The following is a 72089-nucleotide window of genomic DNA, read 5'->3' on the forward strand; positions in this document are numbered from 1 at the left end:
AATGGTCTCTTATCTGCCATTTAAGATAAAGTTATTGTAATTTATTTCCTGAAATAATCAATGTATTTAGTTTTGGTTATTAGGTGACAATTTTGTTCCAACAATAAGCCAACACGATTGGCTTCGGTAGAGAATCCAAAAGGGAAACGGCACGGGAGAAGCGACACACAGCATGTCGGTCTTGCTTGGCTATATTCCAAGACAGTGCAGAGCGCATGTTGAAGGTATGGTCTTTTTTCAATTTTATTTATTGTATTGGTCCTTTGTAAGACACTTATACATCAAGACATTCTTTTTTTGGTACACTTGTAGCCCAGCCCACACCACACGGGTCTTCTTTCATTGCCTTTGCTATTTTGCATTCTTCTTAAATGTAGGGGGTTAGTTGCAGCTGGAAATGAGTTCCTCTGTAACACAAATGTCTTAACCAAGAGTGCCTGCAGCCACTTTATCTATCTTTCATCCCTCCGACTCACCATGTGCTCACCAACTTGCCATGAAAAAACAAAACACTGAACCCACACCGAAAATCATCTCTCCAATCAACTTGCAAACACATCCCCTGCCCAAAACACCCAAATCCTCCCGAAAAACCTAAGGTTTCCCATCTGGAAAAAAAACTCTGGTATCCAAACCACTATCCACTTTCAAAGAAATTGTGACCTCATTTGCTTCTACAGACACCAACAGTTAAGCACAATGACTGGACTGTTTTCACACTTCCTTTACCAACCTCCCTTTTCCAATTTCAGATCTACGTGAGTGGCAGGAGAGCCTGAAAATGGCAGCTACGCAGGGTGAAAGGAAAGTAACCGAAAAACCACAAAGAAAAAGTAATACAAAGAGTTAAACAAGCACCGTGCCTCTTTATTACATACAAGAAGGTATCAGATGGTCCCATGGAACCGAACTGGAAGGTAGCTCTCTGATGTGTTCAATGGCTTTCATATTCTATAGGTTGATAACCATAATTGACAATACTTTCATGACAATGAGATACAACATAATCCCTCCACCCTCATTGGCCGCAACCTATATAAACTGCTAATGTCCCCCTTTAGCCCCTGGACTAATTGTCCACATCTAATCTAAGACCATTGCCCTATACCTGTGTTTTGCTACATCGTCACTATTGACTTCATGACCGGAATGGGCGTTTTTACCTTATTGACACATTGATAAATCATAACCGCCACGTGATATGCACCCCTCTGGTCCAGACAGGATCAAAGTAAACTGGTGAGGCCAACTCTCCATTGATAGACAATAGGCCTTCTCATTATACCAGACACTGTGGTGCACACAATTTGCCTCCCCAACCATGTACTTAATTTATTGTCATCACCTCTGCTGCTCCTATCATAAATCATCGAATGTTCTAGACATGGCTCCCCCCTTATCTCCTTTGATCCCCAGGTTCCCAGTAATGAGGCACTGCTCCTGAGTCTGAATTTCATGGATTTATTTTCTTTTGGTTGTGTGTTTACTTGTAATTCCTATGGGATGACCTTTCTTGGGGAGGGCAGTGGTGCTCTAAATCCTCACCTTGCCCCTTGGCATCACAAAACCTTATGCCTTGTTCTCTTGAATGTGTCCTTCAAAGGGTGCATCCCTAACAGCTCTCCCCGCAGCTCACATTCTGTTCCCACCCAATTCAGGCTCTACAACTGGATACAATTAGCATGTATCTGTGCACTGTGGGTGCCTCTGACCTCAGCTTCTCTCCCGGGGAATAGAAAAGGGGGTTTGTTTTTGGAGCTAAGCTATGCAGAGACACATCTCCTTAACTTCATTTATGGCAACACTTCTGCCATGTTAAAATGCTCACCTCACTTCTACCACAGTTTTTTCTAACGCCATAATTCACTAATTTCAACTCTTACCATTCATAACTTCGAATGCATCAAGAAAACAGTGTGACTTTAATACTGCTCTACCTATAACCTCTGCAAACGCAACAGTAGTACATTTGTTGCTCTTTCTGTGATGCTATTTGTAAGCATCTAATATGTGTCAAACCTAACTAAAAGCAATACACACACCTTCTGCTGTGCATCCTTTGGTCTATTCCCACAATATTGCGTGCTAATACGTGTTTCTCAATCTGAACCTTTTTGCCTCACCGGGTGCATCCCAACACTGGTACAAATCCCAATAATACCACATAACAAAACATAAGCAATGTTTTCAAACACATAGTGCTTCTCTGTAGAGTATACCGCATGAGCTTTGCTTCTCCAACAATCTGGCACTGCTACCCAAAACTGTTGACTCTTCAAAGGGATACCAGCAGGTTGTGGGACGTCTTCTCTTAAACCTCTGCGGTTCTGTCGCTGAAAAGTAAGTGGTCACTTGAAGCACCAGAAAGGTGGTCAAAAGGAGGATGACCGTAAGTGGTGTTTACCGGGAGTGGAATGGGGAACTGTAGTTTAACGAAGTAATGAGATTAATCACAGAGAGGCATAACGCCATTTGCCAGTAGTTTCCATTTTTAAGGCAGTGGTGTTACCCTTATGCCAGTAGCTTTCAAATACCAATATCATGCCAACACAAAAGCAAAAACTGTTGCTTCTGCATATGCTTAATTTTAGACATACTTCAATTTCTGCAAATCCCATCTGCATGTCTCATCTGGTGCTCTGATGGATGTCAGCCGATGAATCCTTTTCTAAAAGATGAACCTTGTTCAGGCATTTATAAGAGCTGTACATCTTCTGACAAGGGGTGATATCAATTCCCATCCAAGGGTTTCATCCAGGGTGAGCATAGTTGTGGTGGGTTGTGTTTGTGGCCAGAAGACACACGCTGGTCATGCTCCTAAAGCCCATATCCTGTAAACAAATAAAAATGAGAAGGCCTCCACTATACTGAATAGAAAAGGGCCAAGACCCATTTCCATTTCCAGGGTGGTGGCCTGATTGGGGAAGGATCAAGGAGGAGGGATCCCGAAGCTCAAAGGCCAGTAGGTACATCTGGAGTGGGGTGTTTGGGGGATGATGTGTGGGCTGGAGAGTGGTGGGACAAAGGGTATGGTGATGGGGCTGAGGGTCCATGTTCTGAGGTGCAACAAAAGAAATAACAGCACCCATGTAAGGCAATTTCATGGCTAGTGGAAGACGGGTGGCACCCTGGAAATTCCCATCCACATTTCAGCCACCTGATGGGCTGAATGATCTTCCCCGGGTACAAATGAAGTAAGGAAAGGCATCACTATAAAATGGTTGGTCAGGTTCTGAGCTTTTTTCATCGACAAGTCATTCTAGAGGAGTTAGCCAGCAGAGTGACTACTCCTCTAATGAAAATGAACAACATTTAAAATAGCTTCTTCAGTGAGCTGATTCCCAGCACTCATTCATGTTTCATCTCTCTTTTCCACACCAGAGGAGAACTTTCTCTGTGCAAACTACAAACCCGGATGCGTGTTTCTGCTTAATTGTCCTTCCTCAGTGAAGTGCAGCTTCCTCTTTAGGCAGAGGGTAGCTGATGCATTCTAAAGGGATGGGCCTACAAGATGCCACATGAAGATCTGCTCTCTAACCTTGATTCCAGCATACCTTCTGTCTGCTTTTGACACCATCAACCATGCCATCCTATTCAATCCACTCTGTGAGAACATGGGCATCAAGGATCAGGCCCTGGAGTGGTTGACCCCCTTCCTCTTGAACAACACTTCCTAGGTCCAACTTAGTTCCTTTCTCTCTGCCACTCCACCTGTAGCGATACAGAGGGCTCTATCCTCTCCCCCTTGTTATTCAACCTCTATGTGGCCACTTTGGCCCACTGTCTCTAGAGTGATGGTTCTCTCTAGGCTGGACTACTGCAACAGCCTATGTTTCAAATTGCCTTCCTCTATTCTCCGCCCTCTGAAACTAATCCAGAACAGGACTGCAAGACTTACTCTTGGTCTCAAGCCCAGGGACTGTATCTCTCCAGCCCTGAAATCTCTCCACTGGCTTCCGGTGACTGCAAGCATCAAGTTCAAGACCCTTTGCCTTGTCAACAAGGCTTTCTGGGTCCGGTGGCCGCACTACATCCAACGCTCTCTTCCAAAATACCTTCCTTCTCGAGCCCTTTGCTCAGCTACCTCCAACTCTCTAAGGGGCAGACTCTACTCCAGCAAGACAGTTGCAGGTAAATATCTCTCCTCGGCAGGTGCCTCTCTCTGAAATGGCCTCCCTGCCCCTTTCAAACTTGAGCCGGTCCACCTGAAGCTCTGTAAGCAAATGAAGACTTTGCTCTTCTCCTCTACTTTCTCTCCCTCCCATGCTGAACTACCTGACTTATCTGTCTGTTCTGACTGGTTCATTGGCTACCCTCAGAGGCTTCCTGTGTGCCAGGCTCTTTCCTAATCAGTTACCCCTGCACTGCTTCTGGGCCTACCACGCATGTAGGGCCTGTAACTGAAACCTCTACCATACCTTGCCTCGTTGCACTTAAACAGAGCCGCATTGCCATGGCTGCATTTACCCAGAGCAGTTCTGCCATTTTCGTCATTCCCTCTCCATGGGACGACACAAGGCATAGTAATATTGTTTGCCTTGTTCTCCCTCTATCTTCCCTCCTTGCATTGTTGCGCATAGAAACACTTGTGTACAGGGCCGTTATGAATGTCTAATCATATCATATCATATTGAGTTTATGGCCTTAAGAACCTGCATATGGAATGGATGGGATTACACCAGAGTAATTATGAGTCCAAATAACAGAACCAACTCAGGAAGAATATCAAAGTACTGTTAATTATCTAAAACAGGGAGGTTACAACAAACATCAACGGATGTACACTCACTCCCTCAATGATCTCTTCACAAAATATGTTTTTATGTGGAAAATATGTCAGAGTGACGTCATAATATGTGGCAATAGTGAAAAAACCTATCAAGGGTTGGGATTGGTTAAGGAAGACATCTAAGTATACTTTTCTATAGGAGTGAGGATTGTTATGGCTGTTTATTATCAGGTGGACAACTTATGACTACCTCTAAAAACATGTAATTTCAAAAACATTAGGTACACAGTTTCTCATTGGTCTTCAAACTATAAGGTCCTTTGTTATATGACTAATAAAATAGGTTGCCACACTTGTGCCATGCCTGGCATATTTTGTTCATTTAGCAGCACGTAAACCCAGACCCAGGTGCAAGGAGATAGGGCATGAAACTACCCCACCACACAATTAGCCCAGCATATCTCATCACCCATATCGTCTGCCATAAAATTGTACTTGGCCTTGAAGAGTATCCTTGTCTTTTAGAAATCACATGAGTAAGGGCACTTGTTATTGTGTCTGGGAATCCATGTTCAAACTCTATTTCCATCTTTGGCTCACTTGACAGGACACCACAATATGGTCCATTTTTTAGATTTTAAATGTTCTAAATTAATTAAAAGCTGGCATCCTTGGTGTTCTTTCTTGCACCATAACGAGGGAAGATTCATCCTCTGCATGCTTGCTCCTTTCCAGAATAAATAGCTGACCTTGGTTGCTTCAGTCTTGACTCCAGGTCAGACAGCATAGCCATGCAGCTCCATGAGCCTAGAATTCTTGCTGCACACAGTTTTCCATTGCCAGTTCATGGGTTCTGGCCTACTAAATTGATGAAATCAATGTCCAGTTTCTGTACAATGACAGCTTTGCCTGCATTCTATTCACTACTTAAAGCTAGCTTCCATGATGACTTAATCTACCTTGCGTTTCAGCGTCTGTACATTCATTGATCAGTCATTTTCTGCAGCACTTTGTGCGCGTGTAATTTTTTCTTTTTGATTTGAGAGTTCATTTGATCATTACTCTGCCATTAGCCCTCTAGGATCCATACATCATCTTTAACCAGTGTTTTGAGACATTGTGCACTCTTCTTTATGACATCTTCAATTGATTTGTTAGCTTCTTTTTATACTCCTGCAGGTTTTCTCTCCTGTAGTTTATCATCACATAAAGGGTACATTCAGTAGGGTTGTCTCAATGGGTATCTTCGTTCAAACACTAGCTGCGGTATTGTTATTATGCAGGTGTTAGGCAGAGCACAGTCTCATGTCTCCAATACACGGGAGGCAAGGGGGTCAGATCTCCTGCAGATGCACACAGCTGCTCCTCTACATTCCCCCCCTCTGGTCGAGTCCTCGACCACCTCCTCAATTCTTTCAGTGCCCTTGTATTTTCTCTTGAAGAAATATATCTTCAGTGTCCATATCTTTGTCACTCCCCTCAGGGTGCCTGCAGTTCTGATGCGTTTGTCCATACTCAAGGTCATGTAATTACATTATACAATTGGGGTACAGTAGACCCATTGTCAAACTTATTTTTAATGATCCTTTGGATACCACAACTTCATTCCCTCAGGTGATACAATGCTGGCCTTTATGTAATCTCTTATGGCATCATCAATCACCCCCTTTACTTATGGTTCATCCTTGGCATCAATCATGATCTTCATTCCTACTGCTTTCTTGGCAGTTTTCTTACATTGAACAATTACTATATTTATCAAACAGAATCCAAATATGATTATCACTAATATGGCTCCAAGGAACTTGAGCAAGTTTTCCATCCAATATGGAATCCATGAGAACAGGAAGAACAACCAACTGTCATCTTGAATGGCTGATGTCTCGTTCACCATTTTATGGGTAAACATGTCAACATCGATATGACCTATGTCAATGTCCCATTTTCTCAGTTATGAGATGGTATGAATGTGCAATATGATGTCCTGATCTTGGCACAAACACCTTCTTACATGGCTGTGATCATGTTGAGGACATACCTGTTCTGGAGGGTCAGCAGCCTTATGGTCCTTAATTCTACTTGTATCATGTTAAATCCCTTTATGGTGGCATTGATTATTTGCAGCAGCTCCCATCTGGTAATTTGTAACCACCTGGCATTCACAGCAGTCTGAACCCCAGTCATCAACATAGATGTGAACAACAGTTTTACTGAACAATTTCTGTTTATCAGGAATATCATCAAAAGCTGCTTTGATTTTTCTGAAAAGTGATTTGATCTCTTTCTTCACCTGAGTTCTATTGACCTTCTTCTTCTCATGTGATTATCTACTTTTGAAACTCTTCAATCTTCAGGTCATTTTGTGGGACCACATATGATCTAGACCGCAGGCCCATTACCGATCCTATTAGGATAGCTGACCCTCTCCTCATTCCTGGAACGTCCATTGTGTTTTTACACCCCTTATTATATCCAAAATAATTCTTACCCTTGCTTTGAAAGCACATAGTCACATTTATTAATGGGACTACAGATACTAGGCCAGCTTCATCCTCCACCCATGTGAGTAGTTTAGAGTAGTGACTTCAAGCACTCATTATTCACTTTCGGCTCTCCTTCTACTGCTTTTTTTTCATAGTAGATGAGCTGCACATGACATCATTCCATCTTCCCATCCTTTACTGGTGTGTACTCGCCCATAAATCAGCAGCTGTGAACGTTCCCAGCATCCAGGCATTCCAGTCCTCTCTGTCATGTCAGAACTGTCCGTTCTCTTCATTTCTTCAACAATTACCTTTCCCTGGCCTGCAACAGGATACACAAACATCCTGTCTGTCCATCATTGTTCCTTCTCCATTTGTGTTGTTTTGACATAATCATCCTGCCATGGAACTATTGTCTTGATCTCCATCGCAAGGTCGCCCAGCTCCCTTTGAACTGTCCTCTAGTAGGACATGCTGTTAGATGACTGAGGCATTTCACAACTTGTGCTGACATCTCTTTTGAAATGGAAGTTTTAACAGTATTCATGGCATAGAGAATGAGAGGGCAGACATAGAAATGCTCATCAGATGCTCTTTCCCCCACCTTTGTCATCCCCCAGGTGAGCTGCCTTATCTAGGTAAGTATTTATCCACAGAGTATCTTCTTCTGCATCTCTCTTTTGCTCATAGAGATTAACACAAATATCATCATTTGTACCTGCACTGTGAAAAATCATAGACAATCTATCAATTTGATCAGTAGAAACATTGATTTTCAGAAATATAAGAGACAGAATGATAAAAAGATTATGGATGCATATGTATAATATGCATACAAGTCTGAGAACCATTTATTGTGCCATCCCAATGCTTGCTGGGCTAGTGCTCTCTCTACAATCACAGTGCCCTCTTCCCAAATCCTTGTCACTGTAAGTATTACATTTTGCATCTGTAACTGTACAATTTGCTCAATGATTGCTGTCAATAGTCTCCTTATCACTGGTCCATTCTTGGAATATGTGTGAATAAGGTGTGAATATTAACGTCTCACCTAACATGGGCAGGGCAGGATTGAAATATGAACACACAAATAGCATCCACAAGACTGTTTTGTTAGTGCCAACAGGTATCATGTATCTTTAGAATTAAAATAGATATCCTCACCAAAATGTATCTGGATATTGATCTCTCTACCAATTTCTAATCAAGAACTGACGTTTAGGTATAGTACTGATGAATTATTAATTTCTTCAATACATTTCTAAAAGTTTATTTCAGCCTCTGGAATTCTTCCACAAGTCTTTGCACTTCCTGCTTAAATATATAAGGAGTGTCCATTGAATTCCAGTCCAAAAGAAATGTGTGCTAATCCCTTGCTTATTTATCGTCCTTCTTCTTAGTCATCGATTGAGTCTGCACACACGGAAATTCTTCTTCTTGTCTTGATTCTTGGTCAGCAACCATTGAATGAAAGGTCTCACCTTTGTAAACCTTCACGTCACTTACATGCAGCAAAGCTTGTATTCCCGATACCTTAACTGCAGAAGGCAAGACTTCCTCAACAACAAAGGGGCCATTGAACCTAGGATCGTGCCACCTTCTAGTGAAGTTTGTTATTAGGATAAGGTCCCCAAAATACAACTTTGGTGGTGGCAATAGTTTACTTGGATTGGTCGATTGATTGTCAGCTTCAGTGTTCCTAGACCTCGCCCCCTGATGCTTTACTTGATCTTAAATGAAAAAAATACTGGTAGTCATACATGCCAAATAATCGTGCTTTTCATCACCTAGCGTTTTTGCTACACTCTGGGCATCACCCTTGACCATAGAGGGAGGTGTAAGCAGTGTTCTCATATGACAGCCTGTCACTAATTTGTGAGGCGTGAGGTGGTGGTCAGAACCTGGCTGTTCCTAAGGGCATATAAGGCTAGTGATAGGCAACATAGCGATCCCTTTTTTAAAGTCAATTTAATCTTGGCTTGGCTTGGCCATTCACTTGTGGCTGATACGCAGAAGTTCATTGACAAATTGTGGCCCATTGTTGGATCTTAGTACTTTGCATAAACCCCACCTTGGGAAGACATTGCACACTAAAAACGTTGCTGCATGACTGAGATGTGCACACCGACCAGCTTCGATCCACTTATAGAAGGGGCACTCCACCACTAATAGATATCTTTAAACATTACATGTCTGCAGCATATCGACATAGTCAATATGTAAATGCTGAAACAGACAATTTGGTTGAGGTATTACTCCTCTAATTGTTCTTAGTGTATGCCCAGCAGTAAACCTTTGTCACATGATGCAATTCACCATGAACTGTGCAACATGTTCCAGTAAATTAGGAGCAAACCAGTCTTCTGCAATAGTGGCAGAATGACTTTCTCTGGTTACATGCGCAGGGTAATGCAGTTGTTCAAGTGTGACTTTCAATAATGCTGCTGGCATCGCTGACTTTCCAGTGCTTTCCTGTCACCCTAAAGCTTCAATGGGTGATATAGAACACCCCCTTTGTTTCCATAGCTCTTGCTCTTCTTGTCGTGCTCCCCCCTGAAACTCTATTATTTGAGTAATTGACAGAAAATTAAACCCTTCTCATACTAACACGGTTCTAGTTAAATTGTCTTTAATATCTTCAGTATCAAAACTCGAAATATATGAAGAATATGCAGCACATTTGGCTTCTTTGTCTGCGGCTTTGTTTCCGGCAAGATATAAAGTCTGTTCGTTTAGTATGGGCTGAGCATTTTATGACTGCTATGGTCACTGGGAGTTGTAGTGCCTTGATGAGCCTGTCCAATAAGTACGCATGTTGTACTGGAAAACTCTGCGCTGAAATAGCCCCTCCTTTTCCAATGTGACAGCCCTGCATGTAAAGTTGATGTCACATTGGCTGTGTCACTGTAAACCATCATTTCCTGTCCTAGATGTTTCTCGAGTGCGACAATAAGTGCTACTAATTCTGCTGCTTGCGTTGAAAAGTGAGACGTAGTCTTGCACTTGCCACTACTTCAAATTCACCATTTAGTCTGTGTCTTCCCACTGTGGACCCTGAATGCCTCGCTCCACTAGTCTGGGCAATTTTTCGAAGAACCTTCAATAAAAAGAATTGCCCCCCGCCCCCACCAAAGCATTCTCTTTCATACAAGGTATGTCATCATAAAATTCAACATAATTTGCACAGTCATGCACATGATCACCTTCTACAGGTTGAGCTCCAAACGTGGCTGGGTTCACTACTTTACATCTTACAATTGTAATTGCTGGGTTGGACATCATTACTTCATAGGCTGAAGCTCTTTGGGACATTACCATGCCCTTGAGTATCTCATAAATGGCAAATAAGGCATTCTCCACGTAAACAGTCATAGAACAGGCTATGCAAATACTTGGGGACTTCCTAATTGCAAAGATTGCAAATGCACCACCTGCCAATAATTATTCACAAGGAAAGCGTCCTCTCATGAATGGGTCTAAAATCCTGCTGTAATATGCTAAAGGTGTGTACCCCAATGTTGTCCTTTGTGTAAGCACTGCTCTCACGACTGCCCTGTTTGTGTGCGAAAATAAATAAACATCCTCGCCATAGTTGGGAAACCATAAAACTGCAGCTGTACACATTGCTCTTTTCAATTCCTCAAATCCTTCCTCCATTTCATTAGTGCATTCTATCTTTTCCTTACCAACTTGTGTTTTCTTTAACGCTTGCAAAAGTGGCCTGGAATATGTGCTGTAATCAAACACCTAGGCTCTGCAGTAATTGCACAAGCCCAGAAACTGCTGCATTTGTCACATTGTGTTTGGTTTCAGTGTCATCATAATTACCTCGGCCCTTTTGGGTATCACTTTTTCCCCTCATGTGAAATTAACTGACCAATGAACAACACTTCTTCTTGGCAATACTGTAATTTCTCCTTGTCCACCTTATATATTTTTGTCTGCTAAAATAGTCCTTAGTTGGACAGTCTAAACTCATGTTGTACTGCAAATCATTATGTCATCTACGTACAGTTTCACCACACTCTTAAGATCGATATTGCCTAGAAGAATCTGTAGGATCCTATTAAAGATCGATGGGAACTCACAGTACACTTGAGGAAGATGAGTATGTTTTAGTTGTTTTTGTCTGCACGTAAAGGAAGTCAGGTCTTGTGAGTCCTTATGCAACTGGATTGAGAAAAAAACATTTGTCAAATCGATCACCATGAAATACGGAGCTTCAACTGGTACACTTCACAATATTGTTGCAGTATTAGGAACTAAAGGAAACCCTGCCTCCACAATCTGGTTAAGAGGTCACAAATCCTGGATTAATCCCCAATGACCCACCTTTTCATTTTTTTTTATCAGATACACTGCAGTATTGCACGATGACTCTAATGGCACCAGGATCCCCTGATTCATCCGTCCTGAAATAGTCTGGATTTTACCTTCATCAGATTCTCGGGACATAGGGTACTGTTTCGCTCGGGGTAAAATTGCTCCTGGTTTAAGCTTTATTTCGACCTCCCCTATTCCCTAAAATAAACCTACGTCATAGGGACCGGTGGTCCATAGGACCCTTGGCACCTTTTCGAGGATTTCCTGGAAAAATGCTCATCATTGCCACATTATCACCATATGCATTGGGATTTCTCTCTTCTTGATCCTTATCCGGTATGTAATGCCCATAAAGAACACTACTTCATCATCGATACGCTTTCATCATCGATAGGTTCATCTCTGAACATATCTTCATCTGTTATGTCAGTCAATCTATACCCCTCTTCAAGAGCTATCACTGTTCTCCAAGATCTACTTTCAACATCTACCCCTTCAAGCACTGCTATCTCATTTCATATTATAGCTGCTTCCAACTCGGTAGGAATAGTCTGTCCATCTACCGCATCAATAGGTATTTGTGGTCTGAATAAAAACACATTAGGTATCCTCACTATCTTCCTTTCCTTGCCTCCCCCTGCTGTCTCCTCCTTGCTACCTTGCCCTCTCTTCCTCCTTCTTCTGCCCCCCCCAGGCTTCTTCTACTCCTCCGCAGGGCGTACCTTTGACTTGTACCCCTCCCCAGAAGTCTTTCAAGTACGGCAAACTTCTCCATATTGCCGATCTAAACTCTGGCTCAGCTGTCAAACACTCCCCTGACATCTGCCGCCTCCTGGAGGAACTTTACCTCGATGTCCTCGGTCTCACTGAGACATTGTTCGCCTTGATGGCTACAACATCCTCTCCACACCTAGATACTACTGTCATGGAGAGGGTGCAGCCTTGATATTCCCGGAGGAGATTCCTGCCTCTGTCATTCCTACGCAGGCCTTCTCATCCTTCGAATGCCTCGTCTGCAGTCTCTCTCTCTCTCTCCTGGCCATACCCTTAGTGTGGCTACCATCTATCAGCCACCTGGTCAGATCTCCTCCTTCCTCTCTGATTGGGCAGACCTCTCCTCTTCCTTCCTGGTCTCGACCACTCAACTCCTCCTTCTTGGTGACTTTAACATTCACCTGGATGCTTCCTGTCCTTCCTGTGGACTCATTCGCAAACTCTGTGACTCTCGCTCACTCTCTATTCTCCCATTTGGCCCGATTCACTCTACAGGGCAAACTCTGGATGTTCTGATCTCTTCAGACTTTCTCCTTTCGATCCCTCTCACTACTCCTCTCTCCTGGAGTGATCACTTTCTTCTTTCCTCCCAACTCACCATCTCTTCCCCTCAAGCCAACTTCATAACTGGCACCTACCTTCTCGGTTATCTTGCCCATGAAGTGTGTGTCAGTTAAGGCTTTTGCTGGCACTTGCTCACCCCCCGATTCCTCCCTTGGCTGACTCACACCCTGACACAGCCCTTTACATGCTCCACTCTGCTATATCTGATACTCTTGATGTTCTTGCCCCTGTCACGAGGATCTGCTTGAAGCCCAAAGGCAAGTGAAACTCTTGGTATGACTCAGACCTCGTCACCCTTAAACTCAAGTGTAGGATGGCTGAGAGAAAATGCCATGCTTCCAGTACACCCTCTGACAAACTGTCCTGCTACCTGCTCCAAAGGCAATACTGGTTCTCTCTCTGCACCAAGATGAGAGACCACATTCAATCCCGTGTCTCTGCGGCATCTAACAACTTGGCCGAAATCTGCAAGGATCTGGCCAATACTGCTGCAGTCTCTACCTATCCTGTCCCCTCCCAGGCCCTTTGCATGGCCCTGGCTTCTTATTTCATCTCAAAAACTCAGGAAATCCTACCCTCTCTCTCTTATCCTCTCCCGCCTCCCTTTACTCCCTGCTGATCCTCTGAACCTTCTTCGGTCACCTCTCCTCCCTCCTTCTCTGCCTTAACCCTGTTCTCCCCTGACAAGGATTCCAGACAAGTTTGATCTATGAATGTCTCATCGAAACGGGTTCACCACTGTTCCTCCAAAATCATCAAGGACCACATTGACACCCTGGCCCCTGCTCTGGATGACTTCTGCAACCACCCCTTCGCCACTGGAGTCTTCCATTCCCCTCTGAAGCACTCCTTTGTGCACTCTCTTCTTAAGAAAACCTCTGCTGACCCTTCCTGCCTGGCTAATTATCACCCAATCTCCATCACTCTGGTCCTGGGCAAACTCCTGGAAAAGCTGGCCTTGTCTGAGCTTAATCTTCACACTGAATTTGTTGGTTGTCTCCATGAACATCAGTTTGGCTTCAGAGCTGCCAGGAGCATGGAAAAACTGCTCTCCTGAACATCCATGAAGACCTGCTCTCCAACCTTGATTCCAACACCCCCTGTGTCCTCATCTCACTTGATCTCTCTTCTGCCTTTGACATGGACAACCATGCCATCCTGCTTAACCGTCTCAGTGATAACTTGGGTATCACTGATCAGGCCCTGTCTTGGTTGCTTCTTTCCTCTCTGATCGACCCTCCCCGGTCCAACTTGGGTTATTCCTCTCCTCTATGTCTATCTGAACCTGTGGTGTTCCCCAGGGGTCTAACCTCTTTCCCTGACTGTTCAACCAATACCTGGCACTCCTTGCCTGCTGCATTGCTGCTCTCTGTCCTAACTTTCAGTGCTATGCAGATGACACTCAACTCATTTTCAGGCTCCCTTCCACTACCTCTTCTCCTTCTCTCATCTCTGACTGTCTGTTTGCTAACCAGGAGTGCTGTGCTGCCAATGGTTTCTGCCTTAATGCTAGTAAGACCAAGATTTTCCTCATTGGCACACCTGCACCCCCTTTCCTGTCACTCTCTGGCCAGCCTCACTTGGCCCTCTCCCTGCTCCTATCTGTGAGGCTATCTTTGACTCCATGTATTCTTCCCTTCCTCTCTTCCCCCCAGTAGCTCACTGTCACAAGAGCTCTGGTTCTCTCTACTGCAACAGCCCATTTCTAAATCTTCCTGCCTCTACTCTCTTCCCTCTGCAACTCATCCAAAACAGTACTGCGAGACTTGTCCTTGGCCTCAAGCCCAGGGATCGTATCTCTCCAGGTCTGAAATCTCTGCACTGGCTCCCAGTGGTAGCGAGGATTAAGTTCAAAACCCTCTGCATTGTCCACAAGGCTTTCTGGGGCCTCAATACCTTCAACTCTCTCTTCCTTAATATCTTCCTTTCGAGCTCTTCGCTCATCTGCCTCCAACTCCCTCAGGGTCAGCTTCTCCAAGCAAATTGGTTGTAGATCTCTTGCTTCTGCTGGGGCATCCCTCTGGAACAGCCTCCCTGCCTCTCCAAAACTTGAGGAGAACCCTCTCTGGTTATGGAAGCACCTCAAGACCTTCCTCTTTGCTTCTGCTTTCTCCCCTCCTCTCCCCTGCTGACCTCCTGGCTTAACCTGAAACTGCATGGGTTACCTGGCCACCCAATGATCTCGGGGCCAAGTGCCCTCCCCACCAGTTGCACACCTGCACTGCCCCCCCTGGCAACATATGCACCCAGGGACTATTTCAGTATCCCTACAGCCCCCCTACCGGTATTTTACACTTAATGGGCCTCATTACGACCCGGGCGGTAAGGGATTACCGGTACCGGTAAGGGCACTGGTAATCCCTTACCGCCCTATTACGAGTTCCCTTTGCGGGTCCTCCCTTAAAGCCTGGTTTTACCAGGCGTTAAGGACGGGACCTGCAAAGGGATTTTGGTGCTAATAACGGTACTGCAATTTGCGGTACCGTTATTAGCGTCTTTGCCATTCCCATTGAGCCCTATGGAGGCTCAAATGGGAATGGGGAAGGGCCCTGGTGAATGGGGAATTACCGCCCCCGCCAACCTTGGAATGGGGCGGTAATAGCTCCATTCACCAGGGCGGAGTCAGTGAGGTTTTGGAGGCAACCATGACGACCTCCAACCTCGCAATGACCCCCAATGTCTGCACTTACCCTTGCACTTGCCACCATCTGGCCGCACCTTTTATTATTTATTTAGTGTCTTATTTATTTTCTCCCCTTCTCCCCTACCCTGCACTTGCACAATCTCAATCTCACTTGGACTAGTAAGATCGTTGTTGTGGGGTACATTTAAGGCCCATGACAGAAATCCCCTTCAAACCAAAAACTGCATTGGAATAACGCCACCTAAAATGGCTGTACTTTCTTTCACTGGCACATGTGTTGCGAGCATTGGCCGCTGCCACCCAAAGAATGGCTCTGCATTGTTTTACCTTCATTTAAATCATCAGAAAATGACCTGCAAACAGAACGACAGCACATTTGCTGTTCTGTACTCTTGTCATGATCCCAGACAGAGACCAGAGATCCCTTTCAGGCATTCAAGAAAAGCAAGGAGCATTACATCAGTCAGGGGGTCAGAAGTGGGTGTTAGCCTGGCATATATGGCATTCGCACCATTCACAAAATATGTTTCCATAGACTCTCATAGTGTTAACATTGGTCTCATACTCTAAACATGGCTGCCGTAAGATCCATTTGTACCTTGCAGCACGTTCCATTACTATCGCAGAGGGAGCTACTTAAGCCTTGCTTCCACAGGAACGCTTACTTTGCGTGTGCTCCTCTGACAGCGGGTAACGCTAACAGCGTTTCTCCTCACAGAACCTGTCAAAGGTGAAATATAAAGACATTAGCTTAACAGGAAAAGACAACAGAATATAATAGTTATAGAAAGGACTTCCCGAACCAAAGTTATCTCCGAAGCTGTATCTTACGTCAACAGTGGTTCTTCATTACCCTCACAGCCCGCAGCATCCTCCAGCAGCATTTTTCGCTTGTAGCCGCAGTATCCTCTGTCAGAAGTTTTCCTCCCCAGCCTCTGCATCTTCCGAAGGTATTCTCCTCAGTTTTCCAAAAACCTGCAGACAATTTGAGGTATTTAATTAACGAAGAAACTGAATAGAAAATAACAGAAGAAATGTCAAATAAGTTTACGTACCTGAGGTTCTTCAAGTTTTCACCTCATAGTTGTTTCTGCGCTCTTTCTGGAGGCTGCAGTTACTGCATATAGATGAACTTACGTTGTTTAACGTTTCCTCATCCCGAGTAACTTCGCAGTCATCCGCAGCCATAAATCTTTTTCGAATTCAGAGAACCTGCAAGAAAAAGGTTAATTATTTTGAAAAAGAAATCTCTCCAACAAAGGAATTATTTCAAGACATAAAAGAATACATTATTTTCTTCAAGAGACTTTACCCAAAGACTAATTCTGGAAAAGTATAGACATTGTCAATGCAAGAAATTATAGACTACCTCAGCATTCCAAATTCCATTTGCATCTTTATCTCAACGTGTCCCTGTAGAAAATAGGATGGAGAGCTCCACAAAATATAAATACCGGTGAGAAGGGAAGATTACAAAACTATACATTTACTGCAGTACCTTTTCTGTAATAGATGTTATAGCAGTTCTATTGTCGTTATTATTGTTTATATAGAAAAGGAATACAAAAAGTGTCCAAGTACAGGTCCATAGGCTGAGAAGGTATTACGCTCCCGAGGAGTCCAGGTAAGCATTACAGAACACAAAGCCATACTTAAAATACTCCACCTGAGCATAATGGAGGACACAGGAATTGACAATTTATCCCAGATTTTAGGAAAGGTAAGGGCAGAAGTCCACGCAGCTAGGTCAGAAACCAATTCCCTCAGGAGAGAGTTAGTGGTTAACACAGAACGCACCAATGAATTGGGTCGCCAATTACTACAGCAAGCAGGACAAGCACCACTTGTGGGGTCCCACAGGGTCCAATGTCCGCTCCCAGTTCTCCTCTACAGGTAGTTCTACCCGGGAACATTCCATTAGCAGCCCCAGAGAGATTTCCAGAGGATATAAGGCATTTTGCAGTTTTTATGAACCAATGTAATTTACACTTTCTGTCTAGGCCCGGGGTCTTTCCTTCAGATCAGACCAAGGTGGTATTTGTGTTATCATATCTGTGAGGACATGCTGCTGACTGGACCATACCCTTAGCCAATCGAGATGACCCATGATTAAGGAATTTCCCTGGTTTTTGACCGGAGTTAGAGAAACTCTTCGCCCATCCTGCCCAAGGACAGGCCTTGGATAATGAGCTGCTCTCTTTACACCAAGGTAACCAAGAATTGTTAGCTTACATAGCTACCTTTAATCGATTAGTAGCAGAGACTAGTTGGCCTAAGGAGAACTCACAGACATATTGGCGCAAGTAGTAAATCCTACTACAGGAGTCTGGCTCATTCTATGTTTGTTCAAAAGATTATGGAACTCGTCCAGTGAATGAAAGTCACTCTGAGCCAATGCAGTTAGGAGGTGTTTGGGGTCCCATTTCTAGGGAAGAAATAGACAAAAGAAGACAACAGAAGGTGTGCCTCTATTGCGGTCCAGCGGGTCATCACTTGCGAAATTGCCCAGTGAAACCACTGTGGAAAACAGTGGGAGCAGTAGATAAGGCAGATAGGAATATCAAAGAAAATGAACTGACGGAAGACTCCAGCGCCCGACAAGTGTAGAGGTCGACTTGTCGAACCAGAAGAAGGAAATTCAGATCTCTTAATTTATTGTTCCAGTTATCTTAACCAGTGACCTTCAACCTTCCATGATATATGCTCTGGAAGCATATGTGGACGGTGGTGCGATTGGGGACTACGTGATTATGAACTAGCAGGCAAGATGGGTTTTGCTATGCACCCAAAGGCTGTGGTAGAAAATGTTACCGCAGTAGATGGTACTCAACTGATATCCAGACCAGTGACAAAGTGTACTGAAGTTTGCACCTTGCATTACCAGGAGGGACAGCAAGAAAACATCTTTTAGATGTTTGACCGAATTAGTGCTCCACAGTTTAAGGTAATTTTAGGGGTTCCATGGCTAGAGAAACGTAATCCACAGATTGATTGGCACGCCAGAACATTACTATTTACAGAAGCATGCAAACATTCCTGCTATGTTCAAAGCGGAACCTCTGGAAAAGAAGTTTGTGTGATTTCAAGAGAACAACATACTTTAGGATTAATAGGAACTCTTCCACTGGAGTATCAGGATTTTCAAGAAGTATTTAAAGAAGAGCAGGCTAACGTGTTACCTCCTCATAGGCCATATGATTATCACTTTGATTTGATCCCCTGTTCAATGACCCCTTGCAGCAGAATATATGCCTTAACTTAACAAGAAAATATTCATTTGAAGACTAATTTGGATAACTACCTTGCTAATGGTTTTATTCAGCCCTCTATATCCCCTATGGCATCTCCTTTATTCTTCCTACCCAAGAAGGAAGGGGACCTTCATACTTGCATAGATTATCGTGCCCTAAACCAGATCACAGTTAAGAACTAGTACCCCCTTCCACTCATTCCAGTGTTAATGTATCAAGTAAAGGATGACAACATTTTCACCAAACTAGACCTTCAAAGAGCCTACCACTTAGTGAGAATCAAAGAAGGAGATTAATGGAAAGCTGCCTTCTGCACAAAATATTTTTTTTACGAATACCAAGTAATGCCCTTTGGCTTGTGCAATGCCCCAGCAGCTTTCCAGAACTTCATGAATGATGTTCTATGCAAATTGCTAAATGTCTGTACCGTAATGTACCTTGATGATATCTTAATTTATTCAAGTTCGGTTCAAGAGCACATAACCCATGAAAGATCAGTACTTACTAAATTACGGCAACACAAATTATTTGTCAAGCTAGAGAATTGCTCCTTTCATATGACCTCAGTGGAATTTCTGAGATTCATCCTGTTACCAATGGGGGTTCAAATGGATAACCAAAAAGTTGACACAGTTCTGAATTGGACTTTCCCTACGTCATTGAAAGGAGTACAAAGTTTTTTTAGGATTTGCTTATTTTTACAGACACTTCATAGCAGGATTTTCCCAACCAGTCCATCCAATAACTTTGTTATTGCGAAAACACAAGGCATTCTCTTGGACCAAGGAAGCAGAATCTTAAAAAAGAATGTTACCACCACTCCCATTTTGAGATACCCACAACCTGAACTATCATTTGTAGTAGAAACCAATGCGTCCAGTGCTGCAATGGGAGCTGTACTATCCCAGAAGGATACTTAAACCAGACAACTCCATCCAGTGGCCTTCTGGTCTAAGAAGTTTTCAACAGCAGAATAAAATTAAGGCATTACAGATGAGGAATTGCTAGCAATAAAAAACCCTTTCAAAGAATGGAGATACCATCTCCATGATACCCGTTATACTGTCACAGTTTTCACAGACCACCGAAACCTGCAGTATTTACACATTGCAGAGGCTCAATCATCCCGACAACTCCGTTGGGCATTGTTCTTCATGGAATACGATTTTGATATTACTTACCGCCCAGGAGTATGTAATGGTAAAGAGGATGCCCTGTCACGGATTGGAGAGAAAGAAGAGATACAAAGTACATCAGATCCTGTAAATATAATTCCAGAGGAAAAGGTGGTGAGAGTCACTGGATCTGAAGAAGAAGACTTAAAGGCACAGATTCTCCTTAGCAGGGCCATGTCAGAGTCAGAGGCTTGGAAATCCAGAGGATCCACGTTTGGCATGAATAACGTTTACCTTATTCAAAGAGTCGGCTTTACCTACCAAATCAGGAGCTACAAAACAAAGTTATGGCAGATTACCATGGAGCCACATTGGAAGGTCATGCTGGAATCGCTAAGAACAAGGCCAAGATCCAAAGACACTTCTGGTGGCCGTCATGGCACAAGGATATTATAGATTTCATTCGAACTTGTGGTATTTGTGCTCAAAACAAAAGCTCTAAGAAAAGACCCACAGGACTGCTTCAACGGATACCTTAACCACCAGCCCCATTGCATACAATTTCTATGGACATTATTACTGAGTTGCCCCATTGTTCGGATTATAATACGATCCTTGTAGTGCTGGACTTGTTTTCCAAAATGGCACATTTCATTGCCCTCAAGGGGCTTCCTACTTCATCAGTCTTAGCAAAGCTGTTCTTAGAACAAATTGTATGTCTTCATGGATTTCCATCTGTAGTGATCCCTGATAGAGGGAGTCAATTTTTCTCCCAACTCTCTAGGAAATGTTGTGAGTTGGCTAAAGTTGAAGAACGTTTAACTACAAATCACCACCCACAAACTGACGGTCAAACAGAAAGAACCAATCAGACTCTAGAACAATACCTGCAATGTGTTTTTCACCAGACATATTATTCTTGGGTGGATGTCCTTTGGGTAGCAGAGTATGCTTATAATAACTCTGAACACACTTCCACAGTTTATAGCCCTTTCCAGATACTTAATGGTACACATCCTCAGACCTCTACCTTCGATCCAATAGTAGCCTTAGAGATGCCAGCAGTACAAAACCTTCATGAGAACATTACACAAGTAAATAAAGAGGTCCTGAAACATTTGAATATAGCAAAGGAAAGCCAAAGGAAATTTGCAGATACACTTAGTATAAAGTGGGAGACAAAGTTTGGTTGTCTTCTAAACACATTGCACTTAAAGGTCCATTTAAATTCCAACCTAGGTTTCTGGGCCCATTCTCTGTGGGAACCATTGTCAACCCTGTAGCAGTACGGTTAAACCTGCCATCTCACATTCATCATTCATTCCAAATGCCTTTGCTAAAACCAATGATTCGGCAGACTATACTACAACTTCCACCGCAACCACTAATCATAGAAGGTGAACCAGAATTCTTAGTGAAAGAAATCTTAGATTCCAAGATTGTCACAAGAAAATCATTCTACCTTGTGGATTGGAAAGGGTTTGGTCCACAGGACAGGACTTGGGAGCCTAGCTCAAACATGCATGCCCCCAAATGACTCCAGAGGTTTCATCAGAACCACCCTACTAAGAAAGGGCCAGATGGTGCATCCCTGGGAGGGGTCTTGGGGGGGGAACTGTCATGATCCCAGTCAGAGAGCACAGTTCCCTTTCAGGCATTCAACATAGGCAAGGATCATTACATCAGTCAGCGGGTCACAAGTGGGTGTTAGCCTGGCACATATTGCATTCGCACCATTCACATCATATGTTTCCATAGACTCTCATAGTGTTAAAATTGGTCTCATACTCTAAACATGGCTGCCGCAAGATCCATTCGTACCTTGTAGCATGTTCTATTCATATCACAGAGGGAGCTACTTAAGTCCTGCTTCCGCAGGAAGGCTTGCTTCACGTCTGTACCACTGACAGCGAGTAACGCTTCCAGTGTTTCTGCTCACAGAACCTGTCAAAGGAGAAAATATAAAGACATTATCTTAACAGAAAAAGACAACAGAATATAATAGTGTAGAAAATACTTACTGAACCGAAGTTATCTCCGAAGCAGTATCTTCCATCAGCAGTGGTTCTTTGTTACCGCAGCAGCTCCTGTCAGAAGTTTCCCTCACAGCCCGCAGCATGTTCCAGCAGCGGTTTTTGCTCATAGCCACAGTATCCTCCGTCAGAAGTTTCCTCCACTGCCTCTGCACCTTCCTAAGGTATTCTCCTCAGTTTTCCGAAAACCTGCAGACAATTAGAGGTGGTTAATTAACGAATGAACTGAATAGAAAATAACAGAAGAAATGTTAAATAAGTTTACGTATCTGAAGGTTCTTCAAGTTTTCACCTCACAGTTGTTACTGCACTCTTTCTGAAGGCTGCAATTATTCTGTATAGATGAACTTACGTTGTTTAACATTTCCTCATCCGGAGTAACTTCGCAGTCATCCGCAGCCATACATCTTTTCCGAATTCAGAGAACGTGCAAGAAAAATGTAATTATTTAGGAAGAGAGATTTCTCCAACGTAGGAATTATTTCAAGCCATAAAAGAATATGTTATTTTCTTCAAGAGATTTTACCCAAAGACTAATTCTGGTAAAGTATAGACATTGTCAAGGCAAGAGATTATAGAGTACCTCAGCATTCCAAATTCCATTTGCATCTTCTTCCCAACACGCCCCTGTAGAAAGCAGGATGGAGAGCTCCACAAAAAATAAATACCGGTATGAAGAGTGGATTACAAAATTATACATTTAATGCAGTACCTTCTCAGTAATAGATGTTATAGCAGTTCTATTGTTGTTAGTATTGTTTATACAGAAAGGGAATCCGAAAAGTATCCAAGTATAGGTGTATAGGCTGAGAAGGCATTACGGTCCTGAAGATTCCTGGTGAGTGTTACAACTCTGAATACTAAAGCTATGCCGGACATCCAAAACAGCTTTTCAAATTGTTCGTTATTTCATGAAAATATCACAAAGTTGTGCCCTTCATGGAAACACACCCTTGCATGCTTGATTTCTACTGATTACCAAGAAGTGAGGCAATACAATTCAGGAACAGCTTCTGTACTGATAAAGTACTTGAGGAGCAAAGAATTCTGTTTTCCACTTAACACAGCTTTTGTTTTCTTTTACTGTGAACCATCACACTCAAAATTGCAATAAATGAAAGGAGTACAAAGTTTTTTTAGGATTTGCTTATTTTTACAGACGCTTCATAGCAGGATTTTCCCAACGAGTCCATCCAATAACTTTGTTATTGCGAAAGCAGAAGGCATTTTCTTGGACCAAGGAAGCAGAATCTTAAAAAAGAATGTTACCACCACTCCCATTTTGAGATACCCACAACCTGAACTTTCATTTGTAGTAGAAACCAATGCGTCCAGTGCTGCAATGGGAGCTGTACTATCTCAGAAGGATACTTAAACCAGACAACTCCATCCAGTGGCCTTCTGGTCTAAGAAGTTTTCAACAGCAGAATAAAATTAAGGCATTACAGATGAGGAATTGCTAGGAATAAAATACCCTTTCAAAGAATGGAGATACCATCTATTAGGGGCCCGGCATACTGTCATAGTTTTCACAGACCACCGAAACCTGCAGTATTTACACACTGCAGAGGCTCAATCATCCCGACAACTCCTTTGGGCATTGTTCTTCATGGAATACGATTTTGATAATACTTACCGCCCAGGGGTATGTAATGGTAAAGTGGATGCCCTGTCATGGATTGGAGAGAAAGAAGAGATACAAAGTACATCAGATCCTGTAAATATAATTCCAGAGGAAAAGGTGGTGAGAGTCACTGGATCTGAAGAAGAAGACTTAAAGGCACAGATTCTCCTTAGCAGGGCCATGTCAGAGTCAGAGGCTTGGAAATCCAGAGGATCCACGTTTGGCATGAATAACGTTTACCTTATTCAAAGAGTCGGCTTTACCTACCAAATCAGGAGCTACAAAACAAAGTTATGGCAGATTACCATGGAGCCACATTGGAAGGTCATGCTGGAATCGCTAAGAACAAGGCCAAGATCCAAAGACACTTCTGGTGGCCGTCATGGCACAAGGATATTATAGATTTCATTCGAACTTGTGGTATTTGTGCTCAAAACAAAAGCTCTAAGAAAAGACCCACAGGACTGCTTCAACGGATACCTTAACCACCAGCCCCATTGCATACAATTTCTATGGACATTATTACTGAGTTGCCCCATTGTTCGGATTATAATACGATCCTTGTAGTGCTGGACTTGTTTTCCAAAATGGCACATTTCATTGCCCTCAAGGGGCTTCCTACTTCATCAGTCTTAGCAAAGCTGTTCTTAGAACAAATTGTATGTCTTCATGGATTTCCATCTGTAGTGATCCCTGATAGAGGGAGTCAATTTGTCTCCCAACTCTCTAGGAAATGTTGTGAGTTGGCTAAAGTTGAAGAACGTTTAACTACAAATCACCACCCACAAACTGACGGTCAAACAGAAAGAACCAATCAGACTCTAGAACAATACCTGCAATGTGTTTTTCACCAGACATATTATTCTTGGGTGGATGTCCTTTGGGTAGCAGAGTATGCTTATAATAACTCTGAACACACTTCCACAGTTTATAGCCCTTTCAAGATACTTAATGGTACACATCCTCAGACCTCTACCTTCGATCCAATAGTAGCCTTAGAGATGCCAGCAGTACAAAACCTTCATGAGAACATTACACAAGTAAATAAAGAGGTCCTGAAACATTTGAATATAGCAAAGGAAAGCCAAAGGAAATTTGCAGATACACTTAGTATAAAGTGGGAGACAAAGTTTGGTTGTCTTCTAAACACATTGCACTTAAAGGTCCATTTAAATTCCAACCTAGGTTTCTGGGCCCATTCTCTGTGGGAACCATTGTCAACCCTGTAGCAGTACGGTTAAACCTGCCATCTCACATTCATCATTCATTCCAAATGCCTTTGCTAAAACCAATGATTCGGCAGACTATACTACAACTTCCACCGCAACCACTAATCATAGAAGGTGAACCAGAATTCTTAGTGAAAGAAATCTTAGATTCCAAGATTGTCACAAGAAAATCATTCTACCTTGTGGATTGGAAAGGGTTTGGTCCACAGGACAGGACTTGGGAGCCTAGCTCAAACATGCATGCCCCCAAATGACTCCAGAGGTTTCATCAGAACCACCCTACTAAGAAAGGGCCAGATGGTGCATCCCTGGGAGGGGTCTTGGGGGGGGAACTGTCATGATCCCAGTCAGAGAGCACAGTTCCCTTTCAGGCATTCAACATAGGCAAGGAACATTACATCAGTCAGCGGGTCACAAGTGGGTGTTAGCCTGGCACATATTGCATTCGCACCATTCACATCATATGTTTCCATAGACTCTCATAGTGTTAAAATTGGTCTCATACTCTAAACATGGCTGCTGCAAGATCCATTCGTACCTTGTAGCATGTTCTATTCATATCACAGAGGGAGCTACTTAAGTCCTGCTTCCGCAGGAAGGCTTGCTTCACGTCTGTACCACTGACAGCGAGTAACGCTTCCAGTGTTTCTGCTCACAGAACCTGTCAAAGGAGAAAATATAAAGACATTATCTTAACAGAAAAAGACAACAGAATATAATAGTGTAGAAAATACTTACTGAACCGAAGTTATCTCCGAAGCAGTATCTTCCATCAGCAGTGGTTCTTTGTTACCGCAGCAGCTCCTGTCAGAAGTTTCCCTCACAGCCCGCAGCATGTTCCAGCAGCAGTTTTTGCTCATAGCCACAGTATCCTCCGTCAGAAGTTTCCTCCACTGCCTCTGCACCTTCCTAAGGTATTCTCCTCAGTTTTCCGAAAACCTGCAGACAATTAGAGGTGGTTAATTAACGAATGAACTGAATAGAAAATAACAGAAGAAATGTTAAATAAGTTTACGTATCTGAAGGTTCTTCAAGTTTTCACCTCACAGTTGTTACTGCACTCTTTCTGAAGGCTGCAATTATTCTGTATAGATGAACTTACGTTGTTTAACATTTCCTCATCCGGAGTAACTTCGCAGTCATCCGCAGCCATACATCTTTTCCGAATTCAGAGAACGTGCAAGAAAAATGTAATTATTTAGGAAGAGAGATTTCTCCAACGTAGGAATTATTTCAAGCCATAAAAGAATATGTTATTTTCTTCAAGAGATTTTACCCAAAGACTAATTCTGGTAAAGTATAGACATTGTCAAGGCAAGAGATTATAGAGTACCTCAGCATTCCAAATTCCATTTGCATCTTCTTCCCAACACGCCCCTGTAGAAAGCAGGATGGAGAGCTCCACAAAAAATAAATACCGGTATGAAGAGTGGATTACAAAATTATACATTTAATGCAGTACCTTCTCAGTAATAGATGTTATAGCAGTTCTATTGTTGTTAGTATTGTTTATACAGAAAGGGAATCCGAAAAGTATCCAAGTATAGGTGTATAGGCTGAGAAGGCATTACGGTCCTGAGGATTCCTGGTGAGTGTTACAACTCTGAATACTAAAGCTATGCCGGACATCCAAAACAGCTTTTCAAATTGTTCGTTATTTCATGAAAATATCACAAAGTTGTGCCCTTCATGGAAACACACCCTTGCATGCTTGATTTCTACTGATTACCAAGAAGTGAGGCAATACAATTCAGGAACAGCTTCTGTACTGATAAAGTACTTGAGGAGCAAAGAATTCTGTTTTCCACTTAACACAGCTTTTGTTTTCTTTTACTGTGAACCATCACACTCAAAATTGCAATAAATGAAAGGAGTACAAAGTTTTTTTAGGATTTGCTTATTTTTACAGACGCTTCATAGCAGGATTTTCCCAACGAGTCCATCCAATAACTTTGTTATTGCGAAAGCAGAAGGCATTTTCTTGGACCAAGGAAGCAGAATCTTAAAAAAGAATGTTACCACCACTCCCATTTTGAGATACCCACAACCTGAACTTTCATTTGTAGTAGAAACCAATGCGTCCAGTGCTGCAATGGGAGCTGTACTATCTCAGAAGGATACTTAAACCAGACAACTCCATCCAGTGGCCTTCTGGTCTAAGAAGTTTTCAACAGCAGAATAAAATTAAGGCATTACAGATGAGGAATTGCTAGGAATAAAATACCCTTTCAAAGAATGGAGATACCATCTATTAGGGGCCCGGCATACTGTCACAGTTTTCACAGACCACCGAAACCTGCAGTATTTACACACTGCAGAGGCTCAATCATCCCGACAACTCCTTTGGGCATTGTTCTTCATGGAATACGATTTTGATATTACTTACCGCCCAGGGGTATGTAATGGTAAAGTGGATGCCCTGTCATGGATTGGAGAGAAAGAAGAGATACAAAGTACATCAGATCCTGTAAATATAATTCCAGAGGAAAAGGTGGTGAGAGTCACTGGATCTGAAGAAGAAGACTTAAAGGCACAGATTCTCCTTAGCAGGGCCATGTCAGAGTCAGAGGCTTGGAAATCCAGAGGATCCAAGTTTGGCATTGAATAACGTTTACCTTATTCAAAGAGTCGGCTTTACCTACCAAATCAGGAGCTACAAAACAAAGTTATGGCAGATTACCATGGAGCCACATTGGAAGGTCATGCTGGAATCGCTAAGACCAAGGCCAAGATCCAAAGACACTTCTGGTGGCCGTCATGGCACAAGGATATTATAGATTTCATTTGAACTTGTGGTATTTGTGCTCAATACAAAAGCTCTAAGAAAAGACCCACAGGAGTGCTTCAACGGATACCTTAACCACCAGCCCCATTGCATACAATTTCTATGGACATTATTACTGAGTTGCCCCATTGTTCGGATTATAATACGATCCTTGTAGTGCTGGACTTGTTTTCCAAAATGGCACATTTCATTGCCCTCAAGGGGCTTCCTACTTCATCAGTCTTAGCAAAGCTGTTCTTAGAACAAATTGTATGTCTTCATGGATTTCCATCTGTAGTGATCCCTGATAGAGGGAGTCAATTTGTCTCCCAACTCTCTAGGAAATGTTGTGAGTTGGCTAAAGTTGAAGAACGTTTAACTACAAATCACCACCCACAAACTGACGGTCAAACAGAAAGAACCAATCAGACTCTAGAACAATACCTGCAATGTGTTTTTCACCAGATATATTATTCTTGGGTGGATGTCCTTTGGGTAGCAGAGTATGCTTATAATAACTCTGAACACACTTCCACAGTTTATAGCCCTTTCCACATACTTAATGCTACACATCCTCAGACCTCTACCTTCGATCCAATAGTAGCCTTAGAGCTGCCAGCAGTACAAAACCTTCATGAGAACATTACACAAGTAAATAAAGAGGTCCTGAAACATTTGAATATAGCAAAGGAAAGCCAAAGGAAATTTGCAGATACACTTAGTATAAAGTGGGAGACAAAGTTTGGTTGTCTTCTTAACACATTGCACTTAAAGGTCCATGTAAATTCCAACCTAGGTTTCTGGGCCCATTCTCTGTGGGAACCATTGTCAACCCTGTAGCAGTACGGTTAAACCTGCCATCTCACATTCATCATTCATTCCAAATGCCTTTGCTAAAACCAATGAATCGGCAGACCATACTACAACTTCCACCGCAACCACTAATCATAGAAGGTGAACCAGAATTCTTAGTGAAAGAAATCTTAGATTACAAGATTGTCAGAAGAAAATTATTCTACCTTGTGGATTGGAAAGGGTTTGGTCCACAGGACAGGACTTGGGAGCCTAGCTCAAACATGCATGCCCCCAAATGACTCCAGAGGTTTCATCAGAACCACCCTACTAAGAAAGGGCCAGATGGTGCATCCCTGGGAGGGGTCTTGGGGGGGGGAACTGTCATGATCCCAGTCAGAGAGCACAGTTCCCTTTCAGGCATTCAACATAGGCAAGGAACATTACACCATTCAGCGGGTCACAAGTGTGTGTTAGCCTGGCACATATTGCATTCGCACCATTCACATCATATGTTTCCATAGACTCTCATAGTGTTAAAATTGGTCTCATACTCTAAACATGGCTGCCGCAAGATCCATTCGTACCTTGTAGCATGTTTTATTCATATCACAGAAGGAGCTACTTAAGTCCTGCTTCCGCAGGAAGGCTTGCTTCACGTCTGTACCACTGACAGCGAGTAACGCTTCCAGTGTTTCTGCTCACAGAACCTGTCAAAGGAGAAAATATAAAGACATTATCTTAACAGAAAAAGACAACAGAATATAATAGTATAGAAAATACTTACTGAACCGAAGTTATCTCCGAAGCAGTATCTTCCATCAGCAGTGGTTCTTTCTTACCGCAGCAGCTCCTGTCAGAAGTTTCCCTCACAGCCCGCAGCATGTTCCAGCAGCAGTTTTTGCTCATAGCCACAGTATCCTCCGTCAGAAGTTTCCTCCACTGCCTCTGCACCTTCCTAAGGTATTCTCCTCAGTTTTCCGAAAACCTGCAGACAATTAGAGGTGGTTAATTAACGAATGAACTGAATAGAAAATAACAGAAGAAATGTTAAATAAGTTTACGTACCTGTAGGTTCTTCAAGTTTTCACCTCACAGTTGTTACTGCACTCTTTCTGAAGGCTGCAGTTATTCTGTATAGATGAACTTACGTTGTTTAACATTTCCTCATCCGGAGTAACTTCGCAGTCATCCGCAGCCATACATCTTTTCCGAATTCAGAGAACGTGCAAGAAAAATGTAATTATTTAGGAAGAGAGATTTCTCCAACGTAGGAATTATTTCAAGCCATAAAAGAATATGTTATTTTCTTCAAGAGATTTTACCCAAAGACTAATTCTGGTAAAGTATAGACATTGTCAAGGCAAGAGATTATGGAGTACCTCAGCATTCCAAATTCCGCTTGCATCTTCTTCCCAACGCGCCCCTGTAGAAAGCAGGATGGAGAGCTCCACAAAAAATAAATACCGGTATGAAGGGAGGATTACAAAATTATACATTTAATGCAGTACCTTCTCAGTAATAGATGTTATAGCAGTTCTATTGTTGTTAGTATTGTTTATACAGAAAGGGAATCCAAAAAGTATCCAAGTATAGGTGTATAGGCTGAGAAGGCATTACGGTCCCGAGGATTCCTGGTGAGTGTTACAACTCTGAATACTAAAGCTATGCCTGACATCCAAAACAGCTTTTCAAATTGTTTGTTATTTCATGAAAATATCACAAAGTAGTGCCCTTCATGGAAACACACCCTTGCGTGCTTGATTTCTACTGATTACCAAGAAGTGAGGCAATACAATTCAGGAACAGCTTAAGTACTGATAAAGTACTTGAGGAGCAAAGAATTCTGTTTTCCACTTAACACAGCTTTTGTTTTCTTTTACTGTGAACCATCACACTCAAAATTGCAATAAATGAAGGAAATAACGTGGCATTTCTTTTTCTCATGTCAATATCAAAGAAAGCCTGGGCAGCATCCTTTTGAGTCCATAAATCAACCGTATATGCAAAACGTCCCAGAAGATTAAGTGAAATGAAACTATTGTCGCAGGAAACACATTTGTAAACTCGAAATTAAAGATAATGAACACACGTGCAAATCTGTTCTCTTGAAAACCAGGAAAATGCTGTTTAAAAGTGAAATGTCAAATGACAGCTTGTGCGCGCACAGACATGTGATTGAATATGTGGGTGGGGGTTTTGCTATACAATGTATAGTATCTTTATCCCCACAAGATTTGATTTCTTTTGAAGAAAAAACTCAGAAACCAGCAGAAATGGTTTGTGGCCCAGGGACAGACTTCAAGGATGCCCTGCCTTCCATGGAAAAAGTTGCATCCATAAGTGAACTAGCCCACAAGGACACCTGAGAAGCCCAAAAGTGTGAAAATTCACTGCCCTGCTAGAATGTCCAGCATCTCTGCAGAAAGGAACAAAGAACCATTTAGGGCTGGTGCATGACTGAGAGGTGTGATTTCCTCCAGCACCAACCCTGAAAGGGGAAATGTAAGAACTTCAAAGGGCATCATAACAACTCTTTGTTGCAACCAAGCCTGTCAGAGACAGCTGGATGTGGGGCTTTGCAGGACCGTCCACACATTAACAAATTCACCCCATTGACTTTAAATAACTTTTGTACATTAAGAGATTTTAACCAACATGTTATGAATAAGTAGTAACCTCATATTATGCCAGTATATCTTTGGATTTGTAGACATACACAAAGAGAACATGTGCATATTTTTAGCACTTGGTGAACTGAAATAGCCATGAAAAACACATTTCGGGGTGAATTATAAATGGGATGAATCTGAAACTAAGTGGAAAGATGTGAAATGTTATTGGAAATATGTGTAGCCATTGGCAGATTTTTTAATATTTTGCTTTTCATTAAAATGACAAAATTGTGCCAAAGGGCGATGCTAAATCACACAGAGTTGTGATCAGACTTTCCAATTCCCTGTGACTTAGGGAATCCGTATATCTGCTTCTTATAAAGATGACTAGTATTAATGTGAAGTTTGGCTCTATAACTCATTTTAGGTAAAATGTAGCTTTGTTAGTCAAAGAAATGTCATAAATGGACACACATAAATGAGGTAATTTCCCCTGAACCAATCGCCCAGGGGTAGGTGGGAGGACCGATAGGCTGGCCTATCCTAGGATAGGAGTTATTCCAGAGTACTTGCCCCCAGATTGTAACATTCTATGGTGTCACTTTGGTTATATAAGGGGGAGACGGGGAAACACAAGGGACAATTCACTGAAACTCACCTTCAAGATCCAAGAAAGCAGATCCATCCATCCAGATCCAGGCACACACAAGAATCCAGGGAGAAAGGAGAGGAGGTAGCTGATCCCATCCAAGAGAGCCCAGTGACCAGATCCCTTGCCTAGCTGTCCAGCATTCCATCCAGCTGTCCAAAGTGACCAGACCTTGCCTAGCTGTCCAGTATCCCATCCAGCTGTCCACAGTGACCAGACCTTGCCTAGCTGTCCAGCATCCCATCCAGGAGAGTCCAGTGACCAGATCCCTTGGCCTAGCTTTCTAGAGACCTCACTGGCTTTCCAGAATCCCAAATTCAAGCTTACATTTTAAGGATCATATGACCCCAGTCACCAAATTGCATACCCCGCTCTTTTGACCCTTGCACCCCATTGAAATCCCATTCAAAATCCCAAATTGCCAGTATCCTCCGTTCACCTTTCCATAGAATAATCTGCATTAGCCTATGTCTGTTAGCAAATTCCTTTTACAATTCTGTCTTTAGTACCATTTTGCAGTAAATTAATGAATTCCCCTATGAAGAGATTCACAGTGCGAGCTTGTTAAAATTCAAGCATAACCCCTTTGCATGCAGTGTCTTTCTATAATCATTATAGCCATTAAACTATAGTCTCATCACAACTAGTCTGAGTTCAACAAAAAAACAATGTGCCTGTGTATTGTACTTTCCTATGAATTTCGATTTGTCCCATAGAAAAACCCAAACAGTAATCCAATTAAGAGTAATCCCTTCCTATCAGAATCCTATCTCTAATGGGCCTTTCTTTCTTATCCTAAAAACCGATTTTGACAGCCAGGCCCTTTCCGTGGCTGCTGTCATCCCAAGTTCCGTGTAGAAACTAATTGCCATTCTGCCGCATGTGTGTTTTCTTTTGCATTTCTATCTTTTTCTTTGAATCAATTTTCTTACCTGTGTTCTCGTTGCTCGGGAGCCCTGCTCAGTAGTCTGTAAGCTTCCTTATTTCTTAAGCGCAGCCACACAAATGTCTGTCCTAGCTATCGCACCACAATTGTAAACTGCTGCACAAGTAACAAGTAAAATCTGATTTTGCCATTTTGCTCATAAATAAGGTTTTCATTTTCGCTTCTGGCATCCCATTTTGGGGTGGTGGACTGAATTCTAAGTTTGATTTTTCCCTCTGCATTCTGACTCCTTGCCACTGCTTTCCACCCACAAATAATTTAGTTAGCAGAAATGGTTGGGTGAGTGTTGCAGGGGAGTTCTGAACTCGAGTACTATCTGTTATTTTTCAAAAACACTTTCTCTTCTGTTTTCTTATTAAAGATTTATGTATATTGTGTTCTAAGTTTGAATTAACTATATTGTGGGGATCTTTGCATTATATTGCCACCACATTGGTGATTTCTGCCCAGATTGTTTGATTTGCTTATTTTTCATTGAATCCGAAAATGTATAAATATCATATTGTTACACTCTGGCCTGGTTCATAGTCCACGGTGATACAGGGTGTTTGTTAAGGTGGGTGTGTGACAGGTTGGGGCCTTCTCAATGAAAGAACCCAAAATGGATTCAAGATAAAACACCTTTTTATTGTGCGCCACATTCATTGTCAGTGGAAGAAGTCTCTGGTTGGAGTGTGCTGTGTTATAAAACCATTACATTGTCTCGGTCTTCCCTCTGGTTCCCCCTTCCTTGCCTCATCGCACCTTGAAACACTTGTGCATTGGCACGTTATAAATGCCATATCATATCATATCATATAATAACTGTTTTTAACTTTGGGAAGGGGAAGCTCAGAGAAACCCAAAAGCTGGACGAAGCTCAGAACTTTACGTTTACACATTATTTATGTTGTTACTGACATCCCTGCACATTGTATAGATTTAGTAGTGAGGGCAAGCATAGGTTTTGGACACAGACATACTTTTCATTTGAGCTCACTGACATTGACTATCCTTAGTTTTCTTTAGGTAGGGCAAGTAAGGCCTTACTCCATCCTGAAAATAAAGCCTTTCTTAGAAAGGTGAATCTGTTGTCTGTGTCTTACTTCATGATGCCTTCACAACGTTGAGCATAAGCATACAGTATGTGGGTAGATGGAACCGTGTGTACATTGGTCAACAACCAGCCACTGGGGCAATAGCCAAATTCCACAGAGCAATTCAGAGGAAGCTGACAAGCGGACTGACAAGCGTCAATACATCACTGTTACATTAAAATGCTTTGCGGCTACTATTGTGTTTCTGTTGCCTGGCAAGTAAATGGTTATTATTTATAACAGTAGGGCAATCTGATGGATTGCGTTGAGTATAATTAAAACCAGAATATTTATGAGCAGTGAGTCAATTTTCAACCATTTCACCACTTCTCCCGTCAGATTTACAAGAACGACAACATGGCCGCAACCTGCAGCCGGCTTAATTTGCTGCAGCAAAAAAAGAGACGAGGCACGAGTGACATTTAGTCTGCAAACCTCATATTCTGGGCCCAGTGGGGAGCCATCTGTAATACACACAGACAATGTGCCCTGTTGAGAATGCCTAATTTACATTTGAATTAAAGAACTATTTCAAATAACAATGACATTGTGTACCATCATTGAGTGTTTGCCCTTTCACAAATTATAATCTACATCTAGTCTTTTTTTAAGGCCAAGGAATGAAACATACTTGTGATTAGATGTGCGAGGCTTTAACTTATTGAAGGAGTCTGGGCTGTACAAATCAGCGAAGTGTGCCTCGAGGATAGATCTGGGGGAACGCCTTAGAGACTGGCCTTCCGTAGTAAGTGTATATAACATATTAATTCATTTAATTTCGAAAGGGATCCTGACCCCTCCTTAGTGAGCATAGGGGCTACTCCACGTAGACATATCTTCAAATGATGACTTAAAATGGTGCATTTGAATGCATATTTTTCAGACGATTTTGCACACAAAAAAGCCATAGGATTTATAAGCAGTTTTGAGCACATGGCATCTCAACAACAGCAACTCGACCACCTGAGCTACCTCTTTACTCCATGTGCCAGTTTAAAGACGTCAGCCTCCGATGTGGATTCCCTGGTAATAATCAATAGCCATGCAATACCAACAGTGTAGTTCCTGTAAATTACTTGAAAGCTGTACAAGCCAATGGTGGTTTATCTCCAGCACTCCAATGGTGCTCTCCAGCAACATGGACACTGCACACAGTTACATTTGGAATATATTGTGGAAACCAAAATGTTTTAACGTCATTATGGGGCAAAGGGTCATCCGCCCTTGTAGTAAAGGAACAAAGGGGGGCAGTTGCCCTGTTTGCCCATCGGTGCTCAGTGGTTGAGGATCCTGGAGGTGTAGTACATATGCACACACACTACTGGCCGGATCACTTACAGGTAATCTTCGTTGCTACAGTCATGATCTTCCTCGTCACAGTGCTATATTCCCTCCTACCCTGCGTGGATTTTTTTTCGGATGACTTGGGATCACTAGGTCGAGGGCAGAGGTGAGAGGGAACTTGTAGGAGGGTTAAAGGAAAGTACCAAAGATGCACACACATGGAGGAAGCGCTCAAGCAGTCCTTGGGATCCACCATGAAAGGGGGGTTTGGTAGGTCTGTGAGTCGAGGCGACTTCCATAGATGTAAGGACTGTGTGTACATGTTGGCAGAGGCAAGGGTTTTAAGAAGTTTACAGGTTATTACAGGTCTGAGACACAGAAAGAGAAAAATACCCATTTCATTTATGATGGGAAGAAATTAAGCTACAATCATATCCTTTATTGACTTAACGTGTTGTTTGTATTGTCAGGTTTATTTATCATATGTTTGTATAACTTGTAGGTCTGTTCTGTAAATGAGAGCTTTATTTTAGCCCTTGAAAGACAAACAAGTGCACATTTCTGAACAAATAATGTTGGGGAAAAACATGTTGGCTTGTCTTAATTGCAATCTCGGCTTCACCACTTTTCAACATTGTGTGCCGCTGATCGCCACTTTTTAGTCTCACTATGCCTTACCTTCCAAAATTGTCATTCATTAGCAGTATTTACATTGTTAATCAAAATATGCTATAGACAAAAAGCATCTCTCATCTTTTTTTTTAATAAAATGCAATGTTCCTCTATGTAGAATAATAATTGCAACCATTCATATATTGCACATACTAAAGTCATTTGTTGCTTGGCTCAATGACGGAAACGCACTTGAAAAGCATTGCCTTCTTCATGGTAGGGGAGAAGAGACCAAATGTAGTCCCTTCTCCCTTTCCATGGCGGGCATTAATGGAAATGAAATAAAGGTAAACAAAATAAATGGCTGCCATGGGACGGGGAGAGGGGACTAAGTCTCTTCTCCCTTTCCATGGCAGCCTCTCCGGACTTGAAAAGTCATATTGGGACTGTGGCACGTGCATGCACATATGTCTCTGAGCTTACCATAGGCTAGGAAACTATCAAATCGGTGCACTGCTTTCTGCATTCTAGCGGCGCACCGGGTGCTTATTAACTATGTTCCTGAGTGAGTGGACATCTTTTTCCCCAATCACCCTTTCTTTTACTCTTTTTATGTGTCTCCTTTTTATGCCTCTCTGAACTTTATTTTGAGAATAATACTTTCATATTCTGCACACCTTAATGTAACAAACCAAGAGGGTGGGCCAAGGTTTCTTATCATACAGCATACATCTCTGTGAAGTTGGAACCAGTATTCTTTTGTACCACGCATCTTTGCTAAAAGATCTGTAATACTTGACTGTAAAACATCATCTTTTTCTTGCACTTTTTGTAATAATTGCATAGCTGACATATTTTGAATATGGGTACCTGATTTTAATGTGTGTGTAACTCCGTAGCAAAAAGTTGCTAGTTCACTTTCAAAGAGAAGGTGGAATATGTATTCCATGTTTTGCCTGAATCTGGGGTCGTCAGAATACATTTTGTAAAGAGCGATATTCTGATGCTGTTATCTGTGTGGGTCTATCATCACACCTTCCTCCTTTTCCAGTAGGAATGAGTAGGAAGAGTAGAGGAAAGTCCTGTGCTTCTATACTTTTTCCCCTTATGCTGATTGGAGATCCTTTGGCTTGTCACATTTAGTACGATTCCAGTGCATCATCGATAGTGTCTTTAGAGTGTAAAGGATGAATTGTATAATGGTCTAAAATATTGGATTCTGTAGCAGGATTTAGAAGTTGAAATTGACCAGTTTCTGATGACTCTTGAATTATGTCAATGGTTTCTCTCAGGGTTTCTTCAATATTAAATTCTTTGTAGTATTCATTGTTGTTTTTTAGATATTGCAGGGCTTGTCTAACTTTATGTACGTCCACGAGTTGTTGCCAAATTTCTTTGTCTTTTGTAGGTACGCCATTTACTATGACAATTAAAGATTGATCTATTGGCCGTTGCACTCATAGAGTGTGTACATTTTCTTTGAGATCTAATGGTAAATAAACTCCTTTGCCACAAATGACTTTCACTAATTGAGAGGGAGGTAATTTTGCTGTTTTGGTTGAAGGCATATTATTTCTTGAAATGGCAGCACTGTTTGAATTATGATGCTCTCATATAAATTTATTTGTTGCAGGGGGTTTTGGTAGTGGGAATAATTTCAAGTTATTTGTGATAGCATGTGAAGGTGTTTGGTTGTTGTCCAGTTTTGCAGTGCAGTAATTGCAAAGTATTAAGGGGTCAGTAATTTCGTATTTGTTTTTTGCTATAAGTTAGAGAGCAAATTGGAACCATTTGGAATCTTCATTGCTTTCTATTTTGTACATTATGTCTACAGTTTTTGTGCTACTTTTATAAGAAGTCCTGCGGCAACACACACACAAGGTTTGGTACTTCAGCTGAGGTACTTTTAAACTTTAGTATTTCTTTTTTGTATGTGTTTATTAGAAAGTTGCTATTTGTACAGTAGTTGCTAGTTTGTTGTAAAGCTATTGCATTTTGTAAGTGGCTTCCACTTCCAAAATATTTTCTCTGCATATGCTCTATTTGTTCGAGTAGTTGTTTGGCTGTACCATGTAGAAGATTGTTATTTAAATTGGCTAGTGCTAAAGTAGGTCTTTTAGAATAGTAGAGTTATTGACCAGATTTCTTATATTTGAATGATGTGTTGATATCAATTTGATGTGATGGAAGGTGCCTTTACAAATAGGTCCTGAAATGCAGGCTAATAAATGTCCTTGTAGTCCTGTGTATTTGCGCACTGGACAGGCATCCATATTTCTTAGTAGTTTCATTTTGAATTTGTCTTTGCTTTTTACATACTGATTGAGGAACTGGCATAAAGATTTGAATTTTGTTTTGGCAATGTTACACATTGATGTGCACGGCCATTTGTAGACTGGGCATTTTGGTTCAATCGAATGCAGAGGTGATAGTGGGTTTTCTGGGGATATTTTTGTGAGCAGACTTTTTTGTTCCATAATGGTGTTATTAAGTTTTTCATACCCTCATTCACAGCTATGCTATCACCTCCACAGATGTTTAAGAAGCTATTTTTGTTGATATTCTGTTTATTGAGAAGTCTTTTTTATAGTTTAGTAGTTAGCTTTGTTAGTGGTTTCATTCTGTTTAAAATTAGAACAAATAACTTCCTTTTGAGAAGGATTGCACTGTCTATGAGAGCTTCTAGTATTCATTTTCTATGGTAGGTTGTAAGGGCTGTGCATGATTTCTCTCCTGTTGTTATAAGGTTCTGAAGGACTCTGTTGCAGAACATTTTTTGTAAAAACTTTTTTTGCTATGGTTACTTGCCACTACCACAAGATTTATAGGTGCAGCGTTAGCAGTAGTTGTAACTGAAGTCTTGTTAATCACTTTCTGTTTCATTTTACATTTTGATAGCAAAGTTTCTGTACTGGAAAGTGTTTTGTTTCACTTAATGACTGTATTAGCTGGTTTGTTTGAAATTTTTGTACAAAATCTGCTAGGGATGTATGCTTATTTTGGACACTTTTATTTTGATTTGCTCTACTTCTGCGTTGCTTTCTACGGAGTTGCTTTTTGGTAGGCATTCTTTGGAGTCTGTTGGAGAAAAAAGAAAGTACGGGTTGGGCTATTGTGCAGTGTATGCATGCTTTGTGCATGAGTGTCTGAGTATGATGGTAAGGATGATTGTGGAGGTGTGTGATTGTGCAATGGGTAGCTACATCAAGTTCGGACGGCTATTCTAGTATTTGTGTGTTAGTATACTGGGCTTGAGATGACAATATTAAGTGTGCAGCTGGTAAGGGGAAGCACTAATACTACATCTAATGGTAAAGGGTTAATATACTTGTTTGTTCTACAATACTAAAATGCTAGTGTGTTTGAGTAACAGTTAGAACATTATGTTACTATTGTACTTACTGTTATGTATGGAAAGAGTATGTTCCTTCTAAGTTCGTGTTCGTACTTCAGACACTGATGCTTTTCAGGAGAGTGGTCTTCACTGCAATTGTAAAAGAAAGAAGTTAGTGAATATGTGTGTTTATAGCACTTTTGTTAATGTAGACATTGTTTTTGTTTGTTTTTGTAGTAGCAGTGTTTTCTTATAACTGAGCATAGTATGCACATGCACTTTCCTTAGCCTATGTGCATCCTATATATTTCATTTAGAATCTGTTAGTTGAATGTGTTTTGCAAATTAGTATAATAGTAAACGCATAGAGCACACTTGTTTTTTTAAATGGTATGTTATTGGCTGTTAAGAGATAAAAGAAATAATCATATGCATTGTTTGCTATTTTTACAGGGTAAATGGCAGAGATTGCACAGAAAAGCATGCAATGTATGCATTTGTGAAGGTGTGAGAAATAAAGCAGAAGGATTTCATATAGAGGCAGTGGTGTTGTTTGAGCTGGGAGACTTTCTAATGATATTGTCTGTGTGTGTGTGCTTGAATGAAGATGCATGTACTCATCTTGGCTGCGTGTAATTTTATAAGACACTAGCCAGGCTTTTTCATAATTACACTGTTATTTCTACCATCTTTTAATATGAAATAAAAAAAATGTTTAGATAGCTATGTGTGTAAACAAAAATTTGGAGAGCAGACAGGTTTGCAAGTTACACTTCATCATAGCAGATGGGAGAAATTACTCAAGTTCATTTTACGGTTTACACAGGGTAAGTGGCAGTTACTCTGTTTATATGTATTCCTAGAAGAGCTGCACATGTACTATGTAGAAAATATTCATACCTGTAATCTGTGTTCATGCATGTGGATGTGCATGAATCTGCAAGTAGAAATCTTGGGGAGTTTTATAGTAGTTGTTGCTGTATGTCCTTTGCAGTCACAGCCCAATTGTACTGAGAGTGATCAATAGTAGCTGATCTGTGATGATAGAGTTAGATGTAGAGTTCGTGGATGTGATTTGTGGATGATTGTGTGACTGCTTAACAGTAGCTAATGAGGAAATGGTGCAGAGAGTAAAGTGGAAAAGGTAGAAGGGCTGCCCCAGTGTTATGTGCCCCACGGACACCGCGGCTGTCCGCGGACAGGGCGTGCCACATCTATGGTTTCTGAACAAATCCAGCATGGAAAGGGGACTGTATGGATCAGCCAATCAGATGTTGAGGTTGTGCTTTGTGTTGAAAGAGGCTGTGTGTAGTGCCAATGGCAGAGGTGGAGAAAGTCAGGGTGTTGGTGGTTGGAGATATGTTTGTACATGGTTTGGAGCAGTATGCTAAATGCAGGAATATGGCAAACAATTTTGACGTTAAAGGAGTGGAGGGGGTGTGGAGCACTGTGCCTGGTTTCAATGTGCAGGGAATTGTACAAGTTTGTGGAGATATGGGCAGGGAGAACAGTCCACATGTAGTTGTTTTGCACTGTGGTGCTTTGCATTTGGGCTGTGCCAGTGCCCCTACTTTGTTGGCAGATTTGGAACACTTGGTTCAGGCAGTAATGAAAATACTTCCAAATGCCAAGGTTATTTTTTCTGGTTTAGTACCTAGGGCAATATGGGACAATAGCTTAGTTTTCTGTCCTCAGCAAAATATTGCTAGGTGTGTAATGAACCGAGGCATGTTTGCTTTCATGCTTAGAGCTGGTATGTTCTGTTGTAATAATGAGAACATTGAGTCTGGTAATGTTGTTTATTTTAAAGAAGATGGCATTTCTTTATCTTTTATGGGAAATGCCATGCTGTTTTGGAAGATGAGGGTTGCTTTGGATAATCTAATGTGAAGATTTTTGGAGGCAAATACAAAAAAGGAAACAAATCTACAAAATAAAAGATGTTTCTGAAGCATCTACAATAAAAACAATAAAAACAAAAAAGGCTCTTTTCAGAGCCAACCTCCAGGGGAAATGGGGCACACTATTTAAATTTTCAGTCCCCACGTTCAGATTTTTCGGTTTGTCCATGACACCCCGTTTTCCGCGGACAGCGTGTATTACATACGGGGATTTTGGGGTTGAGAGGCATGCAAATGAGACTGAGCAGAGAAAGAGATTGGTTAATAAGGTTTACTGGGTGTGTTGTGTAAGCAGAGAGTTTGTCGGTAGGTCTGTTTTTCTGAGAGAAGAGCAGAGAGCTATGGCTGTGTGTTTCAGAATGCAGATTGTTTGGATTTTGGGAGATTCATGGATAAATTGGTTGGAGGTGCATGCAGATCGCTGTGGAGTGGCTGCACATCTTGGATTCTCTCATGTGGAAGTGCACTGGCATGAAGTGTGTGGAATTAAGTGGCTGGATTTGGTACCTATGTGTGCTACTCTGGTGACACACCGTCATCCAGACATTATTATTATTCATTGTGGAGGGAACAGTTTAGGACATGTGTCTGGAATCTCTGCAATTTGCAATGAAAGAAAGACTTGAGAAAGTCATGGACATGTATCCAAACTCCAGAGTAATGTTTTCCCATATTGCACAGAGACAAATGTGGCTGTGTTCCTTTTCCTTTTTGGTCCACAAATGGAGAAAGCAAGGTGCAATGTTAACAAGGCTGTTTGTGTCTTTTTGAGAGATGCTGTTATGTCCTCTTTTAAGAATGAAAACATTATGTTTTGTAGCACACACATTTTTCGTAGAGATAGAGTACATCTTACTTATGCCGGAAATCATATTTTTCTGCGAAATATACAAAATGCATTGCAACCTTTTTTGGAATTACAACAATCCATTTTCCAGTAGGTCTTGACCATTTGAAGTTTTTAAAACACAAGAAAACACTACAAAAAGTCTCTTTTCAGAGCCACCACTTCCTCCCATAGAAAAGTGCAATGGTTCTGATAGGGCAGCACTCTCAAAAAAAAATTAAATGTCCACGGGCTGTCCGCGGACTTCTAAAAAATGTGCAGGGCCCTGCACTAGTTGTTTGTCACTTCTATTTGTCAGGAACCAGGAACCAAGAACAGCAACCTGCACAATTGTCCTGTTGTAAATCTTGGAAATCCAAAAGCAGAATGAGGATCAGCTCTGGGGTGTGGCCTTTTATAGGGGTCCAGGTACACGCTTCGCAGTCACCCGCGCTGTTCGCGGACAGATTGAACAGCAAGAAAGGGCTCAAAAAGTTCCAAAACGTATGTAGATCGGCAGGGACATTGTCTGGGACATGTGCAATGGTGAACCTTTACTGTAAAATACCTTGGATTTCTCTGAAAAAACACTTTTTAAATGTTCGGGGGCCCAGACAGTGTCCGCAAATAAGGACACACGCTCAGCGTGGGTGCGGTCACATGATGACATCGCGGACACGTTCGCGAATGGGACGGCTGTCCGCAGGACACCAAATGTGTGGGGACGGTTGTGTGCATGCGTGCAGGTGTTCTATGGACAGTGTTCGGGTCCCCGAAGTAATTAAAAGTGTGACACACGTGTGGCGGACAGTTGTGGACAGGCGCGATGTTTGTAGGATCCAAGTGTGTAATGCGCATGTGCGCGGGTGTCCTACGAACAGTGTTGAAGTCACCAAATAAAATAGATGTGTGTCAAAACTTTGAGATAGGCGGACGGAATATGAGTTCTATGGATAAATTAATTCTGGTTGTGGACATTACAAACAGGGGGGGTGTTCTTAGGACACCCCCATTTTGGGTGATTGCGGACAGGCAGACATCTTGTGTGTTCTAAGGACAACACCATTTTAATTGCGAACAGTACAAACAGGTATACGGTCCTTAGGACACCCCCAATTGGGTTAATTGCAGACAAGCGGACATCTTGTGTGTTCTAAGGACAATGCCATTTTAATTATGAACAGTAAGAGCAGTTATATTGTCCTTAGGACACCCCCATTTTGGTTAATTACGGACAGGTGGACATCTTGTGTGTTCTAAGGACACCTCCATTTTAATTACGGTCAGTACAGACAGGTATGGGGCCTCATTACGACTTTGTCTCCAAAATCGTGTCCAGGTCTGGTACCCTGAATGGGGAAATACCGGGCCATTCCGAGTATGGAGGGCCCGGTATTTCCCACTTCAGGGAACCCGGGCCTGGTTCTTCCCCATTCCCATTCGAGCCCTCATAGGCCTTAATGGGAATGGGGAGGGAGCTAACAATGGGCCCATTACGACCGGCCCGTTGTTAGCTCCGTGGTCCCCTCGCGGGACCTACTATGGACGTCTGGAAAAACCAGACGTCCAGATCGGGTCCCGCCAGAGGACCTCGTAATAGTGCGGAGTGGGTTTAACTGCACCGGCACCATTACCGGCACCATTAAACCCATTCCGCACAATTTATAATGAGGCCCATGGTGTCCTTAGGACACCCCCATTTTGGTTAATTGCTGACATAACGGACACCCTATCTGCCTTTTTTTAAAAACAAAATATAAGACACAGGCATATACTAAGAACTCACTTAAAATGTTATTATTTTTTAACAGTATAAAAATTATGAAAGAGATGGGGAAGCAGAAACTGAAACAAATACAGGGGAATTAGGGGCTTGGATATGATTTATGGGAGGGGAGGAAGGGATGGAAGTCTCATCGGAACGTTTTTCCTGACTGGGACATGGAGAGGGGGAACAGGTACATGTGGGACAGTTATATTTAATGTTTTCTTTAATGTGGTCCTCAATAAACTGTTTCATAATATTTATGATATATATTTTCATTAACATATCCATTTTTAGTGTAATTCGTTTCAGAGGATCTTCTAATGTCTCTCTTGGTATATTATACTTATTGTTTGTATGGTCTGTTAAAAAAAATATGTTAATTACACATAAAGTAATTGTTATTAATTGGCATATACAGAGAAATATTATGTCTGCCATTAGTATCACTGTCTTCACTCATTTGATCTTGTGGGAAATTTTCTTCCGACCAAATCCAAAGTACTGGACATTTCATGTGTAAAAAAAAATATATTAGTTTTAGTGTACCTAATACAGAAAATTTATAAATATATGAAATAAATATGGTGTACTTACTAGTTTCTTACAAACTGTTGGTGTTACTGCGGTGTAGGTATGTTCTTGCTTTTTGCTGCACAGTTTCTGTGAGGTAATTCTATTGGAGGCATTTTTTTTTTGTTTTGGGTATGTTCTTGCTTTTTGCTGCACAGTTTATGTGAGGTAATTCTGTTGGAGGCATTTTTTTTTTGTTTTGGGTATATTCCATTATATTGGGTATATATTTTGGGTATATTCCATTATATTGCTAACGCTATTTCAGTGGATGGTTGATGTCTGTCAGGCTGAGAGGTCCTGTGTCCGCGGAAGCTGCTGAACCCCCGACAATCCCCCTGAGATGTAATTCCCAGAACTAGATTTCAATTCAGCTCTGTAAACTACACCCCAAAGGGAAAGGGGGAAGTGGATAACAAAACAACACCAGGCAGACTGCGTCAAGGCTAACCAGAGCTGAACCTGCAGAGGATATAAGAATAGCAGATACAATTCCTTAATTTACTTACTTAACCTTATGAATGGGAAGACATTAATCCTTAACTAATAATGAAAAAATCATACCTGGCTCTTCTCTTGAAATTTCTTAGAGAAGCTGATAAGAAGCTGAAAATCTCTCTTACTTGAGACACTTGAAAGTCACAGCTACTTCTTACTTTAGGCAAATCTGGAAATCTTAGTTCATTGTTTTTTTTCCAAAATGCCCTGGAGGTCCAGTTAGATTGTTCTTAAAAATATTCTTTCTTTTTCTTTCAAACTTTTCAAACTATTTATAATTATATTGAGTTTTAGAATCCTTGAAGAAAAAACACGTGTTAAACGCACACGCAGGTTATCTCCATTCAGATGAACGATGAACTTCACTTAGAAATCTTCCTGGTTGAAGAACACGCGCAAAGAGTTCACTTACGAACGAATACACGCGATCAAAAGAATCCACACGAGCAAAAATCCACACGCGCAACAATGTTCTCGCGCGGAACACGCGAAATAAAAACGACCGCGCTCTTGAGTTCAAACGTGTCGAATTGATTCTCACGCGAAGGAACACTCGCGCTGGAAAACACACGCGTTCTTTATTCCACACGCGACGTATTGATTCTCACGCGAAAAACACCCGCGCTAGAAATCACACGCGCTCTTTAGTTCACACGCGACGTATAGCTTCTCGCGCCAAGAACACCCGCGCTAGAAATCACACGCGCTCTTTAGTTCACACGCGACGTATAGCTTCTCGCGCTAAGAACGGCCGCGCTAGAAATCACACGCACTCTTTAGTTCACACGCGACGTATAGCTTCTCGCGCTAAGAACACCCGCGCTAGAAATCACACGCGCTCTTTAGTTCACACGCGACGTATAGCTTCTCGCGCTAAGGTGCACCCGCGCTCTGAAACCCACTCGCATTTAAAATCGCATGCGACAAACTGCTTCTCGCGCTCGGAACACCCGCGCTAGAAAACACACGCTCACTTGAATTCGCACGCGACAAACAGATTCTCGCGCTAAGGAACACCGCGCTGGAAAACACACACGCACTCCGGGAGTTCAAAAGTTCTAGTACAAACACAACTTTTCACGAATTTTCAAGGAGAATGTCATTATGATGAACAGAGTAACAGTACAAATAAAGTCACTTATCTCCTGAGCGAATTCAAAAGGAACTTCTGCTTTTCCTGTCTTCAAAAAACGAATTCCTGCCAACTGATAGCTTCTCCTGTAAGCCCCAAGAAAGTAGCCGCTCAACTGCTGACGCCTGAAGGATAAAATCCACCAGGCCTAAGACTAAAGCAGGAGCAGCCACTAAACACGTCCTCTCAGATGGGGTTTTGATGATGAAAGGCACAGAGTGACAGTTTAGAATGTTCATTGTTGTTCTGCATTGTCTTCTAACCAATCAGAGCTGTCACTGGGAGGCTCCATTTTGCCTTGGGTCAGAACCAGGATTCTGAATCAGCAAGTTAAGGCCTAACCAACTATAATAGAAAACTTCCCACCCACACAAAGCTAATCTGAAAAGGATAAACAAAGAGAAATAATGAGAAGGAAACTTGAATAAGGGAAGGAAACCTGACAGTACCCCCCTCCTAATGCCCAGTCTCTGGGATTATCTTATGTGGATTTTTAGCGTGAAACTTAGCAACTAAACGGGGGGCATGTACATCAACTGAATCTTCCCATGATCGTTCCTCTGGTCCATATCCCTCCCAATCAATCAAATACTGTAACCTTCCCCTCACTTTCCTGGAATCCAAAATTTGTTTAACCACAAATTCCTCAGATGAATCCTCCAAAATCACAGGGGAAGGTGGTGTTCTAAATCTAGTTCCTGAACAAACTGGTTTTAAAAGACTAACATGGAAAGTAGGATGTACCTTCAACTGCTTGTTTAATTTCAATCTTACTGCCACAGGGTTGATGATTCTCTCTACCTCAAAAGAGCCTACAAATCGTGGACTAAACTTATTCTTCCCCTTAATTTTCAGGTACCGGGTAGAAAGCCAAACTAAGTCTCCCACCTTATATTCAGGACCAGCCTTTCTTCTCAAATCTGCACACCTTTTATATTTCAACTTATTTTCTCCCAGAACCTTTTTTGCTCTATCCAAGTTATTTTTCATTATCAACAAACGATCTTCCACTCTAGGATTCCCTGAATCCTCCAACACCTCAAAACTCAGAAAGCTAGGATGAAACCCACGACCCAAAAAGAAAGGGGACATAGAAGTAGCATCTTTTCCACAATTGTTGTAAGAGAATTCTGCCAACCACACCAAATCCACCCATTCCTCTCTAGCTTGTAAATAACACCTTAAAAACTTCTCCAATTCTTGATTTACTCTCTCCACTTGTCCATTACTCTCCGGATGATACCCAGAAGTCAAACTAACTTCCACCCCAAGTTTCTTACAGAAGGCCCTCCAGAATTTTGAAATAAATTGAGATCCCCTATCAGAGATAACTTGACTTGGGAGTCCATGTAGTCGAACTACACCTTGCAAAAAACTATGAGCCAGTTTTTCCACGGTAACCTCTCCCTCCATTGGTAAAAAATGTGCTTCTTTAGTAAGAAGATCGACCACAACAAGAATGGTAGTACAACCCTTATCTTGAGGGAGATCAACTATGAAATCCATAGAAATTGTGTGCCAAGGACGAGGAGGAACAGGTAACGGCTCCAATAAACCATGCGGCTTCCCAACTTGACTTTTCGCTTGTGCACAGACTACACAAGTTTTAACAAAGTTCAATGTGTCTTGGCGAATTTTTTCCCACCAAAAATTCCTTCGAACCAATTCCAGAGTTTTTCTGAAACCAGGATGTCTTGATAAAATGGATTCATCACAATTTCTCAAAACCTTTTCTCTTAACTCATCAGTAGGTACATAAAGCTTGTTATCAAAAAAAGGAAGATCGTCTTTCAAACTTCTGGCTGGATCCAGTCTCACCCACTCCTCCATCTTCTGCAAGGACATATTTTGACGAACTTCATTCAAAAAATCCATTTCTTTAATGGCTCCAGCTAACAAAAAACGTTCTGGAGCAATTATAGGTTCTGGTTCTAGAATCTCTTTCTCCTCACTTCCAGGAAATTGGCGAGATAACGCACCTTCTTTTTTGTTCTGACTTCCGGGTTTAAAAGTCACAATGAAATCATAATCTGCAAAGAATAAAGACCAACGAAGTTGTCGTGGAGACAAAGTTCTTGCAGATTTTAAAAACAATAAATTTCGGTGATCAGTAAGGACCGTTACTGTATGTCTTGCTCCTTTTAAAAAATGTCTCCATTCTTCAAAAGCGGACTTTATTGCTAATAGTTCACGATCAGCAATTGTGTAGTTCACTTCAGCAGCAGAAAACTTCCTAGAAAAGAATGCAACTGGATGTATTTGACCAGTAGTTTCATTCCTTTGAGAAAGCACAGCCCCCAACGCTAAATTTGAAGCGTCCGCCTCCACAAAAAAAGGTTTAGAAAGATCTGGATGAATTAGAATTGGACTAGAAGTAAATCTTTGTTTTAACTCTTGAAAAGCTTTTTCTGCTTCAAGGTCCCAGTCAAATTTCACTCCTTTTTTCAAAAGTCTCGTTATAGGAGCAACCAGCCGAGAAAAACCTTCTATAAATCTCCTATAAAAATTGGCAAACCCTAAGAAACTTTGTATTTCCTTAACCTTAGTAGGAGAGGGCCATTCAAGAACTGCTTGCACTTTTTTAGGATTCATTTCTAAACCCTTAGGTGAAATTATAAAACCTAAAAACTCCACAGAATCTGTATGGAATTGACTTTTTTCCAATTTGGCAAACAAATGATTTTCTCGCAACTTTTGTAAAACTAAGCGCACATGTTTCTGATGTTGACCCAGGTCAGAAGAGAAAATCAAAATATCATCGATATAAACGACAACAAAAATATCCAAGTATTCTCTAAAAACCTCATCAATGAAAAATTGGAAAGCCGCTGGAGCATTACATAGACCGAATGGCATAACTTGATATTCAAACAGCCCAAACCTGGTCTTAAACGCTGTCTTCCATTCGTCCCCTTCCTGCACACGTACAAGATGGTAAGCTCCTCTCAAATCTAATTTAGAGAAAATATTTGCTCCTTGTATTTGATTAAGCATTTCCGAGATGAGAGGAAGAGGATACCGGTTCTTAACCGTGACTTTGTTAACTGCTCGATAATCTATGCAAGTTCTAAGCGTGCCATCCGGTTTTGGTACAAAACCGGATGGCACGCTTAGATGGCGACGTATAGCTTCTCGCGCTAAGAACACCCACGCTAGAAATCACACGCGCTCTTTAGTTCACACGCGACGTATAGCTTCTCGCGCTAAGGTGCACCCGCGCTCTGAAACCCACGCGCATTTAAAATCGCACGCGACAAACTGCTTCTCGCGCTCGGAACACCCGCGCTAGAAAACACATGCTCACTTGAATTCACACGCGACAAACAGATTCTCGCGCTAAGGAACACCGCGCTGGAAAACACACGCGCACTCCGGGAGTTCAAAAGTTCTAGTACAAACACAACTTTTCACGAATTTTCAAGGAGAATGTCATTATGATGAACAGAGTAAAAGTACAAATAAAGTCACTTATCTCCTGAGCGAATTCAAAAGGATCTTCTGCTTTTCCTGTCTTCAAAAAACAAATTCCTGCCAACTGATAGCTTCTCCTGTAACCCCCAAGAAAGTAGCCGCTCAACTGCTGACGCCTGAAGGATAAAATCCACCAGGCCTAAGACTAAAGCAGGAGCAGCCACTAAACACGTCCTCTCAGATGGGGTTTTGATGATGAAAGGCACAGAGTGACAGTTTAGAATGTTCATTGTTGTTCTGCATTGTCTTCTAACCAATCAGATCTGTCACTGGGAGGCTCCATTTTGCCTTGGGTCAGAACTAGGATTCTGAATCAGCAAGTTAAGGCCTAACCAACTATAATAGAAAACTTCCCACCCACACAAAGCTAATCTGAAAAGGATAAACAAAGAGAAATAATGAGAAGGAAACTTGAATAAGGGAAGGAAACCTGACAATGTCTTACATATACAGTTTCCACTTCCTATTTATTATTGAATGTAATGTATGTATGTGGTGCTTTTTGAAAATGTTTGGTGTTTTTATTGTATGATACAATAATGTAAGATACCCCCTGAGTTTTTGGATAGTGCTGATGGTGACCGCATCCGTCCGCGGACATGCGCACAGTCCGCGGAAATCCAAATGACTAGCGGGGTAAGGGGGGTTCAGTATTTTCTATGTTATATGTATGTAAGCTAAGGGCGTCTTAGTAAACATTTATCACATTTATATTATCTATATCTATATTCAGTGAAAACACTTTGTTAAAGGGGTATTATGGTTAGGTTGAGCTACCAAAAACCTATGAAATTCAGTGAAAAAAACTTTTTTTAAAGGACTTTATGGTTAAGTTGTGCTACTAAAAACCTATGAAATATATATAAAAGAGGATACATTACATATTATTCATACAACTATGTTGGTTAAAGAATTAATTCATCGAATGTGTGCCATTTGTCCCAAGAAACTGGCCCACACGTTGCCCTGCTGGTCCGGCAGTCCGGTCATTGCCATATTGCCCTCTAGGCCAGTTCAACCTGATGGGTAATTATCTCTGGTTTATCCTACATGCCAGCAAGCTTCCTTTATTGCTGGATGTACTCGCGTCCTAGAGGCTTTTTCGGAGATCACTGCATGCATGATATGGATCCTTTGCTGTCACTATAAGCCACCAAGCCCCAGTGGGTGTGGAGAAGTGTGCTAGTGAATAAGTCTTGGCTGTGCTCTACGTGAATTTGGTTGCAATTAGTGCTGGTCATTGGGACGGAGTTTCCCGGATCTGGGATCCTGCAGAAAAAGAAAAAAAAAAAAAATCTTCCGAGATGTAGGAAATCGTTTCAGTATTTCAGAATTATTGATTTGTTTAAATATCGACGAGACTAGGATTTGAACACATGATTTAGGACCCAGGTCGTGGCACTTAATCACAAGACAATTTGAACGTGCGCTCAGGGCGCCTGTGAAATTGCGTCTTAAAAATAGTATTCATCAAAAAATATTTAACTGGACAGTCTTTTTAGGTGCACTGTTAATGTTTTGCTTGCAACTCTATAGGAACATGAACTCTCCTCTCATGGGTTATCTTCTATTCTGGATCATGATTAACCACTGAGAGGCACATTTGTATTTGTCTTGGGGGCAGCTGACAATTTCCCCGCCGCTATGCCAGCCCCACACGTTGCTGTTCGCATCCCAAAGTAAATCATTTCCATGTCCAGCACTGTAAATTCTGGCAAACCCCTTGAGCACCCCCTCTTCCACCTGTACCGCACCCCGTCCCTCTGCTCTCCCTCCAGTGCTGCAAGTCCTAAAGTCCCAATTACTTCACTTACAAACATTTGAAATGTGCTTATTTATTTCCATTGTGTGTATTTATTTATTTAATATGTGTAAGCACCAAAAACCAGGCCCATAGGCTTCAGGATGCTGACATCCACAACACATACAGAAGGTGCAGCTAATCAGGGCTGAGAGAAAAACTGAACGGGAAGCCGAGAAATGGGGCAAAGGTCAATACATTCAGGAGTTCAGGGTCGGTTTAAAGATGTCATTGAAGCAATGCTGCTGAAATCCCGAGGCCATAGAAGGGGAGCTACCGGATGAAACGCATCTGCTTGGCACCAATAGTCAATTGGAATTGTTTCATTAGAAAGTCCTTCAATTGGGTAGCCTTGATAGGCTTTCGTACAAGTAATCAGCGGCCGTGCCAAACATTTGTGGGCGATGTTCAGGAGTCCAAATGACATCCTTGTAGCAATGGAAGGCAGTGCAAATCTCTTCTGGCGTGTGACTTGTGTTGAAGCCTGCCTAATCCTTCCACCGCACATACGCGCTCTTTGAAGGGCCCGCAGACTGGCGAAATGGTCTGGGAGGGGAATGGCGCAGGGTTAGAGGGGGGTTTTAGAGGGGAATGGCGCAGGGTTAGGGGGGGGTTTGAGGGGAATGGCTCAGGGGTAGAGGGGGGATTTAGTGCGGTTGGGGAGGCCAAATGTCATCTTGCATTGTATGTGTACAAAAATAAAAAAATAAAAGATGGCTAATACAACTAGCTCTGCCTCATGTTAGAAGCTTGATCCCCTCAATGACGTGCATTTTGGTGCATGGATAGGCCTTAGAAACATGCCCTTATCCAAACAATTAGTGTCATCAAATGGCACCAACACCAAAATATTAGAACATTAGGTAAGTGGTAAGATGTTCCTATTAGTGGCTCATGTATTTGGAGATGTTATAACATTTGATGTTTCATGTCTGGAATAGAACATAGAAAAGTATTGACATCGCATAAGTACTTTTAGAGAAGTCGGAAAACTCCATCCAGAGTGGACCCGGGCATGAGAGCTTGCTCTGCAGAGCCCAGCGGGTCACTCCTGTAGGGGACCAATGAACTTGATTGAATTATGCAGCGTCACGCTGGGAACACGTGTCAAGGTGTCCCCACTCCAGGTACCGTCGAATTAACGTGATTCAGTACATGTCATGATGTTTAATACACTATGTCAGATTCTGAGCAAAGGGGAAAACGAATCTATTTATAAGCTCACTGCAGCTGTGACTTGGCGGGGTCTACAGCTGTGGGTTATGCTGATGACCCGAGCCCCGCGGTGCTGTCATAGAAGACATCAAGGTGGTTGCTTAAGCTTGCCTCATGGAATATTCCTTTTAAATAGAGCTGTAGCACTTAGCTATAAGGGCAGCCAGGATGAATATGTTTTTGAATGGTGTTCACCTATGGTTGACTGACAGGATGGAATTAAATGAATCAATTCATCAATACATGTATAGAATTCTCGGGAGGATAGCTCAGAGGCAACGTGCTCGCCTTGGAAGCAAGCCGACATGAAGCAACATAGGTTCGATCCCCAGGCCCGCGCATATAAACCTCTGGGCATTGAAGCGCGTTATAAATACGAACTAAGACAAAAAAATTAATAAAAAAAAACTATTCCCTTTAACAGCAATGCCTGTGGGCTTTGTGAGGCTTTAAAAATGCAAAAATAGAATAGATGCTGTCGAGTGGGGATACAAGTAAGGAAATACATATTTAGGTTCGGTCAGTGGATGGCTGATAGTGTGCGGATGGGTTGGAAACTAGATGGATGATGGATGTGTGTGTGTGTATTGATGGCTAGGGGCAAACTGGATGGATGGGTGGGTGTGTGTGTGGATGGATGGGGTGGTTGGGAAGCTGGATGACAAGTGGATAGGTGGATGGGTGGATGTATGGATGGAAGGACCTATGGATGGGTAGGAAATTGGATGGGTGGTTGGGTGGATGGATGGTTGTATATGTGGGTGGATGAATGATTAAACTTGTAAAGAGTTTAATACAGCAAAATATTCTCAACTCTTAAGTCTTGTCTAACTTGTTACATAGGTATACTCTGCAACCCATGCCTGAGAAACCAACAGAACTGAGCAGATATCCATTATAATTAGTATAATTGTTCTTTTATAACACACTTAATACCAGAGATTGGTTTCTAAACGCGGGATCTGGAATTGAACATGTGTTGCGCTGCGTTGTCTTACTTCAAAGACACACGTGTTGCCCCTGAACTATGCCCCCTCACCATTGGATGAATTGCATTGTTAGGAGAGAGGTCTAAATAGGATCTTCAAAGGGGACGTCTTGTGTCTGGCACGTGCGCTTTACTTTAAGCCCATGCAATTTGGCAATAGAGCCACCCACACCTATGGGCGACAACATAGAGTACACCAAGAACATTATATGCCTATATCCATTTAGGGTAAACAGCCTTCAGACTGGAGAATTGCCTTTGCACATTTAGGAGTCCAGCTGCTAATTGTTGTTAAATGAATGTTTATTATTTTTATTAGTCATTATAAATGTTGCTTCGTTTCATTTGTTAATCTGTTTCATGCATTAATAACATTAATCTTCCTTCAGTATGATACTTGAATTCAGCATAAAAGGCTTATTTTATACAGAAGTACATAAAAGTATTAATAATGTTACAGAACTCAGAATAAACACACCTCCACTTGCTTGAGTTCCATAAATGCTACAAAAGCAAGCAGTGTGGGCTGTTGCATAGACATGGAAAAGGGACTTTACAGAAACTGCTGTAGTGGTACTAACTGACCATTAATGGTAGCAGGTGCAAACTGATGCAAGTACCTGGGTCTCTACTAGCAGTGCCTGGCAAATGCCTAAAACCTTTACACAAGCCAAAACTGTTGACTTTGTGAATGTTTTTAACAGGACTTCAGTGCAGAGGCGTTGCTAGAGGGATGGGGGTTAGGGGGCTGAGGGGACTATAGCCCCGGGTCTTTTGGTTGACTCCATAGAAGGAAAGAAAGGAAAAGCAAGGGAGTGGGGATGTCTTGTGAAATTAGTGCGGAGGCAGATCTGTGTAAAACATGTACGCATCGTGTTCTTTCTGCTTTCTTTTCTGGCCTGCCACTCGAGGCGGTGCACGCGGTGTACTCGAGTCTGTACCAGTGTTAATCTTTCATTCACTTTATACGAGTGCGTCTGATGTGAGACATGTCAAACTAGCTGTCAGAAAGCCGGTTTCCGTCTGTAAAACATGGCTTGCATCATGGCACACATCGCGGCGCAATAACTCACATTTCCTAGAAAAAAGTGAAGGAAGGGCTTTATGAGAACCGGGCATCTAAACTTTTAAGACATGCGTTTGAGAGCAAACAAACGTGTCACTAAGAAGCGAACATATGTGACACGTTAAAGCAATTTTAAAAGGAATTCCATGAACAGCAGAGTTCTTTGACCCACCTGTCACAGCGCCATCAAATCTTACATCCTGTCATGAACCAAGCAGGTCGAGAATGCAAGTCGCCATGCATAGCTCCCTTTCCTGCAAAACATCGACTGGAAACAGGCCCGTGAGTTTAAACATAAGAACAAAGTGCGTATGTCAGTTTCAGCTCTTAAAGCGGCCATACCCAGCATTCCATGTTCTGACCATGCTGTTCTTCGGAGCCTTAATTAATGAACTGTTAATGCATGCGGTTGCGACATTACTGTGACGTATGGGCCCAGAAGCTCCAATGATCTGCCTGAGCCGAAAGCGAGAAAGAATCAGGGGGCCTCAGGGACCAACACACCTGATTTGCCGCCGGCCGGGGTTTGAGTGTTATAAGAACCTGCCCAGGGGTCAGAAAATAAATGTTAACCCCCATTGTGTCTGCTTCATGCACCAAATGCAAAGTTCAGCCTACAAATGTGGGTCAAAGCGAAGAACAGTCTCCAAGATGGCTGCTGAGCAAAGATTGCTTGGCAGGTGTGGGCAGTTCAGGCCTTAGCAGCGGCAGTGCCCCGGGCAGTTTAAAAAAATGTGGCACCCCCCCGAGCACCGCTGGTGAATGCCGGAGGGGGATTTTTTTTAACTCCCCGCTCCGGGACCTCCCTGCTCCTGAATCGGAGCAGGGAGGTAATCATCTCAATAGGGTGCTGATGCTTTTTTGCATCATCAACCTATTGTCATTAAATGCGCCCTGTCGCTGCGGGTGCATTTAATAACAACAGTGTGCCTTCTGCACCTTCTCCTACCCTCTCCCACTGTGCCAGCTTGGGGGAGAACTTGAAAGACTCTCCCGAGTTGGCGTGGCGTGGCGTGGCTGGGGCCTAATGGCACCCGGGGGGCTAATGCACCCCTGGCAGTCCCACAGCCCTCCCTGCTCTAGCCCTGGGTGTGGGTATACATCCCCTTTTCTCTTTTAATCCTCTCAGTGAACAGTGTTTGGCAAAGCATGGTGAAGTGGGGTCCCACAAGATTGGAGCTAAGTGGGGAGCTATCGGGGGCCAATGATGAGGGGACAAAATTGGCAGTGAGGGGATAGCTAAGACAGGGAGGGAAAGTGCAGGGTTGGAGGGAGGAACACAAGGCAACCAGAGAGTGTGCAGAGTTCATGGCCGCCAATGGAATCCCTGATAGGCAACCGCTATTGAGCATGTTGGCCCAATCACTCAGATTTTGTTTGACAGATAGGATATCAAAGTTTTGCTTGTGTGCGAATACGGAATAATGCACTATATGACATAGCATTGTGGTCATTCGTCTACATTATTTACCCCTTTCATGTTACGTGGAAAGTGTTCAGAAAGTGGGCAACAGAGATGCAGACTTTTTACCCACCTTGGGGGACCCCATGCAGACATGCAGACACGTTAATACTGTAGTAAACTGCTTACACGTCCCTTACAAAAAACATTCAAAAACCTTAGGTGACTTTTTACAATTGGTTGAATGTAAAAATTCGAACTAAATTTATAATGTAACACCAAGCACTGGAAGCTCAGGGATCACACCACATGCAACTCTAAAAACGTTGTATATGCTGTGACGTGCCCATGTGAATTGACTTATATAGGCAAAACATCTAGACCTATTAAGTTAAGGATCACAGAACATAAGTCCAGGATTAGAACCCGCAACCTTTCCTTGCCTTTAGTCGCCCATTTCTTAGAGTATAATCATAGTTGCGACAACCTTCGGTGCTGGGCCCTTGAACGCCTAGGGGGCTCGGACCAATATGCTGTGGCCAATACACTTGCCACACGCGAACACTGGTGGATTTATAGTACCCAAAGCCACATTGTTGGCCTAAACGCCCAAGATGAATGGCAAACAGTGTTTAATAGACCTTTTTAGGTCCTATGTGTTTGGCCGGCTTGCTTTAGACCTTCTGTGCTACCAGATTTGTTGCATGATATCTGCAGAGGTTTCTTAACACCGAAAGACAAGTTATTTAGACCTGGTGGCTATTAGCTTTGCTACATGATAATTGTGGAGGATTCTCAAATGCAAAAGGCAAGTGCACTGGCCATATTACCCAAGAGAACCGATAAATTGTACTCTAAAGATTCCTCTAGGTACGGTATCACTTTTTCACCGGTTTGGCCCGTCTACTTTGCCTTGCCTCCTTTTGCCTTCTCTTGCCTTTCATTGCCCTTTTTGTCTTCCCTTTTGTATTTTTGTCACCTTTATGGTTATAGCATCTATGCCACACAGCACTATATACCGCATAGATCAGAGTCCATGCAGGCGGCACTTTCTAGTGCTGTACGCTGCACTCTTCCCATTGCGTTTGAAATTCTTGAAGTCCTAGTGCTACTTACACCAATATACACTGTGTGGGTTGGAGCCCTTGCGGACGGTGTTGCCAGTGTCCGACACTTTTTGTTTTCTTTCATTTTGCTGGTGGCCTGGTGGCGTCCCACGCTGGGGTGGTCCCCTCAATCCCAGGGATCTGCACAATGACCCGTGCAGCATAGGGGCTGTCCTAGGGCATGCCTAGGCAGAGGACCGGGGACTCTATCAACCTGTCCACGCCGTTCCAGGTTATGTGAGCAATACGCACCACACATGATACATACTTATACAAGGAAGCTGTAGGAGGTCGCACGTTCGACATTTCCTGTTTATTCTCTCGGACGCGGCAACGTGATCCTGTAAGAAGGTAAGGGCTAGGTTTCGTAGACCGAATATGATCTTGGTATTGGACTCTCTGTCCCTTGTAGGTTACGGGACGCCTGATGGGTTTGGGCTCTTTTAGACCTGCGGACACAGCTGTAGTCTGTCATCGCAGCATGCATTGTATACATGACTTTCATCATACTACTCCTATTCATTTTAGGAAGTGCACTTCCATAATTGCCTTCTTGGGCTTTGTGCCTTCGTGTGCTGGCCAGGCGGGGTTGGCCATTATGGACGCTCAGTGCGTATTTAGATCTAAATTGAAAATCTATGAGGTTTTCCCTTCCCTTCCCTTTTCTTGTCATCGGCATCTTTTCCTTATATGGGGTGAGCCTGGAGCAGTTTCTGGCCTCCGAGAATTGTCATTTCAAAAGCACCTTACTATATTGCCAAGACTAAATCAAGTGAAGACTTTTTCTTCTTTTCTTTTCTCCTTTCTGTGCTGCATTAACACACTTTTGTGGTTTTTTGCCCTACACAGTTGTTTCTACAATGTAACTTTACGCACTCGCAACACAGCGGCTTAGCGCCACTGGGAAAGTATCCCCACTTGCCATTCCTTTTTGGGGGCGGTGCGACGATTTTCAACTATGCCTATTTCCGTCTGACTGCAACGAGTGAAACGGCTAAACCGCCGGGGAGTTGTCAGCAACTACCGACAGGTGAGCTGCTATGGATGGTCCGCTTTAGCCCCTAGAAATTTAGAATTCTAGAATTTTAGTATTTCACTTTTATACAGTCCCTTTGGTGGGCTGCACTAATCTGCATGCCCCCATGCTCTCCTCTTTTTTATCAGGTCAGGCTGCAAGGTGGCTGCATAGGGCCTCTTGCTTCACTGGACTCAGACTGGAGAGTTTTTAGCCATATTAATTCACGGCCACATAATATATATGTTTATCCTTGCTTCCTAGATCTAATTTATTGAGATCTATTTCCAGCACGGCCCTACCATATATTCCTGGATTTTTATACAGGACCCGGGGACCAGCCTCCAGGGTTGAGAATACGGTAAATAACCTTTTCTCCCTCGCAATGTCTCATGACTTATCTGAATTTAGAGAGAGGGAGAAGTCCCCCAACATTCACTCACAGATCACCTATTTTTAACCTGTCATTGATGGTCTTATGTCTTTTGTTTTTTTTTTCCTCTGTTTTTTTCTGTTTTAGGTGTGTTTACTGTTTTTAACATACAAACCTGTACTGTTAGTTTTAACATCAAATGTGTAACAAAGACACAGATGAAATATCAGGAACCATGATGTTTACGGGAAGGCTACGTCCTGAAGAAGATGGGCATCATCACTATTAAAGTTAGATGCGCTTTTTCCATCAAAACTACTAAACGTTATCAGTGCCAAGACTATTTTATTGTATGTAATTTATCGCCTTGACACCTTAGTAGTTGACGCACGGCATCCCATGGTTAGCTTTAGTGTGTTTTTGATTATGGTATGATTAGTTGATCATTCAAGAATTTTTTTCACCATTTAATACTGCTCAGGTGCCTGACGGCCTTCCTCCTTGAGTGATCTCCTTCACTCATCCGGGACAGCCGACATTGCACTCATGAATCAGTGAGCATGATTTATTGGATGGCTCTTTTTTTTGTCAATTAGTTAATTCTTTACACAACAAGCACTTTATATCATGCACTTTATCCTCTGTGTGTAGGTATACTTTAAATATGAGCTCTAGACAATTTAATATGTATTTTAACATGTAAAAAATTCAAATAAATACAGTTTTTTAAAATGATTTTTTGGTTCATGTACGGTTGATCTGTGGTGTAGACTTGGAGGTGCCATTCTTCTTTTCTATTGTCGCATTATGTCCCTTTGATTGAACATTTTCACATTCCGCTGGCATGATTCCTGTTTAATACTGTATAGGCCCAGAAGCTCCAATGACCGAAAGCGAGAAAGAATCAGGGGGCCTCAGGGACCAACACACCTGATTTTCCACCGGCCGGGGTTTGAGTGTTATAAGAACCTGCCCAGAGGTCAGAAAACAAATGTATAACCCTCATTGCGTCTGCTTCATGCAACAAATGCAAAGTTCAGCCTACAAATGTGGGTCAAAGCAAAGAACAGACTCCAAGAAGGCTGCTGAGCAAAGATTGCTTGGCAGGTGTGGGCAGTGCTGGCCTTAGCAGCGGCAGTGCCCCGGGCAGTTTAAAAAAAATGTGGCACCCCCCTCCCTGCGCACCGCTGGTGAATGCCGGAGGTGGATTTTTTTTTAACTCCCCACTCCGGGACCTCCCTACTCCTGAGTCGGAGCAGGGAGGTAATCATCTCAATAGGGTGCTGATGCTTTTTTGCATCATCAACCTATTGTCATTAAATGCGCCCTGTCGCTGCGGGTGCATTTAATAACAACAGTGTGCCTTCTGCACCTTCTCCTACCCTCTCCCACTGTGCCAGCTCGGGGGAGAACTTGAAAGACTCTCCCGAGTTGGCGTGGCTGGCGTGGCGTGGCTGGGGCCTAATGGCACCCGGGGGGCTAATGCACCCCTGGGGGTCCCACAGCCCTCCCTGCTCTAGCCCTTGGTGTGGGTATACATCCGCTTTTCTCTTTTAATCCTCCCAGTGAACAGTGATTGGCAAAGCATGGAGAAGTGGGGTCCCACGAGATTGGAGCTAAGTGGGGAGCTATCGGAGGCCAATGACGAGGGGACAAAATTAGCAGTGAGGGGATATGTAAGACAAGGAGGGAAAGTGCAGGGTTGGGGGAGGAGCACAAGGCAACCAGAGAGTGTGCAGAGTTCATGGCCGCCAATGGAATCCCTGATAGGGAAACGCTACTGAGCATGTTGGCCCAATCACTCAGATTCTGTTTGGCAGACAGGATATCAAAGTTTTGCTTGTGTGCAAATACAGAATAATGCACTATATGACATAGTATTGTGGTCATTCGTCTACATTATTTACCCCTTTCATGTTACGTGGAAGGTGTTCAGAAAGTGGGCATCAGAGATGCAGACTTTTTAGCCACCTTCGGGGACCCCATGCAGACATGCAGACACGTTGATACTTTAGTAAAGTGCTTACACGTCCCCTACAACAAAAAAAATCAAAAACCTTAGGGGACTTTTTACAATTGGTTGAATGTAAAAATCCGAAATTAAATTTATGAGGTATTTAACTTCATAATCTTGTGGTGTTTACTGTAAGCAGAATTCCAATGGAATACTGTGTGTTAACTTCCTCTTTAGAGCATAATGTGGAGAGTGACAAAAACAGGCCGTGTTTGAGTTAGTGTGAACCTCGTAGGTTAGGCTTACCAGTCAAAAACAAGCATTTGGAACTCTGCAAGCCTACCCAAACTAGTCATTGAGTTATGACCTTCAGTACAGTGGTTTAAGGTAAAAACTAACTAGCTATTTGGGGTCATGCTTCACAAATTGTTCGGTAGAGTCTTCTGGTTTTCTTTTGTGCCCCTGTGTTCTGTAACCTGCGTGTCTCCTTCAAAGTGTAATTTGTAAAGAGAAATGGAAGTCTGAGGCTATTTAGTCTGGAACAGAAATTATTTGCCAACTCAATGGCACTCTTTCCAGAGACTTCAGAAGAATACATTGTAGGCATGGACCTTTAGCTCTGCCACCCCTTTACCTAAATTAGGCCCACCTCTAGAATTAGTAAATGCACCTTTAGTACATAAAGCAAGTTTATTATACAGACGGTCGGGAGGGGCTTAGATGAAATCTAACAGTCACACTTATCCTGGTCTCCCATTATATACAGTTTGCAACAGTTAATACACTCCCCCAGATACCAATAAAAGCCATCGCCCCAAACCTGATTGGTTTCCCTGTACAGAGAAATCTAAAACCCGCACAGTTCATTGGATACAGACATCATAACACAATCTACTAAAAACCCCCACGAGTTCAGAAAATGCCTATTTTCGACAACAATGAGTGCTCCTGTTTACCAGCGATCATATCTTCCCTTCGCCCTCCAGCACTTGAGCCTTCCGCAAACTGACTGCAGCCACCACATTGACCAACTTACAAAACCTGTTCCCTGACTGCTGACGGGCTTTGCAAACCTTTGCCACGATTGCGAAAAAACCCTTCTATTTAATCTGCAATACGAAGACCCATGATACACAGAGCAACCACACCTCATATATTTCATATATTTTTACTATATTCAAAAAATGCTTCCCATGATGTATACCATTATGTGTGTATTTTTATACCTATTATGATCTCCTCTCATGACCTCCATTCATACAGCTAAACTCCACATGCAAATAGTGATTGCCTGCTTCACCTGAGTGGGGACGGGCCCTATGTGTGACAGTGTTTCATTGTTATATTTCTGTGCGCATGCAAATCTGCCAATGTATCACCTCTACACAAAATAACACAAAGTAACCTACATGTAACACTTATCCTATTTACCATGAATATTGCAGTATTTGTAGCAACAGTGACAGAAATGACGATGATGACATGTCCACCCCCCAGTCAGTGGTATGGCGTGGAAAGTTCGAACTTTTGCATTTTCCCAACATTCCACCCTTTAATTAATTAATTAACTAACAAACCAATTTTCAACTCATCAAAGTAACCTAAATGGAATACCTATACCATTTACCATGAATATTGCAATATTTCTAGAAAAAGTGACAGAAATGACAATGATGAAATGCCCCCCACCCCAGTCAGGGGTATTGAGTGCAAAGTTCGAACTTTTGCATTGTCCCAACATTCCACCCTTTAGTTAATCCATTAACTAACAAACCAATTTCCAAATCATCAATCTCACTATCTTTATGTAAAACATCTTCGCAACTGTTTTTCCCATACTCTACCGCTAGACAGACCCTCCAGCTTATTGCGATTTTGCGATCCCGCAAAATGCCGCGAAAACGGCCGTTTTGCGCAAAATGCCGCAAAAATGTCCGTTTTGTGCAAAAACAGCATCTTTTAAAAAAAAAATTTTTTTTTTTTTTTTTTTTTTTTTTTTTAAGTAATCTGCAAAAATTACTGTTTTGAAAAGAAGAATCCTCAGGGTGCCAGGTGCTCAACTTTTTTTTTTTGTTTTTATTTATACAAGAAATGAAATCACTTGCGCCCCAAAAATTGCAGCCCAATCCACAAGGGACACATGAATGGGCACATTTTATATGCGCGCCCATTCAGATGGCCTTTTTCACCTCCTTGATCAAATAAAGTGGCGTTTCTGTCAATTTAAAAGCACATCCCTCATTTCCAAGCAAGATGCACTTTTAAATGTGCAGAAATTGTAGGCAACCCTACGCGCACGGGATGTGGGGCTGCCACTGCATGACAGGGTCTTTCCTGACCCTGTCATGCATTTCTTTTAAGGTATGAACCGCTGCTGAGTCGCTTCCATTTCTGTTCCTCAAACAGGATAAAAATGCATTTTTTGGGTCACATTTTACAGCGGCAGGCACCTAGAGTGCCTGTCCCTGTGAAAGGCGCTGGGAGCTTGCAGAACACTGTCGGGAGAGCGATTCTATTCAAAGTACTCCCCATTTTGATGACAAAAATCTATCGAATGTTACAATTTGACCAATTACGTGCAGTACTATTCGATCGATTTTTATAAATACTGAACATGTGTTGCGGGGGTGTCACCCGCTCCCCTTGTTTAGTATTTTTGGTCTAGGGTGGTTGCAGAAGTGTTTTCCCCTTTTTCCTCAAAATTGGAGGCGGGGACAGAAAAAAAAGGAAAATAACGAAAAAAGGACCCTGCAGAGTCGGATCCGACCCGCGTTAGAGGGACGGATCCGACCCGCGTTAGAGGGACGGATCTGGCACCGCAGGGTTGCAGGGGAAGCTGCAGCGACCAAGCGGTTAAGTAGGGGAGGGGGTCGGGTGGTGGTGAAAGGTACATTTTGGGTTGTTTGGCTGAAGTGCAAATCAATTTGCAGCAAAATTGACTACGGTCAATTCCGCCGCAAATAATTACACTTCGGTCAAACAACCCAGAACACCATTCAAGGCAGCTGCCAGCGCACAATTTGCGCTACAGCTCAAGCCTGTGGAAATGCGCCGGTCACCTTTGAGAATAAGGTGACCTGCTCATTTCCAAAAATGGGTTGTCTAAAAATAGCATATCCTCCGTTCTTTTTTTAAATGCCCCCTCATTTGAGGAACTGGGACAAAATCTACATTTAAAAAAAAATAATAAAAATGGTTACACTATGAGAGAGAGGGAGAGTGATGGGTGAGATGTGAAGTGATGGGCAAGAAAGCAGAGGAAGAGCAGTGGGTCAGAGGAGGAAGTGCTGCACAAGAGAGCAGAGGAAGCAGTGATGCGGTGGGCCAGAAATCTGAGAGCGAGCAGAGGTACAGAAAGTAGAGGAAGCGGTTGTCCAGAAAGAGGCAGTGAGCTGCAGATTGGGAAAAAGGATGAGGGAAGAATGTGATAGAATGGGAGAAAAGATGCAAGATGCAGAAGCAGCACAAAAGAATGAAGGACTGTATATTGAGGGAGGAATTGTAGAGTGTAAGGTGTGAGTTGGGAGTATGATTTGGAGTGTGGCAGGGGCTGGGCAGTGCAGATTGTGACTTGACAGTGTGACATAGCACGTGAGTATTTGTATGACAGAGTGAGAGGTTAAGGAATGTAAGTTATGATGGAGAGTTGGTGAGATGTTTGTGGGTGTTTGGGGGATTGGAGAACATAGAAGGGGAATATTTTCAGCATTACAATTGATAATGATCAATTTAGTTAATACTATTAAATAGGCATGAACATTAAACCAGAAATGTAGCCAAATCAAACACTGTTCTGCCAAGCCAGAGACATCTGGGACTCTTCCTATTAAATTAATACAAAAGACACATAATAATGATACCCTGGCTCTCTTCTAGCCTTGCACTCTACCTATTTCCTGCAATGTGGCAATCTTACACCCTCCAGTTAATACAAAATGTCCCGCAAAAATGCCGCAATAAATAAAGGTTTGTGCCGCAAAATTTGCCATTTCATGCCGCAAAATTTGCCATTTCATGCCGCAAAATCCTGGAAGGTCTGGCTAGACAACCCCAATGTATCTCATCATTAGTTCCACAATCTGCCCATTGTTCTAGATATTCACTCCAACCTGGGGAAGGAAGGAACCACCCCCCCCGTTCAATCATTCAAAATCAGTTTGAGTGCCCATGTGAAGAGAATTGGTCCTATACCTAGCCTTAGACAGGGTTACAAGAAACATGAAAGTAGTCCTAGGCATCTGAGTCGAGCGGCATCAAAGACACAACTGGAAAAAACAAAAAAGTACTAGAGAAAAAATAAAAAGAGGTGAAAGTACTTTTAAGATTATGTTCATCCACAATGACATCCATGAGAGAGTCCAAAAAAGTATTGTGAGTAATTCCTGCCTCCCTCTCCATGGCCCCCTTCAGATATTGCAATTCAGTAATTGTTTGAGGCAAAGTCCCATTATCCGAGACCTTAGGAGGCACATATGTTCAGCAAGTGCTGCCCAATGTATGGCACATTACACCCTCTTTATAGATGTTAGGAGGTCCAAAATGTTGCAGTTCTGCAGGGCTGCAAGATACAAATCCCTCAGAGTTCTTCTTTGTTGGCACTGAACTCTAACACAGAGGAATTGAGAAATAATATCAATTTGTAACAGGTTATTTGAAGCCATTTAACATTGTCAGAGGATTGCAGGCCTGGGGCCAATAGAGAGGAGAACAATGTTTCAGTACAACTTAATAGTCGAAAACTAAAAGGAATGTTCCTTAGAGCCTCAGAAGATGCTGCTAACAAATAGTTGGAATTTTTCTATCTCCTCAGAAATCAGTTCCTTCAGAGTCCTGCAAAGTTCGAAAATTGTCCAAGTCCGATGACACAAGGAATGCAAGGGCCACAGAGGACAAAAGTGGCACAAATGTGAACAGTAACAGGTGGCTCTGTGGAACCAAGAGGATGGGCACATGCAAAGTGGTGATGCTGCATACACCTCTCCAGGCCAAAGGTAATTGTTTATACAAAAAGGGCCCACATGACCAGAATAGATCAAGAATTGCTGCTGTACCTTCAACCAAATCAGGAATACGCAGAGTGGTGTAGCAGTTTTGATTTGTGCCCACATGTAAAGACTGGAGTGGGGTGTCTGTACTCCTGCTCTCTATATAGCAGAGGAGAAGCACAGAGGACCCCAGCCAAGATTCTCTATAGGGTAGCGTTGGTCGAGCAATCAAGGCCTAGCTTCTCAGGAGGTAATGCAAGCAGGCTTCTTAGGTACAGTGTAGTCCAAAGCCCCCACAAAGTAATGTCCACACACTGTATTAGTTAAAACACATTCTTTATATAATTAATATTCAAGGTTATGTACACTATCACAATAACTCACTTTGTGCTCAGAAAAACCACAATGTCAAATATATACAGTTCTAAAGTGGTACCACAATTATTATCATATCTCATTAAAACGCATCAACTATACTCTGGTCAAATGTCACACAGATTAAGGAATAAAAGTAACCAACAATAGATATAGGAGGAAAGCAGTTGGTTAGAACAATGGGCAGAATATTGACTCCTACCAACTAGGCACAATTCTGTGTGGAGATCCCCCCCACCTGGGCAACCTGTAAATTAAAGATATATCACAATCCCAGTTCATATATTGTTCTATAAGCCTTATTTCCTTCTATAAGGTGTCTACCCCCCCAATGTACCTGGTAGAGCAGAGTTCTTCAATGAGGCATCAATTAATCCTTCTTGAGGGACTCCCTTTAAAGCAGGAGCCACGGATCGTCAACAGGCGTCAAAGAAGGTGAACTTGGCGTCGACCGCATTGATGAAAAGTTTGATGGTGCCGAGACCACGGTGTCGATCCAGGTGGTGCTCGTTGGTGACATCCTCCGTGGATGTAGTGTGCGGGGCACCACAGTGTTTGATAGTTCAGGACCGCAAAGAGTTTCTGAAGAACTGTGGCCCGACAAGGGCATCCAGTCAGCAAAATTTTTGTGGTCTTCGGGTGGCGGGAAACCCACTGGCGGATGTTCCTTGGCGCATTGATGGCCTGGCCTTCTCCAGCGGGATAAGGCAGGCAGCGGTGCGAATGAGCGCGTCCGTGAATCAAAAGTCTTAGGCAAAGGAGCGTGCGGCTCTGGTCGTCGGCGTCATTGGCGTCAAGTGGTCCCCTCTTCTGGGCAACCCAGCGGTTACGGCGATACTCCAAACCCTGGTCGATGGCAATAGACTTTGACGGCGTCAATGTCAGGGTGCTTTACTTCATTCTCCTTGGCGGTCCCCGTCTCCGGTCGGCAGCTTTTTGAGGGTCTGGCTGCTAGGGAGCTTCGGCAAAGGTTAGCAGTGCTGGATGGTCCCTTGGAGCACGGGAAGAGGACGCCTAACCAGGTTCTCTCTAGGATCAGTCCTTGATGAACTCAACAGCTTTCGGTTCGAGTCAAAGCAAATACAGCAGCAGTTCTTCTTCTTCCAGCTGGGCGCCAAGGATGAGCAGTTACAGTTACTCTTCAAGTGTCAACTCAGCTTCTGAACAATTATCAGTGGTGAGAGGTCCCAGATATACTATTCTGTCTCTCATCCACACTGCTGGGTCACACTCAGCAGCCAATCATAGAGAAGGGCATTCGTGCAGTCAGTCAGCCAATCGGGCATACAGTGCATTCAGGCCATACTCCTCCCTCTCAGACACTCACAACAAGGAATGTGTATTGGGACAAGTACCCAGCCATTCAACACTACACACTGCATTCATACCAGTGTCGGGCAGGGCTGTCTCAGTCATTGTGTCATACACCAGAAACCAGGCATCTACAACAAGAAGTGCATATTGGTCACTCACTCCATTCACCCAGGTCCCACCCACAGGATGTACCCACAACATACAGTCACTGGTAAGGCTCCAGCCAGTCTGGCCTGGACTTCACAACAACACCATATATGGAACTTCCACCCAACAGCCAGTCAGTGAAGGGACAGAGTCAGGGCTTCCCAGGTCTTTGGGAAAACAAGGTAACAGGCAATAGAAAGCAAGAGGCCACAGGGTCCATCTTGTTTCCAATCAGGAATCAACTGATTCCAATGACAGGGCCTGGATATCCCAAAATGGAGGATTCTCAGAGCACATGTCAAATTCAGCATGGAACTGCCACCAGCCCATACCCTGATCTGTGGGCCACACAGAGGTGCCCATAAACATACACTAGGGGCACAGGGTTGCACCCCCAAACCAAAAACAGGAAGAGCTGCACTGCCAGGAGTCCGGTATGGACTCCTGGGCAGAAAACAATACAGAACACAAATGAAAAAGGACTACAGGACAAGGACAAGGAGGCCCTGTCCCTCCAATGCATTTCCAGCATCACACCACAGGCACTGTGCCATTGCCCATAAAACACAGATAAAAACATGTAAGAAAACAGATCTTAACAGGTTTCTCAGGCTCCTTGAGTCATGTCAAGAAATTCACAAATTGGGCCTCATTATGGGTCCTGCAGTAACCATGCCAGTGCTATCGGCAAGTTGCAGCCGGACCCGTAATTATTTACCAGTGCCTGATATCCCGGTGCCACCAGGAGATTACAACCCCGGTGGCCCTGAAAATCAGGTGCCGGCAAATTGTAAGTCCCCATTCACATAGAGTCCCATGGGACTCTATGTGTATGGGGACCACAGAAGTACCGGCACTATTGATAACAGTGCCAGTGCAACTGTGACCGTTCTGCCTACTGAGGCCGCTATGCCTGGTAGGGTCAGACCTGTTAGGCATGGTGGCTCCAGCAGGCAAACCCATAGTTTGCCATTCCAGAAACAACGGTGCCCGTAAACTTACCGGCACCGTTGTTTCACAACAGGGCATACTTAGAATGAGCCCCTTTTTCTCCAAACTTTTCCACATGCCAAATTAGTTTGTGCCACCCCATCTTCTGATCCCTCCTGCCTTGCAACTCATTACCCCTTGCTCCCATTGGTTGTGCACGATAATCAGACCACCAAGGTTAAGCTGCTCTCTTTGTTTACAACGAACATCTTTGCGATCTTCCGCATTTGACGTTGAACATTCTTCATTGATCTGAAGGACAGAAGCGGCTAGAGATTGCCACTGAAACTGCCCTCAACCTCTGCATAGGACTAGGTGCACCAGGCAGCGTGCATCTGCCACTTCTGCCTCATTAGGAATAAATAAACTAGGGGCACCAGAGGCATGGGGAATGACAGAGCAAATGTAACATGATTCTGTTACTCTCTCTCTCTTCCCACTCTCTTCATGTGCTTATACTATACATTATCAGCTGCAAACTGTGCGCGTCATTTACAATTTTTAAAGTCCCATCAGAATCATCAGATGCAAAATCAATTTTCGAAACTTTGTTGCGTTTCTGATAGTATTTCCATTGTACTCAAATAACCTAATGTTTCCTCACTCTGTACACATTTTGTATCTAACAAATATGAACCCAAAAGAAAAAAGAAAATAACACTATATCTTGCTGAACACATTGTCAATTTAATTCCTTCTGTTTGTCGTGAAAAACAAAAAAGTCATAAATAATCCCTTTACAAATAATTCTTACAAAAACAATTCTAAATTTTAAGACAATCTTTTAAAACAATTCTCAGGTTTTGTACGCCCCCAACCCACTTTCAACTGGAACGAACCGTGATTCCTTAGATTTCACTCAACTTCATTATTAGTAGACTGCTGTTCCTCCAGCATCAATGGGGGCATACCGGTGTCCATTTGAACATCATGGAGATGCACACACACTTTAATGCCCTCTACTTTTACAGGCATAACGGTAGAGAAGATGACCCTCTGGCGTCCATGGCATCGATGGTTGTTCCAGCAATGGAAAAAAGAGTGGATGAAGACCCTCTCCCTGGGGAGTAACAACAGATGCTGATGCTTGTTTGGTCTCACGTCGCCTTCGATCTTGTTTTGCTGATGAGATGGAGTAACCTGTGAGGACACATTTCTAACACTCTTGGTTAAAGCCTTAAGATAGTCCCCAAATGTATTTCCCAGAATTTCTGCTGACTTGACTTATGTGCATCAGTACATATGCGTGGGGGTGAGAGAGGTTTAAACATTCTACAACCCATCACTACCTCAGGAGTAAGGTGATGATCCTTTCCAGGCTTATTCCACAGAAAAAACAACATCAATGGAAGGCAATAAAGACATGACTTATGCAAATCAGAACATATTTTTTACAATAGAGTTTTCAAAAACTGACTGAGACACTCCACAATCCCGTTGGCCTGAGGGTGGTACACCAAGCACAACCTGTGCCGTATGTCCAAAAGTGAAGTCATTTCACTGAACAAAGCATTAAAGAAGTGAGTCCCATTATTTGACCTTAACACTTCACAAATATCCCACTGTGGAGATACCTCCCTTACCAAGGATCTGGCTCCTGATTTGGCATTAGGGTGCACACAGGGTCCAGCCTCAATCCATTCGGAAAATAGACACACAGCCACAAATAAATAATGATAGGTGCTGCACTTTTGTACCATGTCGACAAAATCAATATGCTATTCCCTAAAAGGACCTAAAGGTTGGGATATATTCCCTCTTACTTCCCTCATAGTATTTCCTGGATTGAATTCCTTACATAGAGTGCAATTACCAATAAACCAACTCACCCATTCAGAGAGGTTGGTCATAAACCAATCCTCCTGAAGTTATGCTGCAATTTGTAGCCGAGGAGTAAGTACTGGAAAATGCAGTTGCTCCAAAGCCTCAAGAAGGAACTTTATGGGCAGCACTACCTTCACCGTCAGTGCCTGCCTCCACAACAAAGCGTACAGCTCCTTTTTGCCCAAAGCTGATTTTCCGCCTGTGGTGCTTTTCCCTGTACTTCAACAATTGTGTAACACAGGGACGGCAGTATACAATTTTTGGTATATGTGGGAGGAGCAAATAAGCTGCGCCTTTGCTGATCGGTCGGCACCATTGTTACCAAGTGCTACAAAGTCAGTTTTGCTTGTATGTGTAGTGCATTTAACAACCCCAACCTCCACAGGCAATGTTAACGCGGCGATTAATTGTAAAAGCAGCACAGCATGCTGGACAGGGGTCCCATCAGATCTTCTAAACCCTCTTATCTACCATCTAGATAACCCAGAATCTATTGTTGCGGTAACATATGTAGAGTCAGAGTAGATAGTGACTGCCTTCCCCTTACTCATTTCCAATGCCTCAATAAGTGCCACCAATTTGGCTGCTTGCACAGAGTAATGTGACGACAATCGTTTCTCCACCTCTACCCAGTACTTACCACCCACAAGACTTACATCTGCTGCTCCTGTATGTCTCTCACCAGTGTCCTGATCAATTATTGATAATCTATCAACAAAAAGTGTTCCTCCTGTCTCCAAGGCATCTTCTTTAACACTTGTTTTTTTGTTTTTTTTCTGATCTCCCTCGTAGGTCACACAACAGAAATATCATAATCAGGATGCATTTGGTCAGCCAAAAAATTCACTGGGTTTACTATGTGACACCTCACTGGTCGTAAAGAAGCATTTGATAAAATAACCTTGTACCCTGAAACTCTCTGAGTAGTCAAAGTTTATTTAGCTATTTCCAAAATTGCAAAAACTGCATGCTCCATGTACAGTGCTACCGCGCAGCCATATTAATGGCTGAGGAATTTTGTATTGCAAAGTCTGCTGCCGCAAGAGAATGCTCACATGGAAATTGACCCTGTATAACTGAGGCTAACAACCCAAATAATAGGCCAAGAGTTTGTAGGACGGTTGTCATTACCTTCCCATCTGTATGTGAAAAAAGGAAAAATTGCTTTTGGTAATCCGGAGTCGCCAAAACTAGAGCATTACTGATCGCAGTCTTGAGCTCGTGAAAACAAGTTCTCTTTTCATCTGACTACTCGATCGGACACTTCTCTTTCTGTGCTTCCTTGAGAGCTTGCAGCAGGGGCCTTGTGTAACTAGAGTAGTCAAACATCCAAGACCTACAATAGTTACAGAGCCCCAAAAACTGTTGCATATGTTTTACCGTAGTTGGTTGAAGCGTGTTCTGAAATGTAGTGGCTCTCTACAGCATTAGCCTTCTCCCTGCAGATGATAGTGCCTGTCCCAAATACACTACTTTTGTTTGACAGTATTGCAGTTTTTCTTTGTCCACTTTGAACCCCTTCTCTTCGAGCATGGTGAGGAGCCTGACTGAGTCTCCTCGACACTGTCCCTCTGGAGTACTACAAACAAGTAAATCATCCACATACTGAATTACAGTGCTGGGCATTTATAAGTTCCCCAAATCCATCTGAATGACTCTGGTAAAAATGCTTGGAGATTCACAGTACCCCTGGGGTAACATTGTGTGTTCAAATCTGTCCACCATAAGTAAAAGCTGTGAGGTATTGGGAATCGTGGTGCAAAAGAATCAAAAACTGTGAAGTGGGTCAACCCAATAGGGATGTTACAGAGAATGGTAGCAGGATTTGGCACAACTGGAAATTCTGCTTCAACAATATTGTTCAGAGGCTGCAAATCCTGAACCATCTTCCCACTAGAACACTTTGCCTTCTTCATAGGGTAAATGGTCATGTTACATGGGAACACAGAACCATGTATAATGCCTTGCTTCAACAACACATAGTGGTCTCAAAAATCACTTTGTCTGCCTCCTTAGACAAGGGCTATTGCCTAACGATTGGTAAAATTGTCCCAGGTTTAATTTTATTTGCACTGCCCATAAACTTTTCAATAACCCCTTATCATGGGGATTGCTGGTCCCTAAGTGTTCTGTCACTTTCTCCAAATCCACCTTCCAATATGGTGATGTTTTTCTCACGATGAGAATAGTTTATGGTACCTCCTTTTGCTCCACCATTACCTGACAAGGCACCCCAATCTCAAAAACCATTTCTCCTGCGTCTTCTGCATCCTCAAACAATTGCTTATCAGACACATCTCTTAAAGATGAGGTCAGATAAATACACAACACTGTGCGCCATCTGTCTGCTTCCTCATCGGTGCCTGAAAGAACCACCCTGTCCTTCTTCGCATCCACCGCTTCTAGAAGAATGCTAATAATAGTCCCTGGCGCTATTTCCTGTGACTCGCAGGCCAGAACAGAAAGTCTAGGGGTAACCACTATGTCTGATCTCTTATTCCAGGTATCCAACTTAACACTATCATTA

The sequence above is a fragment of the Ambystoma mexicanum genome, chromosome 9 (assembly GCF_040938575.1).
Source record: "Ambystoma mexicanum isolate Mex_15411 chromosome 9, UKY_AmexF1_1, whole genome shotgun sequence".
Taxonomy (NCBI): domain Eukaryota; kingdom Metazoa; phylum Chordata; class Amphibia; order Caudata; family Ambystomatidae; genus Ambystoma; species Ambystoma mexicanum.